Source organism: Homo sapiens, chromosome 16 (genome assembly GCF_000001405.40).
Source record: "Homo sapiens chromosome 16, GRCh38.p14 Primary Assembly".
NCBI lineage: Eukaryota > Metazoa > Chordata > Mammalia > Primates > Hominidae > Homo > Homo sapiens.
Window position 1 is genome coordinate 86,594,893 of NC_000016.10, and position 70,756 is coordinate 86,665,648.

General features: G+C 47.4%; 7 annotated features.

Moving 5' to 3' along the window:
* Positions 15,023-15,522: an enhancer, noted in NCBI's record as "H3K4me1 hESC enhancer chr16:86643521-86644020 (GRCh37/hg19 assembly coordinates)". NCBI's record gives its function as "activates a minimal SCP1, AML or CMV promoter by ChIP-STARR-seq in naive and primed H9 embryonic stem cells {active_cell/tissue: H9 hESC(naive and primed)}" and the evidence as "EXISTENCE:reporter gene assay evidence [ECO:0000049][PMID:30033119]".
* Positions 15,638-16,204: an enhancer, noted in NCBI's record as "H3K4me1 hESC enhancer chr16:86644136-86644702 (GRCh37/hg19 assembly coordinates)". NCBI's record gives its function as "activates a minimal SCP1, AML or CMV promoter by ChIP-STARR-seq in primed H9 embryonic stem cells {active_cell/tissue: H9 hESC(primed)}" and the evidence as "EXISTENCE:reporter gene assay evidence [ECO:0000049][PMID:30033119]".
* Positions 26,729-27,250: an enhancer, noted in NCBI's record as "H3K4me1 hESC enhancer chr16:86655227-86655748 (GRCh37/hg19 assembly coordinates)". NCBI's record gives its function as "activates a minimal SCP1, AML or CMV promoter by ChIP-STARR-seq in naive H9 embryonic stem cells {active_cell/tissue: H9 hESC(naive)}" and the evidence as "EXISTENCE:reporter gene assay evidence [ECO:0000049][PMID:30033119]".
* Positions 51,371-51,871: an enhancer, noted in NCBI's record as "H3K4me1 hESC enhancer chr16:86679869-86680369 (GRCh37/hg19 assembly coordinates)". NCBI's record gives its function as "activates a minimal SCP1, AML or CMV promoter by ChIP-STARR-seq in naive H9 embryonic stem cells {active_cell/tissue: H9 hESC(naive)}" and the evidence as "EXISTENCE:reporter gene assay evidence [ECO:0000049][PMID:30033119]".
* Positions 69,011-70,210: an enhancer, noted in NCBI's record as "P300/CBP strongly-dependent group 1 enhancer chr16:86697509-86698708 (GRCh37/hg19 assembly coordinates)". NCBI's record gives its function as "activates an origin of replication core promoter dependent on BRD2, BRD4, P300/CBP, MED14 and CDK7 cofactors, with strong dependence on P300/CBP, by STARR-seq in HCT116 cells {active_cell/tissue: HCT116}" and the evidence as "EXISTENCE:reporter gene assay evidence [ECO:0000049][PMID:35650434]".
* Positions 69,987-70,116: an enhancer, noted in NCBI's record as "active region_11319". NCBI's record gives its function as "activates an Ori minimal core promoter by ATAC-STARR-seq in GM12878 lymphoblastoid cells {active_cell/tissue: GM12878}" and the evidence as "EXISTENCE:reporter gene assay evidence [ECO:0000049][PMID:35858748]".
* Positions 70,217-70,266: a silencer, noted in NCBI's record as "silent region_7832". NCBI's record gives its function as "represses an Ori minimal core promoter by ATAC-STARR-seq in GM12878 lymphoblastoid cells {active_cell/tissue: GM12878}" and the evidence as "EXISTENCE:reporter gene assay evidence [ECO:0000049][PMID:35858748]".

Below are 70,756 nucleotides of genomic sequence, written 5' to 3' on the forward strand. Positions count from 1 at the left end.
CTCATTCATCAATAAAAAACTTCAAAAGGAATCTGTTATTCTTCTACTGAGAAGCCAAAGAAAACTCACATAAAGAGAACCCCGTTAAGAAACAAAGTGGAGGCAACCGCAAGACATTTAGTTAAGTAAAATCCTGATTTCTAACAAATACCATGTTGCAAAAAGAGATTGCCAGCAAACGTGAATCCATTTAAACAACTCGGTTCCCATTGGAGAGTTAAAAGAAGCTGTTAAGCAGTTGTATTTACCTTGGCTTCAAAGGGCCCGGGACCCCTCTTTGGGTTTAAACATGTAATAGGTTTGTGATCTTGATGTAGCAAAGCGATTCTTTTCATCTTCGGCGAGCCCAGGGGATGGACTCATCCTAGTGCTCATGGTCTGAACCTGCCGTGTTCTTGGCTTTTCGTGGGAGGCTGCATTGCGGATTGAGGGAGAGTGTCCAACCGTGGCAATGGAAGGGACTGGGTACTTGCTGGATTTTTTGGTGCCACCCTTTAGAAGCAGGTATTATTGGCTCTGCTTTGCAGATGAAAAAAACTGAGGTTGAGGTGGGCTAAGTGTATCCATCAGGCCGGACAGAAAACATGACCCATCAATGTGGCCCCAACCTTGGTGACACCTTAGAATAGCAGTGATTCATTTGGTCTCAGATCTTGATGTGTGACTAGCTGCAGCCACCCGCACCTTCACAGACATAAAAACCGCCAGACCCCTGACACGCCCATGAAGACACACCCAAAGATGTCTTTGGAGATCCCCGGGCAACAGGGACACTGGCATTTCTTTGCATCTCCGTGCCCCAATCCTGGACCTGTTCTGGTGCACAGGAAGCTGGTTACGAAGGGATGCAGTGGAGATGGTTTGCAGAAAGAACACCAAGTTTGCCGGACTCCGTGTTATGGAGATATTTTGTACTTCTGGGGATGGAGGCTGGAGCATGCCCAGGAGACCACATAGTCATGAGCATTCACAATTACCCAGCAATTAACATGTGCTGGGAACCCTGCCCAGTGAGAGCTGACAGATCTTCTGTCATTTATTTTTCCCAAGCCTGTGAGGTAAGCGCTAACAGTAGGCCCATTCTACAGATGAGGGAACTGAGGCTCAGTGAAGTCAACGGCTCAAGGGTGCATGGCTGGGAGGACACAGAAACAGGGCTCTTGCCTGTGTGCCAGGTGGGGACTCGCCCCTCCTCTCGTCCCTGTGCCTGTGGTCAGCTAAGAGGAGCCCAAGGCTCTGGAGTGGGACAGGGGATAGCGTTTGGCTGTGTTGTTTGCTCACTGCTCTGAGAACCAGCAGAAGGGCTGAGCTGAAAACTTCACTCCTCCTTGCCAAGCTGTGTGCCTTGAAGAAGATATGCCTTTGGGGTTCGAAGTGGCCCTGGAGCCAGCCCTATCTGGCAGTCCTGCTTTGCTACTTGCTAGTAAGTTATTCAGTCTCTTGGAGTCTCAGATTTCTCATCCCTTAAATGAGCTAATAACACCGAGGTGGTGGTGAGGGTTAAATGGGATGAGGTCATGTATCTGCAGTGCCTGGCACATCACTGGAAAAACAGCAAGCACCGATTGAGCCCTCAGAGCCTGACACGTACAAACTCCTGCAATTCTTCCTGCAAGCCTCTGGCGGGAACTGCTACCAACCTAATTTTACAGGTGGGGCATCTGGGCCACAGAGAGGTGGAGTAGTTTGCCCAACCTCACGCAGCTCTAAGTGGTAGAGCTGGCAGGCAGACCCAGGCAGTTTGGCACCAGAGTCCATTTTCAAGGCACCATTCTCATCTTTCTCAGTGGCAGGTCCTCAGCAATAGGGTTAGAAGGCTGCTGCCATTCAGATAGCACAGACAAGACAGAGGTGAGAGTTGGCATTGGATTCTGTAAAAGCGTTGGCCACTGGTGCATTTTTTTGTACAACCCCAGGGGTACCATCCACAGCGATTCTCGGAGTCATGCTCTAGAATGTCGCACTGGAGTTGTGTAGCATGTGCTCTTGAGATCCAGCCTATGTGTGGCCTGGGAAATGGGAGTCATGAATCCAGTCACTGGCATGGCTGTCATTCATCTGGCTGGGTGACTCCCAGCAGGTCCCCATGTTCTCTGGGCTTTATTTCCTCACTTACTCAATGGGAGTTGGCTTCAGTGATGGCCAAAAGCCGTTTGGTCACTACATGCTGTGGATCTCTGCCATTTGGACTTAGAGACAGTACCACTGAAACATGCCTGACCACACACCTCTTCAAGAGTCCAAACTTTGATTCTAAAAGGGCACATGCTTTGCTTTCTTCAGAGGCTGAGTCGGGGCCTCATCTCCGGTGCGCAGAGCATGAAGATGTTACTTTCTTTTGGTGGAAGCCATTTTGGTTTCCCATACCCGGCGACCGGAAGAATTCTGGAGGGAGTCTCTAATTGCAGGTGGAGGCCAGAGCTACGTGGAAATGCTGCCTTTTGGGATTTCCTGTAATGCAGTTACGTGCCTCCAAGAAGAACAACGGTGGCTGCAAAGACCAGAACGACTTCACGGCACCGTGTGTAGTTTTCAGTTCCTGGCTTTTGGCATGTTGGAGAGAGACCTGTGCTTATTGGATGGAGTGAGAAACTAATACCCATCCAGGCCTGCTGTTCCAAACTTTTTCAGTTGGGTCTTTTCCTTAGCCCTGCGATTAGCACGGGATGAATTCATCTGCTTTTTGGACTCACTGACCATCTCAGACTGTTTTTAACATGCTTGGGGTTTGATAAAACTGGAAAGATATTTGCCAAGCCCCTTTCTCCTTCATTTTTAAACCCATGTGGATTTTAGGGGGAATTTAATCCATATGTTTCTGATCCATGTGCTCTTAACTCATCAGAACCTTATTTCAAAAGCTATTTGGTGTCCAACGAGTTTTTGGAGTTGGGTTTTAAATCTTTTAAAGTCTTCCCTTCCCGGCTTTGAAACGAGATGTTGCCTTTTGCCAAGCATAAATGAGCTCCCAAGTCGAAAAGAGGTTCATGTTTGGTTCACAATTAGAGAAATGTGAATTCTCAGTGGGCTGTGATATGGGCGAGACCTGCTCTGTTTTGAAGACCTGTCAGGGCACGCCCCCAAATCAGGACCACAGCCTTTGGGGCAAGGAGCCATCTCACTGGCTGGGTGAACAGCATTTGGGGCCAGGAGCCATCTCATTGGCTGGGTGAAAAGCCTTCCAGCCAGGAGCCATCTCATTGGCTGGGTGAGACAGGACTTAGGGAGTTCCTTTACATGGAACCAATTTGACTCTGTCCAGAGAATTGGAGCCTGGAAAAAGTTTTTGAGGACTAGACTCCCCACTCCCAAACCTGAAGAACTTGGAGTCTGATGTTCGAGGGCAGGAAGCATCCAGCACAGGAGAAAGATGGAGGCTGGGAGGAGGTTGCTTTTAATCCGTGGTTCCTCTCCTCTCCTTCCCTCCTCTTCCTTCCCATCCCTCTCCTTCCTCTGTTTTCTTTTCTTCTTCTCCACACGGCTCCCCAACCTCGCTCTCTCTCTCATTGCAATTTATTTATTAAGGAAACAAGCCATTTATCATGTGGCGTAGCCCATACTTTGAATTTTTCTGACTGCATTCTTGCATTTAACAAGTTCTTGCCCTACAAAATATGAATTCTTAAGGCTTATGTAGGAAAAATATTTCATACAATCAAGTCTATTAGAACAATTTATTTTAAATTTTGATAGGCTTAATATCTCCCTTTTTCCTACCTTAGAATACATCCTCTCAGCCCTGAACATAACTCCATTCTCTGTGCATACCTGATACCCACATGCATTTTCTGTCTGGATCCACGGTTACAAGGAACAGATGTTGCAGGGCGGGGAGCCGGTTTCATCGTGACCAAGCCACGGCAGGAAGGAGGGGCAAGAACAGCCAGGGAGGGAGATGCTTTTCCAGGGACGCCCTCGCCCCTGGTCAGAGGGGAGCCCCAATCATCTTTCCTTCTTATCCAGCTCCCTCCTGTGAGTCAGAAGCCAAAAACTCTTTTCTTCACTCACGCGATGCACTGGTTACTAGGGTATGAACCAGGGGAGCCCATTTACAGGTGAGAGGAAAGCTGCCTTGCTGCTCCCTGCCTCCACCTGCTTTTGAGAAATGTAAGCTGTGGCCAGACTGACTTTCATTCTGCCCCTCACACTTCTGGCCCTGCCCTAACCTCGAACATTTTGCACAGCTCGCCCCTTTGCCCAGAACACCCGCTGCCATCACTGCCACCCATCTGTTCTCACACATTCGTCACTCATGTAGGACTTTTCCCAAACTTTCCCATGTGGTCATTGATACGGCGTAGCTCTGTGTCCCCACCCAAATCTCATCTCAAGTTGTAATCCCCACGTGTCGAGGGGGCATCTCGTAGGAGGTGATGAATCATGGGGACGGTTTCCCCATGCTGTTCTTGGGATAGTGCGTGAGTTCTCACCAGATCCAGTGGTTTAAAAGTGTTTGGCAGTTCCCCTCTTACTTTTTCTCTCTCTCCTATCGCCCCATGAAGAAGGTTCTTGCTTCCTGATTGCCTTCTCCTGTGATTGATGTTTCCTGAGGCCTCCCCAGCCATGTGGAACTGTGAGTCAGTTAAACGTTTTTTTTCTTCAAAAATTACCCAGTCTTAAGTAGTTCTTTATAGCAGTGTGAAAATGGACTAATATAGTCATGTTACTTGTACTCTTATTTACTTATTATTTTTCATTAAATCTACATTTTTCCCTAAAGAAAATTTTAATATCTTTAAGAAAAGATATTTTCACTTTTTTATTTTTATTTTTTTTGGAGATGGAGTGTCACTCTGTTGCCCAGGCTGGAGTGCTGTGGCATGATCTTGGCTCATTGCAACCTCCTTCTCCCAGGTTCAAGCGATTCTCTTGCCTCAGCCTCCTGAGTAGCTGGGATTACAGATGCCCACCACCATGTCTGGCTAATTTTTGTATTTTTAGTAGAGACAGGATTTCACTATGTTGGCCGGGCTGGTCTCAAACTCATGACTTCAAGTGATCTGCCCACCTTAGCCTCCCAAAGTGCTGGGATTACAGGCGTGAGCCACTGTGCCCAGCCTATTTTACTTTTAAAAAGTAAAAATCAAAATTACACATGTTAAATAGTATTAACATTTTGGTTTATAAAAATAGTTTTTAAAAAAGAAAAGTAAAAAAGGAAGAAAGAAAGAAAAAAGGAATAAAAGAACTAGGTACAACTAACTATTAGGTCCAGAAAAAGAAAAAGAAATTATACAAAAAGGAAATAAATGATAGTACACTACTTGTCTCAGATTGAATAGTATTTTTATGGTCATAAGAAGGAAAATACTGAATGCCAATTTTATGGAAAATTACAATATAATTCTATTAGGAGAGTGTGGGGAAGAGAGGTGGATACATGAACTAAAATCCTCATTTCCTTTAATAAAAGTCAGTAGTTAAGTCCTGAAACTGATGAATCAAGAAACAGTAATACACACATATTAGAAGAGAGAGCTAAGAGAATTAAAGTGGTTGTCTTGAGAGCAATGTATGATGGAAGTAGGGGATGTAGCAACAGGGATCCTCTTTTTTTTTTTTTTTTTTTTTTTTGTTAATGTTTGACTTGTTTGCTGTGGTGTTTTCTCCTGTGCTGGGACACGAGTACCCCTTTCATTCTGGAGATGCATGTTCTTGGATTATAGGAACTTTTCTTGTCTTCTTTGACTATTTTTTTATAGTTCTCTTGTTCTGTCTTTCTGGAATGCCTAGTAGTAGAATATTGGACCTCAAGGACTGATTCTCTAAATTTTGAATTTTCTCTCCCATTATCCTTCTGATTACTATCCCCAAATCCCTCCACTTACTTTCTGGGAGCATTTTCTCTCCTTTATTTTTCAACACTTATTGAATTTTTAATTTATGCTGTCATACTTGTTTCTAAAAATCTATTTTCATTCTAAGTGAGCCTTAAAAGTAGCATTCTATTCTTGCTGTCTTTGTTTGATAGATACTATAGCTTCTCTTTTTTCTAAGGCAAGGGTTGGCAAACCTTTTGTGAAGGTCTGGATAGTAAATATTTTCATCTCTGTGTGCCGTATGGTCTCTGTTGCATTGACTCCCATCTGCCACTGCAGTGTAAAAGCAGCCCAGGGCCACACGTAAGTGAATGGCTGTGGCTATGTGCCAATAAAACTTTATTTATCAATCCTGAAATATGAATTTCCGTATAATTTTCATGTGTCACAAAATGTTATTCTTCATCTGATTTTTCCCAATCATTTAACAAACTAAAAACGGTTCTTAGCTCAGAGGCCCAGCTAGATTTGGCCTGTGGGCCACAGTTTGTCCAAATTTGCTCTAAGGTTAATAGATTAATAGTATCTCTAACTGTATTTTTCCCCCAATGCTCTGGATTTTCTCATGTTTGTGAGGATGTTTTTTAAATGTTTGCTTGTGTTCTCTGACTTTCACATTGCAGACCCCTGAATTGACAGCCATGTTTTGAAGCCAGGCACAGAGAGTCATATGGAAGGTTTATGAGCACAGAGGAGGTGTGTACATGGGTGGGCTTCCCTCTAGGGGATGGAGGGTTCTGCAGTCCTCCAAAGGTTCTCTCTCTGTACATTCTGTTTCTCCTGGCATGGATCTTGCTGCCTCCTGTCTGGGAACACGAGCCTGGTGACTGGCACGCTGGGGCTGAGCAGGGCAGGAGGTGGTGGGATCTTACATTTTAGGATGCTGACTTTTGCAGTCCAGCATTGCTGCAGATCTCTGAGGACCCTGTGCTGGGCTCTTCAGTTTAATATATCTAGAGAAAATAGTGATGACCCCTGAAAAGGAGTGGGGTGGACAGATATCCTGTCTGCATGATGTGGGACTGAGGTCTGGTTCAGGGACCTGTATAGTCTAATTGCCCCCATGCTGCCTCTTTGTTCAGCCCTGTCTCAGTTCACCTGCCAACTCCCAAGCGTTCCCAGGGGTCTACAGGAGTATAGTGAACCAATAGGCTTGTGGGGATACCCTCCTAAACACATAGTTTTGGAGGTCTCTTCCAGCTGCTTCCCAGCTTCATGTACAATACCTTAGAGCCATTCAGGGTCACAGATGGTCGTCTCATTTCATGGAAAGGAGACTTTGGGTTTGCATTTTTCTATTTTTTTTCCTTGCAGGGGGAGATTTTTTTTTTTTTAAAGCATAGAGGGATTATTCTGTTTTCTTTTCTTATTTTATTTATTTATTTATTTATCTTGAGACGGAGTCTCGCTCTGTCACCCAGACTGGAGTGCAGTGGTGCGATCTCAGCTCACTGCAAGCTCCGCCTTCCGGGTTCACACCATCCTGCCTCAGCCTCCCGAGCAGCTGAGACTACAGGCACCCAGCACCATGCCCGGCTAATTTTTTGTATTTTTAGTAGAGACGGGGTTTCATCGTGTTAGCCAGGATGCTCTCGATCTCCTGACCTCGTGATTCGCCCGCCTCGGCGTCCCAAAGTGCTGGGATTACAGGCGTGAGCCACCGCGCCTGGCCTATTCTGTTTTCTCAAAACTGCAAATCCAAACGCATTTATTTCAAAAAGGAACTTTATGTCCCTAAGGAGGAGGAAAGCCAGACATCCCTGCCATAAATAAAGGATGGCCCTGAAAATGAGCAGTTAACTACAGTGAGCATGCTTTTCCCTATTTGATTGTTAGGTGGTGAGCAGATGCAGTGTTGCTTATCTTTGAGGCACCCAGTGGGAAAGCTCTTCCCTTTTCCATTCTCTTCCACACCACCTGATTGTATCAAGGAGAGTCTCAGCTTGGTGTGGGCCTGTCCAGCACCTGCTAATCTTCTCATTTAACAGACAGATCCAGGCCTGCAGCACAGAGCCCTGGGCGGGTAGTGATGTCTAGCTAGAGCTTAATCACATCGCTTTGCTTTTATTGTGTTTATTTTTAGTTACATTCTCCTTATCAAGAGATACTAACTTTCCATTTACATCAGTGCTGTAAAGTTGACTTTTAAAAATTATTGAAGTAAAAAATGTGAGTCGACTTAAGGGAAAATATTAACGAAATAGTGGAACAGTGGCATGTGCTCCGGTAAGCACCATGCTCACTAGAATGGCTAATGTTCGGGAAGCAGTGCTGGGCAGGATAGGGTTCTGCAGGAGGCAGTGAGAAAGTCTGGGGCTTTTTCCTCTTCTCCATAATCTAACAAGGCACATGACCACAGGCAAGCCACTTCACCTCTCTGAAATCTGTTTGTCTCATCTGTAGAGTGGAGACAATAATCTCGGCCCAGAACTCCCGTCTCACCTTGAAGTTGTGGTTACGGAGCAGAAAGATGAATGTGAAAGTGCCTTGTAAACAATAATTATTATGCGTAATTTAATGGTCATTTCTGTACTTGTCTAGCTTCTATTTCTCTCTCCTCTTTCCCTTTTTCCTCCTTTCTATTCCTCCTCCCTTCTCCCCCTCTTCTTCCTCCTCCTCTTTTCTCCTCCCCCTTCTCACTCCTCTCCTTCCTCCTCCTCCTTCCCCCTCCTCCTTCTTCCTCCTCCTGCTCTTCCTCCTTCTTCATCTTCCTCCTACTGTTTCCTCCTCCTCCTTCCTCCTCCTGCTCTTCCTCCTTCTTCATCTTCCTCCTACTGTTTCCTCCTCCTCCTTCCTCCTCCTGCTCTTCCTCCTACTTCGTCTTCCTCCTACTCTTTCCTCCTCCTCCTTCCTCCTCCTGCTCTTCCTCCTACTTCGTCTTCCTCCTACTCTTTCCTCCTCCTCCTTCCTCCTCCTGCTCTTCCTCCTTCTTCATCTTCCTCCTACTGTTTCCTCCTCCTCCTTCCTCCTCCTGCTCTTCCTCCTACTTCGTCTTCCTCCTACTCTTTCCTCCTCCTCCTTCCTCCTCCTGCTCTTCCTCCTACTTCGTCTTCCTCCTCCTCTTTCCTCCTACTCTTTCCTCCTTCAGCCCCCCATATCCCTCTCCTCCTCTTATTCCTTCTCCCTCTTCCTTCTTCTCTTCTTTCCTCCTGCTCCTCACTCCTCTTTCTTCTCCTCCTCCCTCCTCCTCCTTCCTTTCCTTCTCCTTTTTCCTCCCTCCTTCTCCTTCTCCCTCCTCCTCCTCCTCCCTCCTCCAATATACAGTCTTTCTGCTTTCTTCTTGATTCCCCATTTACTCATCTTTCTGGAGCTATGAAAGGATATCATGCAGGCAGTTGGGTAGTGAGATGGTTTGGATATTTGTCCCCACTCAAATCTCATCCCCACCCAACAATGGGGATTGCAATTCAACATGAGATGGGGCCTAGTTGGAGGTGTTTGGGTCTTGCGGGGTGGATCCATCATGGCTTAGTGCTGGTGAGTGAGCTCTTGTGAGATCTGGTTAAATGTGTGGCACCTCCCCTCCCCTCCTGCTCCCACTCCCACCATGTGACACGCCTCCTCCTGCTTCACCTTCTGCCTTGATTGGAAGCTTCCAGAGGCCTCCCCAGAAACCCAGCAGAGGCCAGTGCCACACTTACTGTACAGCCTACAGAACTGTGAGCCAGTTAAACCTCTTCTTTATAAATTACTCAGCCTCAGGTATTTGTTTATAGTAATGCAAGAATGGCCTAACACAGGTAGAAACTAAAACGAAAGCCATGAGTCCTTGCTGGAGGTACTAGAAATAATTTGGGCTGGCTGCTCAGGGACACCTCCCGCAGCCTTTCTGTATCAGACTCCACCCCCAGGCCACAGCAATTGGCCCTGTGTCAGGCACATGGCTCATATTGGGCCAATCAGAGTCCAGCTCCAGCTATTTCCCACTGGCGCAGGTGGGTGACCCCACTCTTCCCCAGGAGGGGGCCTGGGGGCTGTGATTGAGGTACCGGGGAGTGGGGGCCGATGGAGCTGACTGAGAGGCCCCCGTAAGAAGGCTTTTCCCTTTTCCATTCTCTCCAGTGGCGTCTGACTATAGACGCAGGGGCTCAGTTTGGTAGTTCCTTTTTTGTTTCTTGGAGAGGAAAAACAGAGGGGAGAGAGGGAGAGAGAGAGAACAACATTTGAGTCTCCAAGGCCCACTCCGCTCCTGCTATTTGATTAAAGAACTTGATACATTCTTTAACCCCGATATTTGATTAAAGAAGTTGATAAATTCTGAAGCTGGCTCGCTTAAGCCAGTTTCTGTTTCATTTTTGTCACCGTCAATCCAGAGTCCTGACTAAATACATCTGTTAACGTTACACTTCAAAGTACATATTGAACAATTCATTTGGTGGCTAGAAAATAGGGCGTCTGTGGACAGACGTTGGGTGGGTCTGGCTGCTTTGCGCTGGCCTCCTGAAGTGCTCTGGAGAGAGGAGCTGCATTCTTGTTCAGGTATTTGACTTTTAAATGTCTTCAGCATCGTTGCCAGCAGCTGGTTCCTGCGATAGCCTGTTCGGGCTCGTACGTTTTCATCACCTCACTACGTGTTTTCATGTTTGTGCCATTTCTTTCTCACAGTGTCCCTTTGATATGGTCAAGAACGATGGATGGATTGATTAATTAATTTGACCAAGCAACATTTGTGGATCACCTGCCAAAAGTTGGGGAACCTTGGGGGATAAGGATGTAAGACAGAATTTCTGTAGCCAAGTAGGGAGGTTAAGGAATATGGCCCTAACACTCAAGTATTAGGTTGATGCAAACCTAATTGCGGTTTTTGCCATTACTGCATTTACGTTTGCACCAAAATGATATCGTTATCCATTTAATAAAAAAAAAAAACTGAGGCAATGAGCAAGTTTAAGGGACTCGCCTGGGAAGTCTTGGAGCTTTAAAATGGAACCAGGAGTAGGGTCATATCATATCTCTTTATTATTTTTTTTGAGACGGAGTCTCGCTCTGTCGCACAGGCTGGAGTGCAGTGGTGCGATCTCCGCTCACTGCAAGCTCCGCCTCCCGGGTTCACGCCATTCTCCTGCCTCAGCCTCCCACGTAGCTGGGACCACAGGCGCCCGCCACCACGCCCGGCTAATTTTTTGTATTTTGTTTAGTAGAGACGGGGTTTCGCCGTGTTAGCCAGGATGGTCTCGATCTCCTGACCTTGTGATCTGCCCGCCTCGGCCTCTCAAAGTGATGGGATTACAGGCGTGAGCCACCACGCCCAGCCAGGCCATATCTCTTAACCTCCCTACTGGAGTCTTTCCACTTCAGCCTGCTTGCCATTTTGCAGTGTTTGAAAGATACCCACTCTTAGATATTTCTCTTGATCTAAAGTAGGGTGTCTGTGTCAGACCCCACCCCTGGGCCACAGCGATTGGCCCTGCGTCAGGCACATGACTCATTTGGAGCCAATCAGAGTCAAGCTCTGGCCTGTTCCCACTGGTGCAGGTGGGTGACCCTGCTTGACTATGCCAATTTAGGCAGATCTGTGGATGTCTCTGGGCCCTGCACTCCTAACTGTGAAACAAAGCATTGGATACATAGGACTCATGACTTGCAGCCTATGAGTGTGAGCACTCAAGCCTTGGCAGTTTTATTTGGTTCAACAATATTTTTAAATACACTGTATCTAGGCAGATCTTATACTTGGTAGCCATTTGAGCCACTTAGCATCTATTGCCTTATGCTTGGCCTACTTCAGTCATTTTTGTTATCTTCCTGGCCCTTACAGACTTATGAGTTTGCAACCCCTGGACCACTAGGTAGTCTCTGGCATATGTTCTATTCTTGACCTTGCTAGTATTAAATCTTAGTTTTTTTTTTTTAATATAGGTACAACATATACAACATTTCGCATTAGTATTAGTATTAGTATTAGTATTAGTATTGGTACACCTTTATGATCACTGCTCAGGTCATGGAATGGAATATATTCATTCCCCGAAAGTTCCCTTGTGTCCTTTTTCCAGTTGATATCTGCCCCCGCCCCAACCTAGAGGAAGCCTTTTTTTTTGACTTGTAGCACCATGGATTGTTTTTCTCTATTCCTGATTGTCAGAGAATAAATGGAATCATAACAAGTGTGCCCCTTTGTATCTGTCTTCTGTCCCTCAACGTTATGATTGTGAAGTTCATCCATGTGGCATATCTAGCAGTGGTTTTTCATTTTTTGTTGCAGTGTAGTATTCCTCTATATGAATGGACCACAATTTGTTTCTCCATCTACTGTTTGTTTGTTTGTTTGTTTGTTTGTTTTGAGACAAGGTCTCACTCTGTCAGCCAGGCTAGAATGCAGTGGTGTGATCTTGGCTGACTGCAACTTCTGCTTTCCAGGCTCAAGCCATCCTCCTACCTCAGCCTCCTGAGTAGCTGGGACTACAGGGGCATGCCACCACACCTCGTTAGTTTTGTTTTTTTTTGTGTAGAGATGGGGTCTCACCATGTTGCCCAGGCTGGTCTTGAACTCCTGAGCTCAAAAGATTCACCCACAATGGCCTCACAAAGTACTGGGATTACAGCTGTGAGCCACTGCACCTGGCATTCTATCTACTGTTGATAGATGCTTGGATTGTTCGAAGTTCTTGTCTATTACGAGTAAAGAACTTTCTTGCACATGCCTCCTTGGAGAACACAAGCCCTCATTTCTATTGGGTATAGATTTGGAGAAGAACTTGCTGGGTCATGTGGTGTTTTAGCTTTGGTAGGTTCTGCCAGATTGCATTCTCGTGAGGCCAAGATCCTGTTCCTCTATTTCTTACTCTTTGGGGGGCTACATAAGCACATGCTTTGCCCCCCTTCTCTCCCAACACACAGTAAAGTGCCTGGCACATAGCAGGTGTTCAGCAAACACAGCTAGTGGTTGAGGAATGAATACTGAAGAAATCCCTCTTCCCATCTCACCGTCATGACAGTCACTGCCAGCAGTCTCGTTGCCATCACAGATGACGCTTGAGGAGATCTCCCTAAGGACATTGTTGTATCAGTCCGTTCTCACACTGCTAATAAAGACCTACCCAAGACTGGGTAATTTATAAAGGAAAGAGGTTTAATTGACTCACAGTTCTGCAGGGCTGGGGAGGCCCCAGGAAACTTACAATCATGGCGGAAGGGGAAGCAAACATGTTCTCCTTCACATGGTTGCAGCAAGGAGAAATGCCCAGCAATGGAGCGGGGGATGCCTCTTAAAAACTATCAGATCTTGTGAAAACTCACTATCAAGAGAACAGCATGGAGGTAACCACCCCATGATTCAATCGCCTCCCACTGGGTCCCTCCCATAACACATGGGGATTATGGGAACTACAATTCAAGATGAGATTTGGGTGGGGACACAACCAAACCATATCAATCATCTTCTCTAATATTCACGGAGGCTGTTGAGGCTGGTATCAGTGTACCCATTTCACAGGTGAGGAAGCTGAGGCTCAGCACAGGTGACCTCCTGCCAGCGTATTTCTAGCTGGGTCACGGATCTGCCCAAGGCCGTGCACTCAGCCCCAACACTGTCTGCTTCTGGGCACTTTAATGCCTTAGGTTCATCCTGGCAATCCGTTTTTCAGACAGCTCTTGGCAGCTTGTCTGCTCTGTGGCATTGTTTGCAGAAACAAGAGCACTGCTAGACCGTTTGGCTTCCCCTGGGATGTCTCCAGGGGCTACAGTCTGTTTATAAATGGACCCTGGGCCTTTTCCTTTACTGGCCTCTATTGACAAATAAATGACTGACTCACCAGAGTAAAAATACACTTCTGGTTGGAGCTGTGTAGAGTTATTAAAAGTTTGTTGTGTCTACTCTGATGGTACAGCCACTGTCCTGGGAGAGGGCAGCCGACAGGGCTGTAGGACAAATGCAGCTCAACATCTTTTCTCCTGACTCAGTCATACATTTTAGGTCAGGGGGACAAGTTTCCAGGGATCAGTTCCCCCTCTGGTGGTTTAGCAGGGTGGCAGGGAGGCAGGGCTTTGGGTCTGGAGCCAGGAGACCTGGGCAGTGCTGCAGCTCTGTCATTTCCTAGCAGAATGACCCTGGGCAAGTCACCTAACCTCCTTGAGCCCTGCCTTCCTTCTGCCTGCAAAATGGCAATCACACACCTTGCCTCTCAGGGTTTCGAGAAGGAGCCAACAAGGATGGATGCAAACACAATTTCAAACAAGTTGCCTTAGTGACATGTTGGGATAGGAAGGGTTGGCCTGATGTGAGCTGGGAGAGGAGAGCTGGTCAATCACAGAAATCTTTTGGGAATTGGGATGCTGTAGTTTGGAGATGTCAGTGTGTGGCAGGTGCTGTCCAGCCCCCATCCCGTGTTTGTGGCAGACATTGCTAATCGATTATCGTGTCTTTCCTGCTGGGGCTGCAAATGGAATTGTATCACACGGTGTGCAGTCTTTGGGGATCTTTCTCAGGATAAGCGCCAGGAAGTCACCCTCAATTGGTTAGAGTTGGCAGGGAAGTCGAAACCTATCTGCAGTTCTTGCTAAAGATCAGTGTGTCCCAAGTTCTGAGCCACATTCTACTGGGCATTCCTCAGATGGTTTAGGTGGGATGTCAGGGCTTATGTTTAATGGAATTGGCTTAAAAATGCAGGAAGTTATTTCCTTTCACTCCTTCTTTAAGATTTCTGATGATCTGATTGCCCTGCTATGCCTTTACCCCCTCTCTTACCACTTGTTCATCTGCATTTTTAACAAAAAGAGATGAGTCTCAGCTCAGAGCTGAGGGCAGCCAGCGTGTCTCGCTAGATACTGATAAACGTTGTTTTGTTTTCGTGGCATTTATTTATATACACTGTGACTTTCTCTTGGTGGCACCCCAGGGTAGGTTTTCCATTTATATTAGCGATGTGAAGATTTCTTCTAAAGTGAGTTTAGTTGGATGAAAGTGAGTCAATTTAGGGAAGGGTGTCAGTGACCAGGAGTGCTGGTGACTACGTCAAGTCTCCTGAAGGATCTGCCACCATGCTGGCCATGGCTGGGATTCTGAAGGTCACACATGAATCCCTGATGTTTGGAAAATACAGTCCTGAGCTCTGGGGATCTGGGGGAGAGCGTGAGCGTGACAGGAGTGGGCTTCAGTGGGATTCCCGGGTAGAGAGTGGGAGGAATGGGGCTACTGGGAGGGCCGGGCAGGGTGAGGTGGCTCTCCAGGGCTGCCAGGGTGGCCGTGAGGGTGGGGAGGACGCTGGGGCTTGTTATTGCTGGGTTTAAGGGGTGAGAAAGAGTGGGAAGTCTGGGATGTCCCCCAGGATTGGTGCCTTGGTGACGAGTTTCCTGGATGTGCCGCTCCACTCGCCAGTGTGTTTCCTGGGAAGCAAGGAGGAAGCAGTGATGTGCCACCTCCCATGAGGTTTTGCTATTTCCAGACTTAAACCTTTTTTTCTTTAGATTTTCATATTTAATTGTGGTAAAATACATGTAACAAAATTTACCATCTTAACCATTTCGAAGTGCACAGTTCAGGACCCACCATTCCTCTTTCTGTCTCTATGACTGTGACCACTTTAGAAAACTCAAAAAGGTGCAGTCTTTGTCTTTTTGTGTCTGCCTTACTTCACTCAGTATCACGTCCTCAGGGTTCATCCATGCCGTGGCCTGGGTCAGGATCTTCTTCCTTTTCCAAGGCTGGATAACACGCCACTGTAAGTATATGCCACATATTACTCCGTCCATCTGAGGGCATGTAGGCTGCTTCCACCTTCTGGCTAATCACACTGCTATGGACATGGGTGTCCAAATATCTGTTCAAGTCCCTGCTTTCAGTTCCTTCTTGTCTAGGAATTGCTGGATCCTAGGACCAGACTTCAATCTTTAAACCCCACAGGATGAATCTCTAATGACGAAACTCAGGAGTGAGATTGGCCTCAGGTGGCAGATGTCATAGGGGAGAAAGAGCTTTCCCAGCAGCCCTTCAGTCACCAGATGTGCGTCCCCAGGAGCAGAGCCTGGGGCAAGGATTTGGGTGCAAGGAGTTTATTTGCAAGGTGGCCCCAGGAAGTGCCCATATGGGAGTGGGGAAGGGAGGCAGGGAAGGGATGGAGCCAATAGGGGTGCATTAATGAGGGGGTCGCTGTGAGGGCACCTGGACTCAGCCCTACTGGGGACCTCGGGAGGTCACAGCACAGGCCTCAGCATTGTCCCATGCTGGGACAGGCTGCAGGAGCACGGACTGCCTCCGGCTTGTCAGCGGCTGAGGGCTGCTCTGGGGTGGGGTTGTGCTTCCCAGCCCTTCCTGGCAGGAACGAGGCCTCAGCACCCGTGGCCAGGAACATCCTCAGCAGGTCTCAGGAGCTTGTGGTGGGAAGCCATTGTTGTGGACAGGCAGTGGGAGAGGTGGCCAGCAAGCCCTGCCAGAGGCTCCCTGACTCTGGAGGCTCCAGCTGGAGTTGAGCTGCGTTCAAAGTTCACCAAGGTCAGGGGCCCTTCTGCTCTCAGCTCCCCTTCAACAGGCTGGAGTCCAGCACAGGGACCTCCTTTCGATGATCCGGAGGATTTAACCTGTGACAGTGGGCTGCAAAACCAACGTTCTGGAAAGACCATGGATTGCATTCATCCTGGGACCAGGAGGAGGAGATGCGTGCCCCTCTGCTCCTGCCATAGCCTCCCAGCACCCTGAGCCTGGGCTCAGCCTCAGGCTGTCTCACAGGGCACGGCCAGCTGCCACCCCATGATGCAAATGAGCAAACTCTACCTTCCTCACTTCACAGCTGAGTCGTCTGTGGCCAGGGTAGACGGGTGGTTCAGCCGGGGCCACGGTGCTCTCAGGAAGCAAGGACACCTCTTGAACCGAGGCCTCCTGCCTCCTGAGTACGGCCCTTTCCTGCAATGCTCAGGGCAGCAGCACAGCCCTTCTGTTGGCCTCGGGAGAAGCTTGGTGGTTGTTTAGTCTCCTGTAGTCTTCCGTGCCTGGAGACCAAGAGGCTAGGGCTCACCCTCTGGGCTGTGTGCGAGGATTTTGCAACTGTGGTGAGACACGATTTAACATTTTAGAGACAGAAATGGCCATCTGAAAAGGCTAAAATTATACGTTTTGGCCCCTTCTGTGACCTTTGGAAAGGCGCCCAGCTTCTGACAGTCTCTGATGCTGTTTGGGGGAGGAAATCTTATGTTGAAGAAAAGCATGTTGCTTTCATTCCATGTTGTAGCATCTGTTTTTGCATCTTTCATTTCAGAGCCCACACTCTATTTCAAAGCCTTTCTCACTACCTCTAAGAGGGACAGCCAAGGACATTCAGGTGGAATGAGCCCACACATTCTTTCCAGAAGGACATAAAGAGGAAAAAATTATTACTTTTACCTCCAAAATACCTTGCAAGAATATGCTTTCCTGCAGTGATTTGAAAAATCCTCCCAGTTAAGTTCTCTTATCAGGAAGGGATATTATCCCCTAGTAATCAGAGAGCAGAGACAGACGAGTTGTCCGATTTGCAGAATAAGCACTTTCAGGGGTTACTTGACTCTTAGGATACATCACTGCAGATCCCACTGCAAGTGCTAGTTAGAATCTTGGAATCCGAACCAGATGCAAGCACCTTTTCATCTGGGAATTAAAAACAAAATCAAAACCCTAGCACCACATTTTACAAAATGTAGTTGAATTCATTGCAAAAATTATTGTTAATGGGTTATTTGTAAGAATAACTATGGATACTGATTGGCTCTGCTTTTTCTGTACCGTTCTTTTGAAGATTCGTGTTATGTCAGATGTGAATACATACACCAGTGGTTTGAACTACTGGGTGACTCAAATCCGTGGAGGGAAACAACACCTGGTCTCCTGGAGCAGCTGGGTGACCTTGAATCACATTGTACGCTGGATGTGAGCCTCTTCACTTATACACGATTTGGACTAAATCATCCTTCTAGTTACTATTCAATAAGAAGAAAATAAGTGTCAATGACGCAGAGATTTATTCTATGATCGCTTAGTAATAAATTGACTCAGTATCATTTCTTTGTCTTCTGGCATCAGCACTGTGGCTTTCCATGGAGGTCACTGCTCCCCCACATTCAGTCCCTTTGGTTTGGATGGGGTTACTTTACTTCTTTTGTTTTGAGATGGAGTTTTGTTCTTGTTACCCAGGCTGGTGTGCAGTGGCGCGATCTTGGCTCACTGCAAGCTCCGCCTCCCAGGTTCAAGCCATTCTCCTGCCTCAGCCTCCCAAGTACCTGGGATTACAGGTGCCTGCCACCATGCTTCTCTAAGTTTTTTCTTTTTCTTTTTCTTTTTTTTCTTTCTTTTTTTTTTTTGAGACAGAGTCTTGCTCTGTCACCCAGGCTGTAGTGCAGTGGCATGATCTCGGCTCACTGCAACCTCCGTCTCCCAGATTCAAGCCATTCTTCTGCCTCAGCCTTCCAAGTAGCTGGGATTACAGGTGCCTGCCACTACACCCAGCTAATTTTTTTTTTTTTTGTATTTTTAGTAGAGATGGGGTTTCACTATGTTGGCCAGGCTGGTCTCGAACTCCTGACCTCAGGTGATCCACCCGCCTTGGCCTCCCAAAGTGCTGAGATTACAGGCATGAGCCACTGCGCCCGTCCAGGTTACTTTACTTCTGTGTCCAGAAGTGGTTGAGGAATTCAAATTCGCCAATCAGTCAACTACCCCACATAACCCCTGGACAGTGCTGGGGCCAGGGGTGCACCTGGGACCCATATAAGCCACAGTGACCCAGTGGTCATGGACCATTGGGAAAAACATTTCCCTGTTTGGGCCGGTCGCAGTGGCTCACGCCTGTAATCCCAGCACTTTGGGAGGCTGAGGTGGGAGGATCATGAGGTCAGGAGATCGAGACCACGGTAAAACCCCATCTCTACTAAAAATACAAAAGTTAGCCGGGCGTGGTGGCAGGTGCCTGTAGTCCCAGCTACTGGGGAGGCTGAGGCAGGAGAATGGTGTGAACCCGGGAGGCAGAGCTTGCAGTGAGCCGAGATTGCGCCACTGCACTCCAGCCTGGGTGACAGAGCAAGACTCTGTCACCAAAAAAAAAAAAAAAAAATTAAAAAGTAAATAAATAAATAAATAAATAAAAATTTCCCTGCTTGGCAGGGTAGCTCAGAGGGTTAGGACACAAAGTCTGGAGTACAGGAGCCACCGTGCCTCCCTCAGGGAAGCCACACACTCACACACACACATAGAATCACACACACACACTCACACACACATAGAATCACACACACACACACTCACACACACTGTTTAAGCCAGTTTGAGTTAGGTTTTTTCTCTTGCAACCAAAAGAGTTTTGACAATTGCTGAACTCATATTTTATCTACGGAAACTCATGCAAATGTTGCATTCTCTAATAACAGCTACACTTTCAGATTACTATAAAAATAATCTGCATGTATGAGAGAGATGGCAGGGTTTATTGAGTAAACGTGCTGGTGTAATTGGTTATCCACATAGATTAAAAGTGAAATTGCATCTCTATTCTCACCACACACACACACACACACACACACACACACACACACAGCCCAGATGGATTAAGAACTAAAATGTAAAAAGCAAAACTTTAAAAGTTTTAGTGGAAAATGCAGGTGGATATATTCCTGACTTTGATACAGAAAAGGATCTCTTAAACAAGAATTAAAAATGCCCCCTAAAAAAAGAAGACGGACAGAAGCAAGCCCCTCCAGACCAAACTCCTTAAGTAAAAGTGATGGTCCAGGCAGGGGGGCTGCCTTTGTTTTTAACTCCAAGTCCAGGCTTGCATGTCCTGGTTTAGAGGCACGAAGCGAGAGTATCTGTCACATTCTCTTCGGGTTGTCTTTGTTTATGTAGAAGTCCAGCTTTGGAAATTTTTTTTCCTGTGTTGATACTTTTGAATTTTGTAAAATGCGCAGAAACCTGTAACCTGTGCTTTAGAATTTCGAAAGCTGCTGAATCTGGGTTGGCTCTGGGAGGCAAGTCCATGCAAGATGTCAAAGATCATTATAGCCTGACTACAAATGCATCAGTGTGACTTTAAGGGACTTGTAAAAAATGTCTCTTCTTTTCTAAAAGCTTGCCTGTTTGCACGAAGCACACCCTCTGAGATCTGTATGCTTGCTCCAGTCACTCAAACAAGCATTTCCATTTTAGTAGCTGCCAGGGCGGCCTAGGTTATGTGGCAGTAGCAAATCCCCTTTGGATGTCAGTGGCTTTCTATTTCTAGCTAGTACTGAGTGTCCCTTGCAGGTCAGCATGGCTGTGTTCCATGTTTTCTTCAGGTGTTCAACCCAGAACCCAGGAGGAGGAAGCCGCTTTCATTTGCAACATTGTTACCTGGAGCTGAGGGAAAAGGGCTTGGCGAACTACGGTCTGGTTCTTAAAGTGACAGGCATTTCCACTCATATTTCATTAGGCCAAGCAAGTCATGTGGCCAAGCTGGACTTAAATGGGGCAGAGGTGTGTAATTCTGTAGGAGGGAAACCAGAATTTTTGGTGCACAGTGCTAAACTCTACTTTGCATTTCAAATTGTTTGTGAAATTGAGACGTGGGCTCTGATAGCAAATAGACAACATTCACATAGTTTACAAGGTCTCACGTCTTTTCCACATGTTCCCTGAAGCATGTTCTATATGGCTTTTGTTCTGTACCCCCAGGGCTCGGCATGCCAGCAGACACATGGCAGGGGCTCAGCCTGTGTTCCTTGCTAGGCAGGTATAGCTGGCCCCACTTTCCAGATAAAAATTAAGACCCAGAGAAGCTCAAAGATAACACAGGCGACACAGAAAGGTTGATTTAGATTTTTTTTTTTTCTGCTACTTGGAGCGGCTTCCCAGGCATGTCTGCAGAGACACTTATTTTATTTGGGGAGCACTCTAAGGCCACGTAGATGTGTGGATCAGCCTCCCCTTGGCCTCCCGCTCCCTACAGCGACCACGACATGCTGAATCTGATGAATGCTGGCTACTGCGGGCTTTTATGTTTATGTATGTGTGCACCTACGTATTTATGTCTAGTGGAGTTTTCAGTTTGGTTTTTTTGTGTATTTGATGTTGTCAGACACGTTGGTGTGAGGTCTTTGTTGGACTGGGGTGTGGACGTACATGATAAGTTATTATTATTCAGAATCATTTATTTTGCATGCTTCTGAATGACAGTAATAGTTGAGGCATGCTGGTTTCAGAAGGAATCCACTCATTCAGAAAATAAGACCCGGGGATCTTCAAAAGTGCAAATGGGATGGGAGGGTGTGTGAAGGCACCTGAGTATCTGATCAACAAAAATCCAAAGGATGATTTTTTGGTTGTTTGTTGTCTACTATATATGCCTCACCATCACCCCAGGTTTTGCTTATATTGAGGGACCTAATTTTTTTTTTATTCGTGAAATTATTAGAAAGCAAACTAGCACACAAGTGATCAACTCTGGTAATATTTGGCGCACTTCTTTACTTAAATTGGATTCAAAGCACTCAGTGAAGGCCTGGAAGATTCTTCTTGGTTCCTTCAAAGTGAAGTAAATGTAAATATTTACTATGCCTTAGTAGAGAAAGAAACAGTATCCAGGAGAATTAATAATAATAATAATAAACAACTTCTCCAAAGGTTTACAAAGTCCCAGCAGATGAGTTTCAAAGACTTTTTTGGTCATTTACTGACAGTAAAATTAGTAAGTGTTTGTAAAAAATCCAAACATTACAGATGTAGAAAAGATTTTATTTTTAAAACATTTTATTCATCTCACTTTCTGGGATTTTAATCGGTGATTTTATACTAATTATTTTTGTTCAGTTATATTGTATTTAAACATGTTTATAAATAAGTGACACACAGTTAATTTAATTTTATGTTATTTTTGAGACAGGGTCTCACTCTGTCGCTGAGGCTGGAGTGCGGTGGTACCACCTCAGCTCACTGCAGCCTCGACCTCCTGAGCTCAAGCGATTCTCCTGCCTCAGCCTCCCAAGTAGCTGGGACTACAGGCACGCACCACCACACCTGGCCAATTTTTTGTATTTTTTTTTTGTAGAGATGGGACTTTGCTATGTTGCCCAGGCTGATCTTGAACTCCTAGGCTCAAGCAGTTTGCCCTCCTCGGCTTCCCAGTGTGCTGGGATTACAGGCCTGAGCCATGGTGCCTAGCTACATACAGTTATTTTTAAAAATTCAAATAACAATGAAATAAATCTATAATGTAGTGGGTATCAGTCCTCGCTCTCGGGATAACCACAGTTACAGACATTTGGAACATATTTGCATGAAAAATCCAGCAGCTATTATTTTTATTTCTTTTTAATAAAAAATAGGAAATGACCTTACTTCCTGCTTTATTGCTTCTTTTTCACTTAATGATAGACTTTGGGCATTTTCCATGATTACACACACGGATCTTTTGCTCTTTCGTGGCTGGGTGGTTTTCCCTGGATTGTAGTTCATTTAACCAATCCCTTTTTAGTGAATACTTGGGTTGCTTCCAGTTATTTGCTACGACAAATGGTGCTACAGTGAAAACCCTCGTATGGCTATTGGGCACATTTATGAGAGTGCCTTTCCAGATACATTTCTCGCAGAAGAACTCTAAGTCAAAGGAGAGGTAATTCTTTAAAGAAAACTTACTACATACAAGCATCTTGTCCTTCACACAGGTTGTTTGAACCAGTAGGTGCTCCCACATGGATTTTCTTATTCCATAACCTGTTTAACATCCTGTACCAATGAAGGGTGCCTTGAATGACAGCTTGCTTTTTCAGAAGTACCTACAGCCATTGCTACAACAAAAAATTTTTTTTCCAAGAGAATCTTGACTGTGCCGTTAACATTACCTGCTATTGTCACTATTAAAGAGATAACAGCCACACTCTGTAATGAGCACCACTGCTTCAGTGCTTGCCATACCTTACTGCGTCAGACGCCTCCTTCAGGGGCTCTTGAGCGCTTCATTCATCAGGATTAATTTTTATTTATTTATTTATTCATTTATTTATTTATTTATTTTTGAGATGGAGGTTCACTCTTGTTGCCCAGGCTGGAGTACAATGGCTTGGTCTCGGCTCACTGCAACCTCCACCCCCCAGGTTCAAGTGATTCTCCTGCCTCAGCCTCCCGAGTAGCTGGGATTACAGGCGCCCGCCACCATGCCCAGGTAATTTTTGTATTTTTAGTAGAGATGGGGTTTCTCTGTGTTGGTCAGGCTGGTCTCGAACTCCCAACCTTCGGTGATCCGCCCGCCTCAGCCTCTCAAAGTGCTGGGATTACAGGCGTGAGCCACACAGCCTGGCCATCACGATTAATCTTATAAGCAGAACGTACAATGCTGACAACTCAGCCTCGCTTTGCAGTGCCTTTCACATGCTGGTGTTATGACCGGAGGGCTCTGTCATATGGCCTGTGTGTGGCCTTTGAGAACTAGGTAGCCCCTTTTCCTGTTTAACTTTTGGGGTAAACACATTCTCATTTAAAAATAATGGAATGATAAGACTCTAGAGAAGGGCCTTCTCCTGGATGATGAGAAGTTCTTCTTGTAAAATCTCTGCAAAATGCGTCTGGGGTTGCCATATTGTTTTTTCAAACACAAAGAAACAGAATCATCTCTTTTTCCTGTGGCTTTGGTTGTTCTAGGAAGCCATCCATAACCCTCCCTCCATGCCTTTGTTCAAGCTATGTCTGTGCTTGTCTGTCTACCTCAATTCTATTGCACGCTATAGGTTGATTAAGTCCACAAGTCTTCCCTTCCTGCCCCAACCCCAACTGCCTGCAGGTGGAGTGACTTTCTATCCCTTGAACTGGGACAGAAGTGGTGTACATGTTTCCCAGCTGAGCCTTTAGGGGACCTGTCCTTCTGGCCTCTGCCCCGAGAACAACATGCCCTGGGTGGCACTGCCCTTCAGCCTGGGTTTCAGAAAGAGATCCTGAACCTCAGGGAGCAAACTTGACCTTGACTTTGACCCACAGCCCAGGATCCAACCTGGCACAACTGAGCCCAGTAGAGATCAGCCAGGCCGCAGCCGCCCTTTTGTGTATTGTGAGCACAAAATACAATACCTTTTGTTAAGCCACTGTGATGAGGGCGGGACGGTATGTGGCGTGATTGCCGCAAAAATCAGACTAACACACCATCTTCAGGTGGAGCCTATGCCCCTTTGAAAGCTTTCTCTGAGATTCGGCCTGTATACAGTTGCAGACTGGGCTGAGTTTTAAAACGTTGCCAAGCTTGATAAGCAAACCCTGTCCAGCCGTCTGAGAGCCTCCCCTTGCCATCTTGGCAGCCTCTGCTCCAGCTGGGGACTCGTCCCATGATTCAAAAATGAAAGGTTCATGCTTGGTTCAGTAGGGTGTGTCCAAGGGGCCCTGCAGGACAGGACAGCGCTGGCGGGTCCACCCTTGCTGGTTGGTGCCTGTGCTATAGTGGCTGTGGAGCATTTGGGATCTCTTCCCTGGCAGATGTGAAGAGGAAAGTGAAAGTAGATGTGAAGTGCTCAGCACAGCCGCTGGTGTATGGGGAGCCTTCCTAAGTGTCAGCGATCACGGTTGCTGTCTGCAACATAAAGTGGTCTGCTTGCCAGCACCACATCCTTCTGACTTGGCTTTGCCCTCTGTGCGCAACTGCGTGCGTGGTTCCCTAAATGATGTGAGGTGATGTGAAAACTCTACCTGTCCCCAAATACCTCCCTCACGGAGCTGCCCCCATGCCTGAATCCCGCCATTCCCGCCGTTCTCTTGGAGCAGGGCGCTGGCTCCCAGAGGCTCCTATTGAAGCTCAGGTATGAATCTGAGGTAGGAGGTAGGAGGTGGGACTCGACTGTGGAGGCGGGGCTTGGACACTGAACCAGACTGAGGACTGGCTAAAACAGGGTGGGGTGGAAGCAGCTCTCCATAAGCCACGCCCATCAGTGTGCCCAGTCAGTGGGCGTGGGCGTTACCACTCCTTTCCACGGAAATGACTCCGACGACCCAGATGTTACTACCTTTTCCCTAGAAATTTCTGCATAAACCGCCCCTGCATCTGCATGCAATTAAAAGTAGGTATCAATATGACTGCCGGACTGCCGGGAGCTGCTGCTCTCAGCACACTGCCTAAGGGTTAGCCCAGCTCTGCGGGAGCAGCCACGGAGCTGTCGCGCTGCCTGAGCTGCAATGGTGCCGCTTCAGTCAAGCTGTTTTCTTCCACCACCAGCCCACCCTTGAATTCTTTCCTGGGTGAAGCAAAAGCCCTGGTTAAGCCCCAATCTGGGGTTCGCCCACCCTGCATCAAATCCATAGAAGCTCGAGGGAGCAGGCATTGGACTAGAAGTTCTACTGGCCAAGGGGCAGCTGGAGCTGTGTCAGTGGGTCCCTGGAGCACTGGGGAGGACTCAAGCCTGGGTGCATGTAGCAGGGACACCTGGGGTTCTGCTGCACCCCAAAGGGGCGGCATTAACTGAAGGAGAATCTTGCTCTCAACAGAGGGCAGGTGTGGCAGACACCATTTGCTGGCCACCCAACACCATCCCTCGTCTTCCTCCAGGCTCCTTGCATCCTCTCAGTTTCCTGCCATAAAGACTGCAGGTCAAACAAGGGCCTCCCCAGCCCCACTTGCAGTCACAAGTGGCTGCATGAGCTGATGCTGGCTCATAACACAAGGCAGAAGTCTTCTGGAGGAACTTCTGGGAAGCTTTGTGTTCTTTATAAAACATCACCCCCATCCTTCTTATCTTGATGTGGATGTGATGTCTGGAGCTGCAGCAGTCACCTTGTGCCATGAGGAATGGCCAAGAAAGCAGCAGAGACGTGGACTCTGTTGTTAACCTGCTGAACCACTGGCCATGACTTTGGCACATGTGAGAAGATAAACCTGATTTTTAAAGCCATTGTGGCTGGGTTGTCTATTATGTTCAGCCAAACACACTCCTAATGGATACAGCTGGTTAAATAAGTGATGAGTTATCCATACAGTGGAATACAGCAGAGCCATGAAAGAGGGTGATATTGCTGTATGTTTTTAATACCATGAAAAAGTTATGATGACATGTTAAGTGGGGAAAAAACAAGTTCCAAAAGAGCATTTCTATAAATCCATTCTCTACTTATAAGAACACACACATCCATACTCACACTTATGTTTGTGATTTTCTATTTGTTAAGAAAGAGAATCTGCAAGTGTAAACATCAACATTTTATGTGTGGTGGGATCTAAAGACCTCTTTTATTTTGTTCTCTGGTATTCTGGGCTTTCTGAATTCCCTGAAATGCATGTGTACTACTTTTGTAATCAGAAAACACCAAAGCTGTGAGGAACACAGTGGGGAAGAGGTGTTTCGAGGGTGAAGGAACCACCGAGAGCAAGCTGGTCTCACTCCCAGATAGGCTGAAAGATGGGGCAGCTGATGCTGACTTTTTTTTTTTTTTTGGACGGAGTTTTGCTCTTGTCGCCCAGACTGGAGTGCAACGGTGCAATCTTGGCTCACTGCAACATTCGCCTCCTGGGTTCAAGCGATTCTCCTGCCTCAGCCTCCTGAGTAGCTGGGACTACAAGTGCCTGCAGCCATGCCTGGCTACTTTTTGTATTTTTAGTAGAGATGGGGTTTCACCATGTTGGGCAGGCTGGTTTCGAGCTCCTGACCTCAAGTGATCCACCTGCCTCAGGCTCCCAAAGTGCTGGGATTATAGGCATGAGCCACTGCACCCGGCCTGCCATTGATTTTTCTCCTCTCTTTACTCTCTTAGAATGCTGTGCACACTCTTCTGCCCCTACAGCTCCCTAAAGGGCCAGCCTGTGCACCCTTCGGAGCCCCCATCAGATGGGAGCTGCTAGGTCATTGTGGCACCAATGGCTGGTGCCGTCTTAAGGACTGGACATCTTCCTTCCTCTTTCCCTTTCTCCTACCCTTCCATCTCTTCTTTATTTCTTCTTCCATCTCTCTCTGCTTTTTCCTCTTCCTCCTTCCATCCCTGCCCCACACCCCTCACAGCCTTCCTGAGAACCAGCTGCGAAGCCCTTAATCTGCAGCCGGAGGACACAGACCAGGTCCTGCCCCACGGAGCTCCGAGCCTGGGAGGAGTCACTGAGCACGGTGACCCTATGTGGTGTGTAGACGGAGGGCACAGGATCCACGCGATGCAGAACAGACCAGGCCTTGAGTTTGTAAAGGGTCTGGCCACTGGCGCTGGCGTCCACCATCATCTCAGAGCCTCTCTGCGGCAAGCATGGACTAGCAACAGGGCTGTTAACCTTTTCCCTGTGACCCAAACCCCAGCACGGTCTGCTTGAGTGTGTGTCTTCCTGCCTTGCTGCTGGGACCGGTGCTCTGGTCTGATTCTCTCATTTACTCAGGAGGGGGTCTCTGTGGGATGTTCCCCTCTTCTTCTGGGCTCCGTTCTCTTGTCACTGAATCCTCTGTCACCAAGGGCCTCAGGAACTTTGTCCAAATCTCGCCACCTCTGGCTTCTGCTCCCTTGCCGCCGGGCTGGGCCCTGCCCACCTGCTGGAGCTCCGGCCCCTGACGGCCACCTGCTGCCTGCTGCAGTGCACTCCAGAGCAGCACCACATCACCAAACGCCCCCAGCCTTGAGGCTCCTCCCGTCGCCAGGCCCCACAGCCCATCCCAGGGTTCCGTTTTCTCCATCTCATCTCCAGCTCCCAGTGCCAGCAGGCCCAGTTCTTCCTCCTTCAACCATGCTAGTGCTGGGATTGACATTTGTATGTTACTCCTTTAGGCCCCCATGCTAATCAAGCAAAGGAAGAAATCAAGTCACAGAGCATCCAAATTGTCCAAATCCCCCTTCCCAGTAAATCCTTTCATCATGACCACCTGGAGCCTGGGCACCTTAAAAGTCACTCAGGCAGCCAGCTTCCATCAACTCCAGAGGAGATGTTTGATCAAAACAGAAAACTAGGCTGGGCGTGGTGGTTCATGCCTATAACGCCAGCGCTTTGGGAGGCCAGCCAACACGGGAGAATTGCTTGAGGCCAGGAGTTCAAGACCAGCCTGGGCAACACACTGAAACCTGGTCTCTACAAAACATAGACAAAATTAGCTAGACGTGGTGGCGTGTGCCTGTAGTCCCTGCTACTTGGGAGGCTGAAGTGGGAGGACTGCTGGAGCCCAGGAGGTCAAGGCTGCAGTGAGCTATGATTGGGCCACTGTAGTCCAGCCTGGGCAACAGAGCAAGACGCTGTCTCAAAAAAAGAAAAGAAAAGAAAGAGAGAGAGAGAGAAAGAGAGAAAGTAAGGAAGGAAGGAAAGAGAGAGAAAGAAAGAAAGGAAAGAAAGAAAGAAGAAAGAGAGAAAGAGAGAAAGAGAGAAAGAGAGAAAGAAAGAAAGAGAGAAAGAAAGAAAGAAAGAAAGAAAAAGAAAGAAAACTACGTGGTATCCGGAAAGGTCTGGGGTTGATCTGAAGCCCAAGAGGTGGGCACTGAGGACATGTGGAGGGAGGAGCTCCCCTCCTCATGGAGAGAGCTGGCCTTGGTGCCCTTCATGTCATCTCAGCTCAAGGGTCACAGAGGCTCAGGGCAGAAAGGCCACTTGTGGTTTTCTCTGTCACCAACAGATACTGAAAGGACTAATGATACGGTTTAGTTCTAGGTCATTTAGAAATTGGTGACATCGGCAGAAAACAGACGGTTGGGGTGTTGGGGCTCAGGTCCAGGCGGGGTGGGTGGATGGGCCTCAGTTGTTAGTGGTGAACCATGATTGGGCTGCCAGGGAGGGCTATTTCTGGGGCTCGCCCACCAGAGGGGAGCTGGTGGCGTCGCTGGCCTGCTTTGTGTGCGGAGCGCCACTCAATGCGAATCTGGGAATGGAAACTTGGGGAGAGACAGTGGGACTCACATTTAAACTCAGATTTCAGAAGAAACTCCAGACGCAGACCCAGGGCCTCCCTGCGACATCTGAGGCCTCACTTGGGAAGTCAGTAAATGGGGAGGCCGTGGCTGGTTAACAAGCAGCCTTCATGGATAAATGAACATACTGGATAGGCTGACTAATGCCTACTCTCTGCACCTGACGCCACGTTCTGTGAGCACAGAGGGAATGGAGAGAAGGGTCCCGGAAGGAAGGGCTGCTGGGTGGACCTGAGCCATTTCCTTCGCTCCTCCTGTGGGACATGTGGTGGTCTTCATCTGCACTCCCTGTGCCTCGAAGCACCTCTCTGCTCATTGCCCTAATAGGAGCTGCATCTATTCTCAGACCTGGACTCTCCCAGCAGGGATGTCTTTCTGGGGTGATGGAATGTTATAGAACTGCAGAGTCCCATACAGTTGCTGCTGGCCACTTGCGGCTCTTAGAGCACTTGAGCTGTGGCTGGTGTCACTGAGGAACTGGTTTTAAAATTTCACCTAGATTTAAGGGTTTAAATTTAAATAGCTGCACGTGGCTAGTGGGCCAAGCATGGAACAGGGTACCCTGAGAACATAAGCCCAGCCGTGTTTACCTTTGCCTCCTCCACACCACTGGGAGGATCTGACAGTGTCTGGGACTTTATTTTATTCCTCTCTTTTATTCTAACCTTGTTGGGTCTGAGAGGTGAACAGGTGAATGGAAGCCTCTGTCCCCTCAGTGTGGATACATGAAGGTCATGGAAGGTTCCAATGGGCTGGGCCTGGCCTTGCACCTGCTCTCTGTACAGTGACATCAGCACACCTGACAGTGACAGTAATTCTTCCAAATAATCAAACACGCAATCATTGCTCAAATTTTCCCAGTTAGCAAAATACATATCCGAATCCCTAGCTGCATCTTTTTCTTTATGTATATATATCCATTCATCTATATTATCTATTCTCTATCTATCCTCCATTTGTCTATCATCTTGCCATCTACTTATCCATCCACCTATTACCTCTATCTCTCCATCTATCAATCATCTATCGATTCATTCATTCATTCATACATTCATTCATTCATCTATCTCTCCCTTTCTCTCCATCTTTCATCCATCCACCTACCTTCCAGCTATCTAGCTTTCTTTCTCCATCTATCCATTTTTGTTATCTATCTTCTATCTGTATTTCCACCTATTTATCCATCTACTTATCATATCTCTCTTTATCTATCAATTATCTTTCTATTATCTATCTATCCATTCATTCATCTACCTGTCTCTTTTTCTCCATCTATTCATTCATCCACCTATTTCCCATCTATCTAGCTTTCTTTTTCTCTCCATCTAGCCATCTATCTCTCCATCTCTCTGTCATCTATCCATCTGTCTTTCCATCCATTTATCCATCCACCTATCATGTGTCTAACTCTCTATCCAACTACCTATCCCTATCTATTCAGGTCAAGCTGCAAAAGAGACCCACACATTGCATACGACATAAGGGTCTCCACTCTTCATTATTTGGCAGTTTCGTCTCTCGTCTCTGGCCTGTGGCATGAACAGGGCCAGTGCTCTGTCTACCACCCACACTGACTTCCCTGGGGAGAGATGACTGCCCCCAGAGAGTCCTCGGACTCACCTGGCCAGCTCCTCGGCTGGCTGCTGTCACGTCTACTGCGCTATCTCTCCATCAGGTGCTGAGGATGCGCTTGCCGTGCCTGGAAGCCCTGCGCTGGCAGCAGCACAATCTGATATGACGCCTGTCTCAGGGAGGTTTCAGCACTTTGTCATCCTCATGGTCTCGGCGCCAATCACTTGGCCCAGGCTGCTGCCAAATGGAGCCATCAGGCCCCACAACTACGTTTCACATGCTCGGACATGGCCAGGCCACGTCTAGACAATCCTGAGCACCCAGGAAAACACGCCAGGTCTGGTCAGACCAGATTGTACCCGATGTCTCGAGGGCCGGGAGCCCATTCTGACACTGAACCTCGGTGCTGTTTCCAGGGCTTCTTGCTGGAGAAAGCAGCCCTTTTCCAACTGAGATCAGAAGACTCGGGGCACAGGGGCACAGTGCTATGACAACTGAAAAACAGATTTTGACTTAGAGCATTGGGATGTTTTTCAGAAAAGTTGAAATTGTTTTTGTCTTTTAATCTCTCCTTTTCCCAGGCTTCCCCTACAATCCTACCCTTTTCTTCACATTTGTGTCATTAAAGCCAGTGCAATTCAAAATAATAATATTTATTGTTTGCATATAATACCTCCTTTTAGTCTCCCAATGACCTTAGAGGGTCCATTATGATCTCTGTTTTACACAGATGAAGAAAGGAGCCCAGAGAAGTTAAGTCACGTGCCCGGAGTCACATAGCAGGGCTGCGGTGTGAGCCTAGGTCTTTTGATTCCAAAGCTTGGGATGTTTACAATCCCCCTCCCATCACGTGGAAAAGAGAAATCTTTGTCCAAAGCAGGGAAGGAGATGGGACAATGGTGGGAATGTAGAAAAGAAAAAAAATTCAGGTGAGTCACTTCTCCCAGACTTCAAAGAGTTGACAAAGTGGAACTGTGAGATGGCCAGGCAGCCAAGTTCAGAAGGAAGGGCATCCCGAGGCCCTGGCATGGCAGCCAAGTTCAGAACGAAGGGCATCCTGAGGCCCCAGCTTGGCTGCCCACGCAAACCTCATGTCCAGATTCCTGTCGTTACCCAGCTGTATACGTGGGACAAAATTCATCAAGCTGTACACCTAAGATGGTTTTATTATATGTCAATTACATCCCAAAAAGTTGATTTTAAAAAGATGGGCCTTGAGGACAGAGAGAGTGGGGAGGAGATCCCAAGTTCCCTCCAAAGTCAGTGACCTTCCTGGAGCCATCGGCCGCCCATTCCTCGGGCCTGGCTTGCTTCTCTGGAGGACACAGGCATGCGTGCTTGCTCTGTAAGGACACAGTGGGGATTCGGTGAGATGATTTACAGGACAGCCTGAGCATGGAGCCAGCATGTGCCCTCCGTGACAGGAGCCACTGATACCACAGGGAGTGCCATCCCGGGCAGGCCACCTGCAGGGTCCGAGAAGTCCATTATGGAACAAGAAAATTCCAGTTCCCAGGCTGCCCCCAGAAGCCCCAGACACAGGCCTGGTCTGAGCTGGAAGAGTCCCAGAGGCCCCCGCCTGCGTTCCCAGGCTGTGCTCCCAAGTCCGGGCCTCTTTTGATTTTGTCTCCGCGGGCTGACTCCTTTGGAGTCTCCCGTTAAGAAATCAAATCACTCTTCTTCCTGGCAGCTCCCCTGCAGTGTGTCTTTCCACTCTAGCTTGAAATTCTGACTTTTTGGCCTCTTCTAAAAGGGTAGGCCCTCTTCTCCCCACATCTGCAGCCCTTTCCACAGATGAGGTGCTGCTGTGGGGTACAGACTGAGCTGGACCTCAGTCCACGATCTTGGTGACAGGCACCATCACAGAGCCCCAGGGTGCAGCTGCCAAGTGATTTCAATTTGCTGTGGCCTTGTGCGAAGCATCATTGCATGTGAATTCTATGTGCCTCCAGCTACATTTTGGTTAGTGACTCTGGCCCAAGAAAAATATGCAGCATCTTGTGAAGGCTTGGTGAGAGCCACTTTCTCCACTGCCCCCATGTCCTCCAGCTTGCCAGAGTCCCTACTCCCTTTGGCCCCTGGCCAGGTGCTGTGCAGTGCTCCTGTTAAAGTGTGGTTGGACATCTCTGTAAAGCTCTTGGGGTAGGTTAGCATTGAGACATGAATAGTCACCGACGATAGCATGCGTTCCAGGACAGCTACTGCACGCACGACTCATTAGATGCTCACAGAGGGCTTGGGTGAGGTTACCTAGAAACAGACTCTGAGATCGGGATTCAAGGACAGCTTGTTATCTGGCAGGGTTTCTCGTTATCCACTGCTGTGTAACAAACAGCTCCAAAACTTATTGGCTTAAAACAGCAGTAGCCATTTATTTTGTTTATGCGTCTGCAGTTTGGATAGGGCTCTGTGAGGATGACTCATCTCTGCTCCATGTTGTCAGAGGCGTCTTCTAGGTGCCTGGAGTGGCTGGGGCTGGCATTTCTGTCTCTTCACATAGACCCTCCTGGGGTGTCTCCAGCATGGTGGACATGAGGAAACCGATTTCCCATAGGGCAGCGAAGAGCTCCTAAGTCAGAGCTTCTGAGAGACCACAGTGAGGCTGGAAGTCTTTCTGTGACCCAATCTCAGACGTCACCCAGCATCACCTTCTACTCTACTGGTCACCTGGATCAGCTGTGATTCAGTGAGGGCCACATAAGGCAGAGGCCTCGGGGGGCATCTTGGAGGCCACCACCATCCAGAGTCGTCCCAGGAAGCACTGGACATGGCAGGAATTGAGACCAGGATGGAAGTAAGTTGCCTCAGGCTGTGTTCAGGAGCAGGTAAAGTTAGAAAATATAGGTATGCTCTTCCAAATCATTCAAAATTCCATGACACAAAGAAAAAAAATACATATATGTATATACACAGTCCTTTTAAGTCACCACTGGGATTATGAAAATTGCACAGTTTTGTAACATATTCCTACTGGGCAGGGCATTACGAATTTTTCCTTGTCATCCAATAGCAGGAGTCTGCAAACATCTTCTGTAAAGTGCCAGACAGTAAATATACTCGGCTTTGTGGGCCATACGGTGTCTGCTGCAACTTCTCAATGTTGCCATTTTAGTGCAGAAGCAGCCACAGATGATATGTAAATTAATGGGTGTGGCTATGTCCAATAAAACTTTATTTACAAAAACAGGAGGTGGGCTAGCTTCGACCCCAGGCTGTGGTATTTCATGAGGTCGTCATTAGTCTCCCATTGCACAGTTGTGCCACATTTAACGAACCCCTTTTTGTTGGACATTTAGCTTGTTTCCAGTTTCTCAATCTATAAACAGGCTTGTGATGAATGTCCTTGGAGCTAATTCTTTTATAATCACATCATTAGTTATTTCTTTAGGATAAATTCCTAAAAGCAGAATTGTCGCCTCACAGGGCAATGCCTGTTTTTATGGTTTTCGTATGTCATTTCTGAGCTCTAATGGGATGCTTGGCTCAACGATGAGACGGAAACTCTGCTTTCAGAAATGCCCTGGAGAATGGAGGTGAGAACCTCAGCGGGATTCTCTCCACCTCCCAGCATCTGAGCAACATGGCTGGAAACCATGGCTGGATTCCCCCTAAATCCAGTCCGTCACGATCAGCAGAAATCTCCAAAACATTCAAGTAAGGTTTGCCATGGTGATTCAGACACTCACTGGGCCTTCACAGGAAAGCAAGCTGTTAGCCCTTGGAATGCATCAGGAAAAATACTTTTCAAAGCATTTTTAAAATTAGCAGTGCAGAGGGCTCTTAGGACAGCCACTCAGTGCCTGCAGGTTGCAGAGGATGTTTAATGTATGCGTCAGAAATTCAAGATCAACCAGCCCTGCAGTGCTGCCTTTGGAAGAAGACAAACGATCTGGCTAATCAGAGGCTCAGCTGTGGAGGCTGGTTTGCACCTGGGGGTTGCAGGCCCGAGTTATGGTTCAGAGCAGGCCTGATGAGGCCATATGAAGAAGGCCCAGCTCCTCTCAGGCTATTCATTTATTACAAAATTTCTACTGAGGTGTAACTGGCATACATAGTGAATGGATACAACTTGTTTGGCCTGGAGATAAGTACACAGGTGCGAAACCACCTTCTATGCCATAAACGTATGAAACCATCACCACCTATGGTGAAACCATCAACATCTGTGCCATAAACGTATGAAACCACCACCTTTTATGCCATAAATATGTGAAATCATTACCACCTATGGTGAAACCATCACTGTCTATTCCACAAACATATGAAACCACCACATCTGTGCCGTAAATATATGAAACCATCATCGTCTATGCCATAAACATATCCATCCCTTCCAGAAGCTTCCTCCCACCCTCTTTACTTATTATTGTTATTTTGCGATAAAAATGCTTAGCATAAGATCTACCCTCTTAGCAAATTTTAAGTATACAATACGACATTGCAAACTATCGGCACCCTCTCAGGCAGTTCTGATGGTGGCAAACGTGGTGGGGGGACTGGTTCTCCCAGCAGGAAATCACTCTTCAAGTGCAACAGCCTGGAGAAATGTCCATTTCCAGTGAATTTCTTCCAAGATTCCATCTTCAGAGGCTTCCCGAGGGGTATGGGATTAAACTAATTCCACACACTTCACCAATATTCACTGAGCAGCTACTATATGCCGGGTGCTGGGCTAGGTGTAGAGATCCAGCCATGAACAGAATAGAAGAGAACCAACAGGAAATGGAAAAAGATACATTGTATCAAGTGGAAGGCAAATGAGAGGGTCAGGGGACAAAGAGTGATGGTGGAGAGAGGGGTATTGGGGGCAGCCTCTCAAAGGAGGAGGCATTTGAGCAAGGTCGGAAGGACGTGTGGGAGGAGGGTGTAGGGGGAGATCTTCCAGGCAGCGGGAATAAAACAGCCAGTGTGAAGGCCCTGAGGCAGGTGTCTTTGTGTGCAAGAGTGAGCTGCTCAGCGTGGCTACAGCAGAAGGGGTTGTTGGGGAGAGGAGGTTGGCGGAGGGAGGGAGAGCTGCTGGAACCTGCAGGACTTAGTGTTAATAAAGACTTTATGTTGATTCAGGATGACGTGAGAAGCCACTAGAAGGTTTTGAGCAGAACAAAGTTAGGGGCTAACTTAGGTCTTACAGAATCACTCCAGCTCATGTGTAGGAAAGGAAGCATCAGAGGCTAAGGAGGAGGCAGGGAGACCAGGTCGTGACGTCTTCCATTTTCTGGGTGGGGAAGCTGGCTCTGAGAGAGCAGGCAGGTAGCTTAAAGAAGATGACCTCACTACTGTGTCTCAGCTGGCAGCACCCGGCCTTCCCTCACGGGCAGCTCCTTGCCCGCCAGGTCCTCAGGAAGCCTCACCCCATGCTGCTGTGTCTTTCCTGCTCACTTTCTCCATCCCATGTCCAGCTTGGTACCCAATGCCTCCTGGCGGTTCCTCCATGAATGGAGCAAAGGGCCCAGGAAGCAATGGCCTAGAATCCAGCGTCCAGAGCTGTGTGCAGCCTCTCCGACAACCAAGACAGAAAGGAAAACCTCAGGAGAAAAATCAGCCGGGAGGTGGAGCACCGTGGAGAGGCGACCAAGACCGGCCACCCACGTGACAGATGAACGGGTGACTCCTCAGCTGGGAGGCCCGCCAGAGGTGAAAGCAAGCATCCATCCCCATCCCTGGCAGGAGCATGTATCTATCCCAAAGCCAGCAGCAGGCTGTGGCTCATGTCTGCCCCAGGAAGTGGAGCCGGAGGGCAAACCACTCCATCAAGGTGAGGAGGTGGGTGCAGCCCTGGGTCTGTACGCATTCACCCTGCAAGCTACGCTTCCCTCTCCCAGGAGGCCCTGGTAAGCGTGATCAGCAGCTTACATGGTACCGAGCGCTGCTCACTGCCACTCTCCAATCCTTCCAGAATCCGCTGTAAGTGTTGTTCTTACAGATTTGAAAAATGCCTCTCCCATAAAGATTGAGGACTAACACAAGGATAAAAATCACCGACGGGCTGAGCTCTGATACGTCTTTATATTGTGATGACTGGTGATAGCCTGCAGGCTGGAACATTTTAGCTTTTGGTTGATGGCTGGTTTCTACTGCGTGTGGCATTGTCTTGGGCCCTCAGTGTTAGCAAAGGGGTGCCCCGGCATAGTGGGCAGAGCCCTGGTTGATCTCTGACCCTTCCAGCAAGTAGAACAAAGTGGGTCATGCCCTCCCTAATGGCTACGGAAGAGCAGTCAGCTTTTACTCCCCATACTCTGGCATCCAGCTGGGGTGGAGATGGAAGATACATGTGATGAGACTTGAGGAGAAAAGTGGGAAGCGGGTGAGCGGGAAGCAGAAGGAACGGCTCCAGGCGTTGTGGGATTTGCCGTGTTTCCAGAATGTTCATCCTGGTGGCACTGCCCCGTCCTCATCCTCTCTCCCAGTCTTCCCTGGTGATTTGGGGGACGCCACTTGTGTGGTGACAGAAATCTGGCAGATAGCAAGGAAGCAATAAACCTATCTCACTCTCTGAGTAGGAGACCTCGTGAGGATGTTGAATCACGGGGCGAGGCTGTGAGCAGTCGGGGTGTCATTCTCCTCCGCAAACATTTACTGGCTGACCCCGAATAAAGATCAAGATCTAAGGAGGCCTGAGACATGGGCCTCTGGTCTGTGCCCCAGGAGACCAGATGCCTTCCCTTGAGGGAGGGCGTGTGCTCAGGAACTCTGGCCATAGGAGGAAGTGGTTTTCAACCCCAAGACTAAAATGCCAGCATTGAACCCAAACAATATCGGATAGATTTTTTTTCTTCCTCTCTCTCTCTTTGACGGGAAAAGTTATTGATTGGGTAAACACAGATGTATTTAATGTTTTAAGTCAGTTCACAGTGTATGTGGAGTCAACTAAATATCTCTGGGCAGTAATCAGCCTTGAGGTTGTTAGTTATAGCTGGAAACCCAAGAGGCTGATGAGAGAGATTTTTAACGTTTGAATGCAGAGTTCAGTGGACTGGGAATTTAACACAGCTGAGAGTACAGATAATTGACTTCTAGGTTCTTTGATGAAAACCCAGAGACTGTCTCCATCATCAATCCCAAACTACTGTGCGGTTTCCAGTTCTGCGTTATTAACTAGGCTTCTTCATAGAACCTTCCCATGTCAGCCCTTTCTATGCAGGAGTGTAAATACCTGCAATGCAGTGGAAATGTGCCATCCCAGCCTTCTGTTTTTCCTACAATCAGACCAGGACTCCTCCCTCCCTGTGCCTCCGCACAAGCCCATGACTGTGACGTTAGCCACGCAGTGACGGCTAAGGCTAAGCCATCAAAGACCTCCAACCGGACATGTTGCGATGCTCACTTTTGGAAAGTAGCCACCGTGCTGTGAGGAGGGCACGCTGCCACACGGAAAGGCCACCTACAGGTGTCCTGATGCACGGGAGGTCCCGGCCAACACGAACCAGTAGCCAGGAGAGTGAGGGGACCTTCGGATGATTCCAGCTTCCAGCCTTGAGGAGTCCTTGGGTGACACTGAGTCAGGCAGAGATGAGCTGTCCCTGCCCGGCCCCGCCCGATTTGCAAATTTGTGAGCAAAATAAACATGGTCTTTGTTTTCCGTCACTAAATTTTGGAGTGGGTTATTATGCAGCAATAGGAAACTACAACACTGATGATGTGAAATCGAACTGCTGAGAACTTTTTTCTTTTGGCTACCTCAGTCTCATTTTGCTTTGTCTCAAATATGTCATTTTGTACGATTATTATTTTGGTTTTATCATGTATTTGAAAATAGCAAAGAAAAGTATTTTTTAATTGAGTGTAAAATTCACATAAAATTATTTTAAAGTGTACCTCTCAGTGACGTTTAGTACCCTCACAATGTTGAACAACTGTCGCCTCTATCAAGTTCCTAAATATTCTTATCACCCCAAAAGGAAACCCGTATCCATAAAGCAGTTTCTTCACATTCCCCTTTTCCTAGCCTCAGGCAACCCCCCATCTGCTTCCTGTCTCTACGGGTTCGCCTATTCTGGACGTTTTGTGTAAATGTAATTGTAGGCTATTTTTCCTTTTATATCTGGCTTGTTTGACTCAGCATAACATCTTCAAGGTTCATCCACATTGTAGCATGTGTCAGCATTCCTTCCTTTTCATGGCTGAGTAATATCCCATCATATGGATAGGCCACATTTTGTTTAACCATTTGTCATTTGATGGACATTTGTGTTGTTTCCACCTTCTGGCTATTGCGAATAAGGCCACTACGAACATTCATGTGCACGTATTTGAGTTCATGTTTTCAGTTCTTTTGGGTAGATACGCAGGAGTGAAACTGCTGGGAAGATAAGGTTTTCTTTCATAATATCAATGGTGTGTTCCTCAGTGACCTCTGATGCATGCAATAGTGAGAGGTTGGGAGTCTCTTTAACTGAATCAACTAAATTACCAAGAAAACACAAAATACAAGGGAAAACACAATATTTAAAATCTATTATGGTTTTTCAGAGACCAAATCCTTTCTCCAGATAAAACTGTTGGTGAGTGGCCATTGTCACACCTCATTATTTACACTGCGTGGCTAACGTCACAGTCATGGGCCTGTGGAATCATCTCGGCTCCTTAGGCTCCCCTGGCCATGAGAATGTCTCAGACTTCCTCGTTTATTCGTGACCTTGACAGTTTCAAAGAGGACTGGTCAGGTGTTCTGTAGAATGTCCCTCAACTTGGGCTCTCCTGATGTTTTTCTCTTGATTAGACTACAGTTAGGGGCTTTGAGGAAGAAGACCACAGAGATGAAGTACGTGTCTCATAGCATCATATTGGGGGTACGTGATATCCCCATGACCTATCACTGCCGATGTCAAACTCGGTCACTTGGTTACCGTATTGTATGCCAGATTTCTCCTCTGCAATGCTCCTGTCATTCTCTGTCCACACTCTGTTCTTTGGAAGCAACCCATTAAGTTTAGTTCACCCTCAAAGGAGAGATTAAGCTCCACTTCCTTGAGGGAGAGTATTGACATATATGACTTAGAATTCTTCTGTAGAGAGGAATGATGCTATGTCATGACTCAAGACAAAATTGGGGCCCTGTTAGTAAGGAAATAGGGGAGCATGAGATTCCAACCCTCAATTGTAAATGGGGAAACTAACATTTGCCTGACCTATGCTGATAAGAGAATGTCTACATCTAATGTTGGAACAAGCAGGAGCTTGGAATAGTGGTGGGGTTTTTACCACAGGTTGGCAACTTTTGACAGGCGAGTTTATTCATTCAAGGCTTAAAGACTAGAGGCTGGGATAGAGGGAGGTACACAGTGGTGAGTAAGGGTGTAGCGAACATACTTCATTGTTACCCAGTATCCACTTTGCCCTTTCCTTTAGTAGTAGAATCCTAATGTCTTAGCTGGGTACACAGCTGCCCAGCTAAGGACTACATTTCCCAGCCTCCTGTGTGGCTATATGTGGTCATGTGATGAATTGCTGGCCAATGGGATATGAATGGAAATGATGCATTCAGCATCAGAATTAAGCCAAGGAACAGGACTTTGTGATGGATAAGTGGGAAGAAGAAATTGGGTGCTGTTTCTTACTTTCCACTCAGCTAGAAGCATTTGGTATGGTGGTCCTTGAATCCAAGCTGTGTCATCAGCACTGCATTAAACAGCATCTCTAGATATAGCCATAAATTGTATATTCACAAGTGAATCAGATTTTAGTGAATCTCAAACAAAGAGAACTTTGTCCTAGGTCAACCTCTTATTGTCTGTGTAAGCCTGAACAAGCTACATCACTTCTGTGCATCTCTGTGAACTTATTTTTGAGCGTTGATGCCCACCTCACCTAGATTTTCGGAAAAGCCAATGCATTCAGTATGGAAGATACTTAGCATGGGGCCTGGCAGGCAGTATCTCAGAAAACACTTCCAGTTTTGTTATCTTTCCAATGATCATTACCAAGATGTTTGTGGGATTTTTCGTCAACATTTACAACCTGGTTAGAGTTTGTCATCTTCCTCCGCTTTTTTTTTTTTTTTTTCTTTTTTGGGTCTGCTTGTTAAACAAAATTAAATTGCAGTCCTAGTAAGGCTGGTCTTAAACGTATGAAACCATTTTCAAATTTGAGACGCATGGGCGAATTCAAGGCACAGGAATTAGTCTGCATTCCAGATCAATTAGGGAAATAGTTTGCAGTAACTACTGCATTTTGAAACACATCAAATAGGAAAGAGAAGTCACTGTTGTATGTCACTGTCAGAAAGCAAAAGTGAGGCTTTTTTGTCTGATTTCAAGAATGGCTCACTCACAGGGTCCGCAATGGAGAGGCAAGAAATAGCAGGCCTGCCAAAACCACTGTGAAGTTTTCACTGACTCAAAGACCGCCCACCCAATCCCAGGGGACTTGGTAATTCAATGGAGATTAAAGGCACACTAAAATCCTGGTAACCAGAGAAAAGCAGGCTCTATTAGGTTACCATTTCCATTTTTCTGTCAAGCAAAGGCAGAGTTTCCCCAGAGAAGACGGAGTATTTGCTCTCAGCCAAAAGACCCCAAAGAAGCAGAACTCTTTAACCGAGATTACAAAAGAGAAAAAACGTGTAAGTGCAGAGCTGAGCCGAGCCTGTGCGTTCCTGCCAGCCCCCCACTATGAGCTAAGGCCCCTGGCACTTAAGTCAATGCAAAATGAATAATGCACTTAGTTAAATATTTCCTCCCATGATGAAAGTCCTTGGTCACCCGAATTTCTTTTTCTACTTGACGTGTTCATTTCTTTTTCTGACCAGATATCCATAATAAAATCTGGCACTCTGAGGACAAGTGCTTTCTATACAAGCTTTCTCCAACTTTCTATCACAAGCCTTTGAAACTGAACACCCCCTTTTTATCCTGTATTACTTCCTCCCCTGGAACCGTTCAATCTCTACTCAGCAATCCCATTAGACTTTTAACTTCCATTTTTTAAGTGCTGATAAAAATGTATAGATGTCTGAACCCCATCCAGGGAAGCCAACTTTCAAACTATGCAAAAAGGAGGCCGTGGCGGCTCTGGAAGGATGGGAAATGGAGCTTGTGGCAGAGCCACACTGTGGCCCGCCAGCTGTGCCGCATGATTGCACGCTCGCCCACGCGTTCTGGGGGGCTTGGTGGTCCATTTCTGGCACAGGCTCGGCCACTGCATCATGATCTAGGGGTTGTGGGATTACTATACAGATTTTTATACAGCGTAAAGTACTCTTGTTCATCTTTCTGAGACGAGGCTGAACTTTATGGAAGAAAGGAGTGGTTTAGTAGGAAATGATCAGACTAATCACATGGAAATAAACAGCGTATTTTATCACGTTCCACGTGTTCATGCATTTCCCCTTCTTTTTTATAGAGAGGGAGGTTGCCAGCTGCCTTGAAGAAGAGGGAGGGGCAGAAGGAGGCTTAGGGTCCTCAGGCGGCCCTTCTGAGAAAGGAAGAGGGAAGGGAGGTGTAGGCGAAGGAGGTGGGCCCGTCTGGAGGAAGGTAACTTCTCCTCCTTTAGCTGGGGGTGGGGCAGAACATGGGATTGTCCTCAGACCCAGGCCCTGCTCTTCTCTGAAAACACTGCCAGTGTCCCCTGCATACTGGCTCCTGCCCAGGTCTCACTCATGGGAAGCACTGGGTCAACAGGAGGTAGGGTGGCACATGGAAGAGCAGCTACCTACACCTCCTCGTTCCCTCTGAGTCTCCTCTGTGCTTCCAGCTCCCTGGGGATAACCTCCCTGTCCTGCCTTTGCTGGGCAGCCCACCTGGCTCTGGGCCAGAGGAATAGCCTGCCTTGGACTTGCTGCTCTTGCCAGTATCTTGACTGCCTCACAGGTCCCTCCATGGCCCCTAGCTCTTCCATCCCCAGTGCAACCAAATCCCTGTATTCAATCCCTCTGGTGGCAGTGCCTAGAGTGGATTTGCTTTCCAAATGGATGGAGAGCAAAGCCTGAGGATGAGGGCTCTGGATCAGCAAGGTGGCACTTACCAGAACTGCCAGGTCCCTGTGCTCCTGGGGCAGTCAATCCACTGAGGAATGTGTCTTTTCTGCAGAGTGGATGTAACAGGACCTGGAGCAGCATCCCTGGTTTTGGCAGGCTTTCTGGGCCCAAGTTGCAGTGGGGGTGGCTTTATATTGTGAAGTGTGCTCCTCTTTCCTGCAGCCTGTGACTCCAGGTGGAGAGGCTCCCCTGTCACCTCCTCTCAGTGTGACCTCTGCCAGGGGATGCCATCCACTCAGCATCTGCAGGATCCCTGAGGAGCAGCCATGGCCCATGGACCCCACCCACCCCAGCTCAGACCTCTGGGACCAACACCCGACAGGCAGCAGGCTCTTCACAGACACAACCCAGGAAGCTCTGAGCAACTTGGCCATAGCCCCTGCACTAATGGGGACACTGAGGAGTGACAGTGACTCCAAAGAGTCGCTGCCCAAGCAAATGCATGGAAAAGAGGAGCCAGGGAACACGTACAGCTTCTGGGCTTTGCCAGGCTCACCTCAGCTCAGCTTCATGGTTTGCTGGGCCAGGACTTCATGTTCATCCAACACCAACCTGCCAGAAGCATCTGTTCCCTGGGGATGTGGAGGGGCAGGAGCAGGAGCAACTCCATACTGCTGGACCTGCATAACGGACGTCCTGCCACTGGGACCATGAGCTCTGGGGAGGGAGAGAGAGAGAGAGAGAGAGAGAAGGAAAACACTGAAAAGACAGAGACACAAGGTTTGGAGAGAATGCAGCCTGGCTTTCCTAACTCCTTCTAGCTGCTAATTCTGATTCCCTGCACCCTGTGACTCCAGGTTCCATAAGACACCACCAGACCTTTCTGATAACTTCCCCCTTTTATCTTTAAGCCAGCTTGTTTGGTTTCTCCAATTTGCATCCCACAGAATCTTAAAAATGTCACAGCACCTGTCCGGAGGAGCTTAGCAGAATCTGGGGGTGGAAGGGTGGGGACTGTGGAGGAGAGAAACAGGCAGGGAAGAGATAAAGTGATACGGGGCCATGGAGAAGGGACACTTCTTCCTGGGGGTCAGGGGAGGCTGCTGGGAATCAGTGATCTCAAAGTTGTGTCTGCAGAATGACCAGGAGCTGTTCAGGTGAAAAAAGAGAGGGAGAGTTGCTGGCTATTTCTATGCACTGTACAAAATACATGTGTGTCTGATCTCCTTACTTAAGTGGTGAGCTCCTCAAGGGCAGGGCCTGGATAGTGGGTGTTCTGTCCCCTGCCATACCCAGCAAAAGGCCAGTTAGGTGTTCAGTACATGATAATGGATTGACAGATGGAGGAGGTGTTGAAGCAGAATGAAAACTCCCAGGACATGGACATGCTTTAGGTGAAGAAAGTGCAGTGAGTTTGGAAACCAGGCAGTATTTGAAAGGGTCATGGGAGGCTACATAAAAGAGGGGCTAATTGGGTTGGATTTTGAAGGATGACTAAGAGTTCTCTTCAAAGCCGGGATGCTGAAGAGCTGAGGAGTCTCATGGTGGATGCTTGGGTGTTTTTCCCACTAGACAGTCACGGGAGTCAGGGCTAGGTCTCTTTGCCTCCCTGAGAGCAGCTGCCTGGAGGGGGCAGAGCCTAACTTTGAAGGTTTAATGAGGTTGAAGGTTTAATGAGGTTTATTTAGAAGAAAGGTAAAGACAATGCAACGGGTGTAGAGCGATGGAGTCAGACAGACTGGATTTGAGCCCTGGCTCTGCTCCTGTGTGGCCTTGGGCCTTGGGCGAGGGCAGTTATGTGTCTGAGTCTTTGTTTCCATATCTGTATGATGCCCCTGCAAACGCCCCTCGCCTGCTGGCTGGGATTCGCCCACATGATGTTGGTAAAGCAGCAGGCTCACCCTCTGGTCCACACGACACTGCCCTCATGGGGATGACATGAATGGTTCACCCATGGACAACGCGGTGGCTGTGGCATCTCAGCACCACTGAGGCGGAACAGTTGGAAGAAAAAGCAGAATATTAAAGTGAATTGGAAGATGCATATTGTGATCTCTAGCACATTGGGTGTGATTTTAGCAGTTTCTGTCTTAGCAACGTCCCCTCCCCGGCCCCTGCAGCGTGTTCCTTTGTTGAGGGTGAGGGAGGATTCTGATATGGAATTGTGTCACCAGAGCACAATTCCATGGGGATATTACTTCAGTGACTGACTCAGCCCCCTGCCCCCAACCTCACAACTGCCCCTCCTGACTCAAACGTGGTCCGAGTGGCTTCTCTTCACTGTGATTCAATCCACATCGTGGGGCCCTGCCGTAAAGCAGCTGTGGGTGATACAACGATTGCTATTACTATCCATAAGCATTCTAAGATAGTCAGTATTTATCGAATTCCTCGTATTCCAGGCTCTGGGCAAGTGTCCTACTGGCACTTGTCACTATTTATTCTCCCAATTTTAATGATGTGGAAACTGAGTCTTCAACTGGTGAAGAAACGAGCCGAAGTGCAAATAGCAGCTGTGGCTCTGCACGTCCTGCTTGGTCCCAGAGGACATGTGCGCTGAGCCCTTCCTCCACATGGAGACAAGCCTGAGATCAACACCAGCAGGGATGTCCCCTTATGATTGTCGTGTGACGAATGAAGAATGGAGCAGTGAAGCAGATCCATTACCCGAGGCCACGGGGAAGCCTGAAATCAGAACTCGTGGTCCACAGCCTGTGCTCTACGGCTACAGGTTCAGCCCTGGTTTTAGTCTGGGCTTCCTCAGAAGCAAAGCCTGGGACGAGGACCTGGCACAGGTGGTTTCTTGGGAGGTGAGGGGCCAGGGAGTGAGATCAGGAAGGGGACAGGCAACCAAGGGTGCCTTCGTGAATATGTTACCCGTGCAGGTTCTGAAGGCCAATCCCAGTACAACTCTCTATAAGATGGAGCAGACACGCCTCAGGATCGTCCACCCAGAAGCTGGCCCAGAAACTGGTGACACATCCTGCCACTCCTGTTCCCCATCGGTTGGGGCTGTTCCTGGACGTGCTGGCTTTTTGGCCCTTCAGACTTGACCTATGCATGGTCTAAGGACAGTCTTGTGGTTAGAGAATGTCTTCAGCTAAAGAAATGCTGGAAGCTGCTGGCATGGCAATGTCTGTCGGTAACCTCCTGGTGGGCCAAGGGCACCTGGGTGGGCTCCAGTGAAATCTCTGCCCATTTAAACTCCCTTTTATACTTGTGGTTCTCTGGACTCTTCCCAAGTGCCCTCAGAAAGGAGTGGACAATCACAACTCCAACCAACGGGGAGCAGGACAGTCACAATGGACACGGTCCTTTCTGGTTATTTCACCTTTGAGGGCATCACCCGCCACCATTTAAACCTTGGTATTCTGCCGACATCTGCTTTCCTTGTTTTTCTGGCAGAAGCAGGGGCCAGTGCCAATGGGTCAGGATGGACACTCTCAGCTAGGGTCCCAGAGGGTCACACTCTGTTCTTTCTATTCTCAGAATCAGCCCAGACAGCAGGGGGTTGGGAGGAAAGGTCAGACTTGTCCTGTTGCATGAAGTCCCCAGCGATGGAGGACTGGACATGCTGGAGCTCAGAGGCTTTGATGCTGCCGTCTGAGGCATCCAGTGAGCAAAGACAACCCTGCTCACCCACGAGATGCTCCAGTACGAGCTCCCCGCCCCTCCCAGAGCCTCAGCCATCGATGACAGGCGTGATGGATGGCTAGTCCATTCTCTAGCAACCGTGGCCCAGGCCCAGGAGAAGCGTAGCATTACCAGACCCTGGGGGACATGTACCACCAGTCTGTCAGCACGTCTCTCCTGAGCCCCTGTCTTGGGCCAGCTTGGGGCTAGGTGCCTGGGTGTAGAAGAGCAGAAGGTGTGGTTGCTGGCCTCAGGGAGCTCCCATGAGAGCACCATTGACAGATCGGAGCCTCAGAGATATTCTACCCAGCCTTCTGGTGTTTTCTGAAGAGAACAAGCGGACACAATTGTAACAATACTTACTCAGCATAAACCTTGTGCTAGGCATTGGATAAGTGTTTCACAAATATTAATTCATTAATTTTAACAACAGCCCCGTGAGTTAAGTGTGACTGTCATCCCTGTTCGATGCTTAAAGAAACTGAGGCCCACAGAGTTTACTTTGCTGAAGGTTTCACAGCGAACTCAGTTGCAAAGACTTGGGCCCAGCTGATTTGGTTCAGAAATTCACACGTGAAACCAATGGGCCATTCTGCTCTAGCTGCATTCTTATCCACAGCAAAATCTAATAAAGAAAAAGCAACCATAATAGCTAACAGTCACGTGTTTATTAAGTGCCAGCTGCTATGAAGAGGGCTTTTTGTGGATTTCCACATAATGCCTACAGCGACCTATGAAATTGGCACTGCTGGTATCTGCATTTTACAGGTAAGGAAAGCAAAGCTCAGAGAGGTTACGTAACTTGTCCAACATCACTTAGCTAGAAGTAATGGAGCTGGAATTCGAACCCAGGCTGAAAGTCGAGGTCTCTGCATTGATTTCTGAGTAGGTTTGGTTCGCAGGTATAGGGAGCAGGGGCCCGCTGGGAACACATCCCGGAAAGGGGTTTCCTGTATGGCTGCCTATGACCTGGAAGGTTCCAGGATGGAGAAGCCAGAGCCCGCTTTGGGGCCTCATTGCTCTGGGTCTGTCTCTGGGCCTAGGGTGCTGGGACTTAGGGCCTCCGGTGGCTTCCTGTGTTTCTGTTGTCCTGTAGTCTATCGCTGTGAGTATCTTTTCTTTGCTGGATGTTTTCCTTCCTTGTAGCTTTGGCTTTTAAATACTCTTGGGCACTGTGGGAGGCTGAGGTGGGCAGATCACTTGAAGCCACAAGTTCGAGACCAGCCTGGCCAACATGGCGAAACCCCATCTCTTCTAAAAATACAAAAGTTAGCCGGGTGTGGTGGCGGCCACTTGTAATCCCAGCTACTCAGGTAGGGCAGAGGCACAAGAATCACTTGAACCCGGGAGGCAGAGGTGGCCGTGAGCAGAGGTCACACCAGTGCACTCCAGCCTGGGTGACAGAGCGAGACTCTGTCTCAAAAAATAAAATGAAATAAACCCTTGGGATTTCTAACATAAAAATCTAAACTAATCATATGTTAACAAATATGAACACAAAAGAGCCAGTCCTTCAAGATGGCTCCCAAGTGGCTAATTAGGCCTACATTTAAAATAGAGCTAAGTGGCCATTTGCTGACATATTACTGTGAATTCTGGGAAGACCTGTACCTTCTTTGAAACTTTCAGAGCTTACCTGAGCCAACCAATCAGAGCTCACCTGCTTTGGCCAATCAAAGCTCAGCTGCATCAACCAATCAAAGCTCAGTATCACTGACCAATCAGAACTAAGTGAGTTTCAAGTCTTCATTTGCATACAGGGACCTTATTGGGAACCCGGATAGGAAGGTTTGCTATAAAATGGAGCCTTCTCTTTGTTCTCTGGAACACACCTTCATCTTACACTGGATCCTGCCACTCCCTGGTTTGCAAACTGTTCACTGGAATAAACTCTCTTTCCTTCAAAGTTCTTTTCAAAGAACTTTTGTTCAAATGGACAACCCCACATTAAGCAAAGGCAATCCTGGCCCTGGTGGACTTTGTGGTCCAGGGGAAGATCCCTTAGAACCATGGGGCTTCCCGCATCCTGCTCTACCATCCCTGGCAGCTGCAGTGCCTGCCCCTCACACCTCATTCAGGGACATATCCTAGTCCAAATTCTTAAGAGAGGTCGTCTGATTGGCCTATCCATCTGCCTGCTGGAGGCACATTATTGGCTATGGGAACCCAGTGGACTGGCTGCCCTTGGCTCAGGGCCAGACATGGACCAATCAGATTTGTTGCCAGGGAGCCGTGGTACAGAGCATGGTTGCCCGTCACTGACAGAAGGGGAACTCAGGCGGGTCAGGATCATCAAGGTGCTGCCTGACCCTGAGGATTTCACCATCTATTCCTGGGCCTTTCTTGTCTTATATAGTTTTTATGCCTTAAAAAAAGTTATTCGTTGCCTACAAAATCTATGTTTCTATAATGGTTTTACCAATAAATCCACAATAGACAGTACAATGGGAAGAAACAGGTAAATCAAATCTTCACTAGTTAGAGATTTTAGCATATCTTTAAACATTGATAGGTCAAATAGACAAAATTAACACATATGTTGAAGATTTGAATAACATATATGGAAACCTTGAATGACTAAGTTTGCTCTAGTAGATGAATGTTAAACGTACGCACATTTTTTGGTGATATTTCTATCTCAGTTCTCAACACATTCTCCTTTTCTTCCCCCATCTTCCTTCTGCCACCCCTTGAAAACCATTTCATTTCTTCTTCAGACATAGCCTCCATAAACCCTATAGTTTTAACATCGCTTGGCACTAAACAAGAAAAAGAAAAAAGCACCTAATGGCATTTGCAAATTACTTTCAGTTTGTGGCTTCGAAAAGAAGGGTTATGGAAAGTATTGATAGCTGCACGACTTTCTCAGAGGGTGGGTTTGAAAAAAATGGCAGATCAAAAGCTTCTTGAGAATTTGTGTGAGTATGTGCTGGGAGTCTGTTCTGTCCAAAGGAAATCACTGGCAGGTATTAATTTGAGGGAGAAAAAGTTTTAAGGCAAGTCAAAGGGAAAAGGGAGAAAAAATACAGCATGTTTTAATTGTGACTCGGAAATTTTATAAACACAGTTTACACATGTATCACTTATAATCACGGTCCTGGCCAGAGCAATAATTATGATAAATCCTTTGTCAACCCTACTTAGAAGTTCTTATGAGGTAGTCGGAAATTAGTTCACATTTTAGACAATAGTTGAGTAAAAACCCGATCCAACCCAGCCTCTCTACATGTGGAATTCCACACGGCCTGCAATCAGATGTTCACCAAATCACACTTTTTCATTGCCAAACGCCTTGGCAGGTTAGCATAAACAAGTCTTGAATTCATTAAGTTGCATTTTTTAGCCTTCTAATTAGCTAAAAGTTGTACATTTCAAGCACAACATGTCAAGAGCTTGATTTCAAGGTATAATGATATGGCACGGAGACTGAAGCCACCCACTGCCCTTTGTGTAGAATGTTGGTTTCTGATGGCTCTTTGCTTAACTGATCTTGGGCTGGCTTTGATGGGTGACCTTGGAGATGGGTAGAAAGGGTTTGGAAAGGAAGCATTCTTAACACGTGATCATTCTACTTAAAAAGCAGCCCCTGTCTTTTGGCAATCTCTGTCTTTTAAAACAGCATCTGAGCTGGGTGCAGTGGCTCACGCCTGTAATCTCAGCACTTTGGGAGGCCAAGGCGGGCAGATCGCCTGAGGCCAGGAGTTCAAGACTAGCCTGGTCAACATGGCGAAACCCCGTCTCTACTGAAAACACAAAAATTAGCCGGGCGTGGTGGTGGGCACCTATAATCCCAGCTCCTCGGGAGGCTGAGGCAGGAGAATTTCTTGAACCTGGGAGGCAGAGGTTGCAGTGAGCCGAGATCGCGCCATTGTACTCTAGCCTGGGCATCAAGAGTAAAATTCCGTCTCAAAAAAACAAAACAAAACAAAACCCAAAAAAAACATCTGAGGCTTAGATGCTAGAAATGAGCCCCTCCAACATAGTTACCTAAAGAGCAAGTTATTATTTTTTTAATATTCCAAGATTTTTCCTCAGTGATTCTCCATCTGCAAACTCAGTCACAAATCAGGCCTTATCGTGTTAAAACACCAAATGTCATTGAAGAGATAATTTCATGGTCTCCCCTGAAGTGTATTCAGGGTAACAACATTCTCGTCATATTCCAGCTCATTGGGTTAAACTTGCAGTTCAGTAGCTTGGGACCAGATAGAGAAGACTCTGTGTAGGGACAAGAAAGAATGATGCTCAAATGTCAGACCTTAAAGACACCAACTCTAACTCTCTTCTGTGTTACAAGTAAAAGCTGAGACCCAGAAGGAAGGCCTCCTTCAAGTCCATGTGGTTAATTTACAGTACAGTGAGAGCAGGAAGGGGAGAATCCCGTCTTTCTCTCAGAGACGTCACTCCCATTTCAGAAAGGATTCACGTTCCCAATCTCATTTCAGACATCCAGGAACTGTGATTTGGGAGTTGGGTCCCCTGCCCCTATTTTACTGCAGGGGAGACTGAGGCACAAGGAGATCCCGTGTCTAACTGGTACATGGAACGGAACCAGTTAATGCCGAAGAGGACTGTGGTCATGCTTTCCTGAAGTTCAGAGCTTGCCCTTTCCACTAGGTAGAGGATCCTGGGTGTTTTCACAAAGGAAGACAGAGAGTGGCGTAAAGCGGTGACTTCTCAACTTTCCTGATGTCACCCCGGTAAGGAGTCATTTTATCTGGTTATCTGGGGTGGCAGAGAACACTAACTGGCTTTCGTTCTCCTTTGGTTGCATTTAGCAACAGAACCTCCTAGGTTTTAGAGGGTCTGGAAGGTGGGAGACCACCTTCCCCAGCCTTCACCTCTTGCCAGTAGGTATGGACGTGAGACCGCCTTCTGGCCAATAGGGTGCAAAAAGAAGTGTGTGCACCACAGATCTGGTCACGTCCTTTGAAAAGAACAGAACTTGCCTTCCACTTCCTCTCCATCTCCCTCCTGTGGGCAGCCCCGAGGGTGGAGTCAGCTCCTGCCATGCAGGTGAGGGTCATACTCAGGGGAAGAGGGACAGATAGGAGGGATCTGGTGCCTAGATTAGCCCATGGAACAGAGCCATCTGTTAGCCCTGCCCACCTGTCCCCCTCTGGACTGGCACAGGAGAGAGAATAAAAATCCCATCTGGTTCAGCCACCATATTTTTGCTCTTTTTATTACAATATCATAGCATATGCCTGGACTACTGTGTGCAAGACACACAGGGACACACTTACACACGTGTGTGTGTGCACACATGCACTCTGACACACATGCGCAGACACAAAGGTTTCAAAGCAGTGCCTTTTCTTATCCTGTGATGTGTGCTCTCGTCTGTTCTACTCCGCTCTTTTGTATTTTTTTCCAAGGTGGCGTGAGCTCATTATGCTGATTACATGATTGGCTAGTGGGTTAGGACCTGCAGGGCTGGAGCACCTGAAGACAATTCACAAACCCAAAGGCAAAGACCCAAAGGCAAGGCACGGTGAGACAAGGGGTGGAAGAAAGCAAGCTGCCCTGACAGTTGAGACAGACACAGATAAATAAACAAGAACAAAAGCCCAGGACCACAGGCGGGACACAGGCCTCCCCGCGAGGGGTTTTTGGAGATTGTTGGGCAACGGAAGCCAGGTGACTCCAGGCCGGGAAGGCTCCATAGAGGTGGCTGCATCACCGGGGAGGCACTGACTTTGAACTCAGTGGCATGAAAGCATCCCAGAACGTTCAGATGTGTGCCCAGCCCTGTGGCTCTCACGGTAGGCACTGTGTCCCCAAGTCCCTTCTTTCCAGGCAGCATGCTATGTCCTGGTGGGTCCAAGAATGAAGGAATATTGTAAGATTGTGGCTAACTGAATCTAGATGCTTCCGACTCGGATGTGACTGCCCCTGGGAGGGGCACAGCTTTGTCTTCTTCTTAGAGGAAGTGACCTGGCCCTCCAGGGTGTCTGTCCCCTCTCCAGCCCCAATCCCACTGGCATTCTCCGGGAAGGCAGGTGATTGGAATTCGGTGAGGAGTTTACTAGCTGGGATTGAAGGAAAAGGGAACTAGACTAGCTGAATGGTTAGAAGCAGAGTCTTATGAGGAACGTGGTAACTGTCTCCAAAAGCCAGTTGGCTGGCCACAGGCTAGGATCCCTCTCCTCTGACCCTCTGTTCCAGCCATCTGGGGCTTCTTGATGTTCCCCAACAGGCCTAGCAGGCCCTGTCTCAGGTCTTTGTGTTGCCATTCCCCTTGGCCGTGGGTCTTCCCCGGATGCACCAGGACCCACGGCTCCCCAGGTGTCATCTCATCATAAGAACCACCCCCACCAACTGCTTGCATGGCTTACCCTCTTTTCTCAATTTGTTTTTCTCCATAGCACTACTCTTGTCTGATGCAGGTGCACTCTATAGTTTACTTATTTTAGTTATTTGTGCTGTTTGTCTTTCCCCTTTCTGGCTGGAAGTTCCTGAGGTAGGACTGTTATCTATTTTTCTCTTGGCAGCATCTCCTGTGCTAGGGGGACGATCTGGATCAGTGCCTGGCCCATGGAAGACTCCTGACCCAGGCTTGTTCACTGAATGAAGGCATTCCACATGTTCTGTGATGCGGGCAAGTCATTCATTCATTTATGCATTTAGAATGAGCTTTGAGAATATGGCAGCCTACAAAATGGACATGGTCCTGCCTTCAGGGAGCTTCTGGTCCAGCCTATGGCCTCTTGCCTGGAAAGAGATGTTACCACGTTATTAGGAGGTAGTGTGGTGTGGTAAGTGCTTTCGTGGGAAAAGCAGAGGGGATTGTGGGAGCTCAGAGTGGGGTACCCAACCTGGATGGGAGGTCAGAGAATGCCACAGAATCTGTTTGGCCTTCAATCACTAATCTGTATAGTTAGCAATATGGACAAGCTGGTCTTTAATAACTCATACCCCTTCATTTCTAATTCTCTGTCATGTGTTCTATGTGGTTCCTGAGGGAGATCTCCAACCAGGGAGACAAATGAAAGAATGAGGATTTAGCTTTATGGAAAAAACACCTAAAGGTGGAACAGTCTCCAGGTACACAGGCTGCCTCACAAGGTAGTTATTGGTAGCAGCACAGTAAAATGTCTAGGAGATCAATGACTTAAGCCACCGACTGTTTTGTTATTCTTGTGATTCTGTGGGGTGACAGGGCTCAGCTGGTTGGTTCTGCTGCTCTTCATGATGTCGCTGGCTGCAGTCACCTGGGGTCTCCATGCTGGCTGGCAATCTAAAGCAGCTCATTCCCCCTGCTGGCAGCTGGTGCTGGCTGTTGGCAGGAGGTCTTTTAGAGTTGTCAACTGGAACACCTTGGTTCTCCTCCATGTGGCTTCTCCTTGGGGCCCAGGCTTCTCTTGTGATTGTGTCCCAAGGGGAAGGAAGGAGAAACTGCTAATCTTGGATTTGGGCTTGGAAGTTCTGGAGTGTCACCTCTACTACATTCTGCTCATCATATCACAGGGCCAGCCCAGATTCAAGGGGAGAGAATGTAACCCTCACATCTTAATATGATACCCACTATGTGCATTCAGGGAAGGAAAGACTCATTGGCAGCTGACTGAGAGACTCGCTTCCCATTGAGCTTCCCATCACTGGGACTGTTGAAGCAAAGGTTTCACAATCTGACTTGAATTGGGCTCAGGACACATTGAGCAACCCCGATCGGTGGCTCACCTGCAAGTCAAGCCTATGACCAGAGCTTCTTCATGCCTTAAGTGACGATTGTGCCCTCTTGGTTGGTCATGGCTGCAGTGTGATGAGGTGAGGAAAGAGAACAACTGTGGGTCCTGTCTCACTGTGTGATCTTAGGAAGGTTATTAGGTCTCTCTGTGCTTCCATTTTCCTCATTGGTAAAATGGGCTTAATCGTTGTCTCTACTTCATGGGGCAGTAGTGAAGATTCCATGAACAACCAGTATTCCAGGCCCCTTCTGTGGGCAACACTCTGTAAATGGAAGCTTCCAGAATTGCTGTTTGTAGAAAGAACCTCATGTTGACAGTCATACTTGGGTTTGAACTTCAGGACTTGTTAGTTCTAACATCTTAGGCAGTTTTCTGAAACACTCGTGAATCTCAGTTTCTTCACCTTTACCACTGTGGATCACACTGTGTGTAGGACAAGGATGCAGAAATGTCTGAGCATATCATGTCTCTCTTCTCGTAGAACCTGCTTTTCCCCTGAGCTGCCTGGCTGCCTTCAAAACCCTCGAGTGATCAAGAAATAACTGCTTCCCATCAAAAGATTGCATGTTGCTGCTACCTGTGTTTAGAGGCAGTTGGTGATGTTCACACGAGCACCTGAATGTGAAAAGCCATGGTGTCTCCTAGTATTCCATGCATCCCGAGGGGCACAATTAGTGTAAGAATGCCTCGTCACCTTCTAAATCCCAATCAGGTTCCCCATGCCCCACTCTGAGGTGGAGCTAAATGCAGATTAAGAAACCAAAAATGCCCCCAAAGCTGGGAGCCTTCCACAGGGGCTCTGGAGGGTCTCACTTCTCAGGAAACCCCTTCCTCTGTTGGCCCAGATTAAGCCTGGGAGTCCAGAGACCAGGGTTCCCTGTCAACCTATCAGGCTCCTCTGCTGGAGAGAAAGGATGTTTCCAGGGCCTTGCTTGCCTGATAGAATGGAGGCATCAAAGGTGCATCCAGAGACAGGACGATCTTGTTTTGCTTTTTCAAGCCTCTTAACGATAACAAGGTCATCACATGGGCTCTGGCATCCTCTTGGATGGGGAAGGGCAACAGCATCTTGTGGGAATTGTAGAAAGCCCTCAGTGGATCCCTCAAGTTCATTGCCAGGGTTACTCTGCCTCACGCTTCTTCCCGTCAGCCAATGGGAAGCCCCGCAGGAGACCCCTGGGTGGAAAGAGAGAGGCTACTACTCAAACCTACTCAAAAATCAATGCGGACACCCCCAACTTGTAGCCTGGGTTCAAATTCCAGCTCTATTACTTCCTTCTAGCTGAGTGATGTGGGGCCAGTTACTTAACCTCTCTGAGCTTTGGTTTCCTTATCTGTTTCCTGCTCCTCAGTTGGTCTGGCCACCTCCTGACTGCCTGATCCCTGCTTCTCTGGGACCACAGCCCTGACCGCTCCCTCTGCAGCCTTGTCTCCTCCTCTGACCCTTTGACCCTAGTCAGCTTCTCGCTCTTCCCCCATGTTTCATGTTTGTTCTGGAATCTGCCCTCCCCTTTGTTAAGGCCTCTTCCTCGCCGTCTCTTCCTATGAATGATCTGCACCTGGTCCTCTTTTCTGCCCGGACCCTGACTGGTACACCTGCCTGCCTTCTACGAGGGTGTGAGGATGATTGTCCTCCAGGATCCTCTCCCGGGGCCGCTGCTCTCACCAGTGTTTTCTGGGTTCTGCTGTCTGCAGTGGGGCTAACAGAGCCTCTGCAGGCCTGAGGGCTCCTTTCTTAGAGACATGACTTCCCCAGTAAGTTGCTGATTCAGCTGGACCTAACACAGGGCTGGACATGGAGCTGGTGCCGGGAAACTGCTGGGTGGTCAGATGATGTGCTTCTTGTGGACACTGACCTTTTAGACAGATGCTTTGCAGCCTGGTCTGTAACCGAGCTGCCCCTTCACCTCCCACAGCTGCTGGGCTTTGGGGGTTCCCTATTTGCAGCTGTCCCAGGAGTGTGTTCTGGGGGATGAAGGCAGTCTCCCACCATTGATACTGAGCCCTGGAGGGCAGAGAGGCCCCCCTTGCACCTCTCCCTTGGAGGGGAGGGTCTCTCCATCCCCCTCTTCTCAGCCTTCTCCAGCTGTGTGGTGCAATGTGGCAGCCACCTGTGGATATTAGAATGTAAATGAATGAAAATAATGTAAAAATTATATCATTTAAAATTTAAATTAAAATTATGCAAAATGAAAAATTTAGTTCCACAGTCACCTCGACACTTTTCACGTGTTCCGTGGTGGCAGGTGGTTGGGTGCTTCCATACTGGACAGTGTAGACACAGCCCTGTGGCTCCTTCCAACCTCAAGCCCACCTGGCAGGTTTGGTCTGTTCATGTGCATATGTGCCAAGGACGAGGGCCCTGGGGCTATCCATTTCCTCCTCCTCTGGACAACTTGTTAAGACCACCTGTTCTCCACTTTCCATTCTTCTTTCTTTCTTTTTTTTTTTTTTTTTTGAGATGAGGTCTTGCTCTGCTGCCCAGGCTGGAGTGCTGGGGTGCAATGGCACAATCTTGGCTCACTGCAGTCTCCACATACCAGGTTCAAGCAATTCTTCTGCCTCAGCTTCCCCAGTAGCTGGAATTACAGGTGTGCACTACCATACTTGGCTAATTTTTGTATTTTTGGTAGAGACAAGGTTTCACCCAGTTAGCCAGGCTGGTCTTGAACTCCTGATCTTAGGCGATCCACCCGACTCAGCCCCCCAAAGTGCTGGGATTACAGGTGTGAGCCACTGTGCCCGGCCTCCACCTTCCATTTTTCTTCTGGTATTTTCACCTTCCTCGGGCTCTGCTCCTTCCTCACCCCCATCTCCTTCCTAGCTTCACAAGCAATAGGTAGAAGAAAGAACATGTCCTCGCATTTAAATACTGGCTGCAGGATCCTGAGGGAGTGATGTAAACTTTCTATCCTCGGTTTGCTCACCTATAAAATGGGCGCAGGAGCACCTGTTCAGGGAAGATTGGACTCCAGAGAAGAGTGACTGCGCTGGTATTTTCTGAGCATTTACTATGTGGCAAATACTAAAGTGGATCTTGGGTCCTCAGAGGATATGGGAGGCGATGCAGGAAAGGTGCTGGGTGGCACCCGGCAGGTGTTCAGATTGTGACATCATCTATCACCTGTGTCATTGATCATCATCATTAGATCATCGGCTCCTTGATAATTTGGGAGGTAACAAACAAATAATTGATGTCATCCCAGTTACCATGCAGAGTCAGAAATAAAAGCATCTTCCCAGTAAAAATAGTCACCAGGATGTGAAGAGCTCAGGGACTGCAAGGGGCTCTTATTGATGGTTCTTTTTTATCATTAATATTTAACTTAAAAATAAGAGAAAAACAACAAAATTTCCCCTGCCAACTTCTGGTATTATCACATGATGTTGAAAGGAAATTAGGTTTGACATAAAAGTGCTTAAACACTTTCACATTATTTGCCAAAATAGCAGAATAATCCAACATAAAACGTGCAAGGCTTTGTAGAAAGTGACTAGTGCTTTACCTGACACAAAAGAGACCACAAACATTTTGGGGAAAGAAAGCAATGAAAATGGTGTTTAGGATCCTGAGATTTGCATGTGAGGCTCTGCTGGGCCAGAGCCCAGACAAGTCACTGCGTGGCTTCCAGCCTCAGTGTCTTCATTTGAAAAACAAGGTTTTCCTGATACTCTGTGTGTACTCACAGGGTGGCTGGGATGATCAGCAGGGTCATTTCTATTAAAAACCTCTTGGCGCCGTGTCATTTTCCAGGAATGCAGCTCTGTGTGGTGGGAACGGGGATTGAGAAGGCCCCATGTCAGCTTGCAGGGTTTCCGGGCTAGAGGACCCCCCAGCGTTATTCTCAACAATCTCACCTACTAGGGATTATGCCTTCTGGGGAGAGCAGGCTCACATACTGGCAGCCCAAGAGACCCATTTCCCCATCTTAAGGGAGGCAGGGATGGACCCTTGCTGTGGGCTGGGGGTGGGTGATGGGCCAAGGGTGGGTTCAGGACCCTCACTGCTGGGGAGGGGTTGGGGTTGCTCCCCTTCTTTGAGGAGAGCTGTCTGGGCGAGGCACTTAGTTTAGAAGTTTCCATCTCTTCCCCACCTCCTCTTTAAAATGAAGACATTTGGGAGCACAGAAACTTCAGACAGAAGAGTGTAGGGTTCATCTGTTCAGCCCTCTCAGCTTGCAAATGAGGCCACTGAAGTCCAGAAACATCTGCCGAGAAGCGTAGCTGGCAGGTAGCATTGGGAAGAGGGAGGCTTTTCACCTGCAGAGGTGACAACAGAACAAAACTTTCACGGAGGCCATGGTAGCTTCAGAGGGGAAATTTCAATTACAGCAAGAAAATGCATTCATTTCTATGCATTTGGGTCGATGGATTTGCCCATTGAAACCTATTTGAAAAATACATATATTTTAAAATGACATTAAGATTATTTGGAGTTAAAATAAACCTTGGTAAATATTTTCATGCTCTCTTTTTACCCTGCCGCAAATAAAATATAATGAGCCCGACGTTTAGATATTCTTCTGATTTTTCTCAGTAGACATTTTAGATAAAAGACAAAGAGTTTCTTATTTTTGGGTTCATAAAACAGTCTACATTTATGGCTTCATTTTTCTGAAATCCAGATCAAAGACTGGCTGTGAAATTTTACTGTCCCACAGCTCACGGGTCTGTTGACTTAGTGCCTACTTCAAAAATCCCCTTCTTCCCTCCAGACCCTCTGACCACCTCATTTGAAAAAAAAGGATATTTGCATTTGATACTATTCAGGACCTGCGAGATGTCGGCTGACGGGGTGGGATGGGGGGAGCTGAAACAACATTTTCCTGGGCTCTAATTAGAAGAATTAACCTTATTCATGGCAGGCCCCTCTGCACATGCCCCTGCTCTGCCACATGCCTGATGCGCTTGTGCTGAACGCAAAGGCAGTGGTTCCTTAATGGACTTGCTGTCCCCACCAGCGTTCATTAGATGCCTGCATGATCTTTGTTTATATTAATCCCCAAAGAACTAAGCTTCATTTCATTTTATTTGGGAGAGAAACCCAGCAGAGAAAAGTTCAGGAGACCCAAATGCTTCCATAATTGCCTTGAGTTCTGAATGTATTTCAGGCTGACAGCTAAGATAAAAAGCCCCTTGCGGTCGAGTGTTGGGAATCATTTTTCAGTGCTGTGTGTGGGAAATTGAGCATGGACCATCACCGGGGTAGTTCAGGGAGCCTGGAGTCTTGCAGGCTGCAGTGTGGGGGCCCCGCCTGCCACTTTAAATCATCCCCGCATTTCCAGCCTGGGCATTGATCCCTCCCGATGAGCAACACAACGTTTGAAACAAATTTGGAGAGAAACAAGTAGGAGGTGACTGGCCTATTGTTTCTCTCTAATTTCGTGTTTCTTAAATTGCCCTAATTTTCTTATTCCACCCACTTGGATAATTCCTGGTTTTAGTGGTGACGGAAATGAACAGGGGCCAGAATACTACAAGCTATTCCCATGATGATTCCAGCTGAGACCACAGGCCAAACTGTGGATGTGTCATGAGAAAAGCCGGGTCTTGCCCCATCTTCCCGGCTGCAGCAGCTCCTGGGAAGCTTGGCCCTGCTGGTTTCCTCCTGGTCCCACGACAGGGTGGAGGTGCTCAGATTGGTTCTTTGGCAGGGTCTCAATTTCCTACCTCGGTTTTTTTCCTTTCTGAATAATGGGCAAATTTTGCCTTGTCCCTTCTCATAATTCTAAAATTCTCTGCAATAATTTCAATATGGCTGTGAAACACCCTGGAACTCGAAAGCCTTAAAGCAGCAGGAATAGTCCCACAGAAGGTCTTCAAATTCCCAGGGACTCCAAGGCCACCTGATCACGCATCTACATTTCTCTAGTTGCCTTGGAAGACATTCCCTGGTGTTTGGTTTGGGGGAACATTTCGGGAAGTATGTAGAGCTGCAATTCACAAATGTTTTGGCCTCAAAACTCTTTTACAATCTTAATTATTAGGAGCTTTTCCCTATGTGGGTTATATCTATTGATATTCACTGGTTGAAACTTTCAGAACTTTTAATTTAATTGAAAACAACAGTAAACTCATAACCTTTTGTGTCTTTTTTTGTTTTGTTTTTTGAGACGGAATTTTGCACTTTCACCCAGGCTGGAGTGCAATGGCACAATCTCGGCTCACTGCAACCTCTGCCCCTGGGGTTCAAGCGATTCTCCTGCCTCAGCCTCCCGAGTAGCTGGGAGTACAGGCGCCCACCACCACGCTCGGCTAATGTTTGTATTTTTAGTAGAGACGGGGTTTCACCATATTGGCCAGGCTGGTCTCAAACTCCTGACTTTTTCTTTTTTTTTTTCTGAGACAGTTTTGCTCTTTTTGCCCAGGCTGGAGTGCAGTGGCGCAATCTTGGCTCACTGCAACCTCTGCCGCCCGGGTTCAAGCGATTCTTCTGCCTCAGCCTCCCAGGTGGCTGGGATTACAGATGCCTGCCACCACGCCCGGCTAATTTTTTGTATTTTTAGTAGAGACGGGGCTTCACCGTGTTAGCCAGGATGGTCTCCATCTCTTGACCTGGTGATCTGCCCACCTCGGCCTCCCAAAGTGCTGGGATTACAAGCGTGAGCCACCGCGCCCAGCCACTCCTGACCTTTTGATCTACCTGCCTCAGCCTCCCAAAGTGCTGGGATTACAGGCGTGAGCCACCGTGCCCGGCCTTTTTATTTTTTATTTTTTTGATGGAGTCTTGCTCTGTCCTCCAGGTTAGAGTGCAATGGCGCAATCTCTGCTCACTGCAACCTCCGCCTCATGGGTTCAAGCGATTCTCCTGCCTCAGCCTCCAGAGTAGCTGAGACTACAGGCGCGCGCCACCATGCCTGGCTAATTTTCGTATTTTTGGTAGAGACGGGGTTTCACCATGTTAGCCAGGCTGGTCTCAAACTTCTGACCTGAAGGGATCTGCCTGCCTTGGCCTCCCAAAGCGCTGGGATTCCAGGCGTGAGCCCCTTTACTCGGCCTCTGATAACCTAAATAATACTTTTAAAAGTGAAAAATATGATCCAAAATAAAAAAATCAGTGAGAAGAGTAATATTATTTTACATTTTTGCAAATCTCTTTAATGTCAGGTTTAATAGAGAATAGCTTAATTAAAAAAAATCTTTTCAACAGCTTTTGGGGTACGGTTTTTCATTACACAAATGTATTATACAGGGATGAATTCTGAGGATTTACTGCACCAGTCACCCAAGCCGTGTACATCGTATTTAATGTGCAGTCTTTTTATCCCTAGCCTGCCTCCTGCTCTCTCACTTCTGAGCCTCCAAAGTCCATTATATCGCTCTATATGCCTTTGCATACTCATAGTTCAGCTCTCTTTATAAGTGAGAACACATTGGTCTTGGTTTTCTACTCCTGAATTACTTCACTTAGAATAATGGCCTCCAGCTCCATCCTCCATGTAAGTTGCCGCAAAAGACATTATTTCGTTCCTCTTATTTATTTATTTATTTATTTATTTATTTATTTATTTATTTTTTGAGATGGAGTTTCGCTCCTGTTGCCCAGGCTGGAGTGCAATGGTGTGATCTCGGCTCACTGCAACCTCCCCCTCCCAGGTTCAAGTGATTCTCCTGCCTCAGCCTCCTGAGTAGCTGGGATTACAGGCACCCGCCACCACACCCAGCTAATTTTTTGTATTTTTGGTAGACACTGGGTATCACCATGTGGCCAGGCTGGTCTTGAACTCCTGACCTCAGGTGATCCACCCGCCTCAGCCTTCCAAAGTGCTGGGATTACAGACCTGAGCCACCTCACGTGGCCTTTGGTTCCTTTTAGTGGCTGAGTAGTATTCCACGGTGTACATATACCACAGTTTCTTTATCCACTGATTAGTCAGTGGGCACTTAGGTTGGTTTCACATGCTTGCAATTGTGAATTGTGCTGCTATAAACATATGTGTGCAGGTATCCTTTTCATATAATGACTTATTTTCCTTTGGGTGGATACCCAGTAGTGGGATTGCTGGATTGAATGGTAGATGTGCTTTTAGGAGGGCTGAATTTCCGTACTTGCCTCTGACTTCAGTCTGTTGCAATAGATTTTGATTGATGTACATGAAGAAAATCAAGCTCATGCAGATATGTAATTGGCAAAGGGATGAGTATTGTGATAGACTTTTCCAGATAATTGTGGCTGTTCTTCTTGATACTAGACCAAAACTCAACAAGTGGCAGTTTCTTAAAGGTGAGCGGCAATGTGGAAATCTGAAACCACATCAATGAACACTTCATCTTCTCTTTCATTAGAATTCGCTGGCCCATCTGCACTCTAAATGGATCTTTTACCAGAGGATGGTTTTGTCACATCATGCGCTGGTCATCTGGAAAATATTGGTTTGCTTAGCTATTAAAGTCCTACAAATGTTGGCATATTTGACAATACAATATTTTAAAAATCACATTCATGAATTATTGCCACTAATCTCACTGGAAAAGTCTTTGAGAACTGGGAATCTGTTAAGCTTGCCATGGCAAATACACGTTTTTTAACATTCTCATTTTTACTTGAATGTTCAAATTTTATCATTGGCAACCAGTTGTCTATTGTTTTCCTTGAAAGTGACAGGCTCACTTTGTTCATTTTCGAGAAAGTGTCTGCCACCTACCTAAGCCTGAATAACCATGATTTGTCTGTCGAGTGTTGTTGCAAGTAAAAATGATGTTCCGTTCTTTTTTTAAAAAAGGCTTGTTGAGTCTAGGACTCAGACAACTTCACAATGACTTTTCCTTGACGCAGCCACTGTGCTTCAGCACACAGCCAAAGTGTCATATGAGCTTTCCGTTTATCACATAGACTATGAAAAAGACATATACCCAAGGATGATTGAATAAAACTAACACTGTTGATAAATAATAAACAGTCTTATAAAGAAAGACTTTGTTTGAGACAGAGTCTTCCTCTGTCACCCAAGCTGGAGTGCAGTGGTGCAGTCACAGCTCACTGCAGCCTCAGCCTCCTGGGCTCGGGTGATTCTCCCACCTCAGCCTCCTGAGTAGCTGAAAACACAGGTGCACACCACCACACCCTCTATTTTTTTTTTTTTTTTTTTTTGCATTATTAGTAAGGACAGGGCCCCCCATGTTGCCCAGGCTGGTCTCGAACTCCTGGGCTTAAGAGATCCACCTGCCTCGGCCTCCCAAAGTGCTGGGATTATAGAGGTGAGCCACCATGCCTGGCCTGCTTATTCCTTATCAAAGACATTGTTTAGTGAAACTGGGATTTCAATTTTTATTTTATTTATTTTTTATTTATTTATTTTTAGACAGGGTCTCGCTCTGTCACCTAGGCTGGAGTGCAGCGGCACAATCACCGCACACTGAAACCTTAACCTCCTGGGCTCACTGAATCCTCCCACTGCAGCTTCCCAAGTAGCTGGGACTACAGGGGTACCCCACCACACTTGGCTAATTTTTTAAATTTTTTGTAGAGATAGGCTCTTGCTGTGTTGCCCAGACTGGTCTCAAACTCCTGGCTTCAAGTAATCCCCCTACCTTGGCTTCCCAAAGTGCTGGGATTACAGTGATGAGCCACCTTGGCCAGTGGGTTTTAAATCTTTAATGTGAGTTCGTGGCAGGGAAGAATACCCTGACCGTAGTCCGGTTGGTGTCACTGCCCTTCTTCCTCTCAAAGCACCAGCAGTGTAAAGACCACCACTGTAAAGAAGGTGAATCATGCTTTAGTATCATTGTGAATACAGTTTTGACCTCTCAGACCCATTGAAAGGGTCCCGGGGCCTTCCCTTGCCAGTGGAGCACACTGAGCAATGCTAACTGAAGTAGAGCTCACTTGGATGCTCACCAGAAACCTGCCTTGCCTCCCAGTTTATGAACAAACAGTACGTGTTCCAGTACTTAGTGTGACTGCAGAGCCAGGGACACTGGATTTATTCTAATCTGTGAGGTTTACTGAACACGTACCGTGTGCCAGGTGCTATTTCTAGGCACATGGTAAACAGGTAAACAAAACAGCCTGGGACAGAAGATGGGTGGGCTCGAGTGCTGGCTCTTCCTCTTAGCGGCTGGAGACCCACAGGAAGGACCATTTTTCACTACTAGAGCTGGCATTCTCTGAGTTCCCTCTATGTGCTGCACACCATGCCAAGTGCCTTATCTGTTTATTCGTCCCTTCCTCCCTCCCGCCTTCATCTTTCTACCTGCCCACCTAGCACGGGTGTATTTAGCACCTACTGTGTGAAGGCCGGGGCTGGGAGCCTGCAGTAAGCCTGTCAGCCAGTCTCTGCCACAGATGCTTCTGGTCCAGCAAAGGAGCCGAGCACCAATCAAGTCACCTCCCTTCTCAATGTGGTCAGATCAATGCCAGGGAATCAAGGGAAGTATGAGGCCTGTCAAGGGGGGCGGTTAAGGAAAGCAGAGGACGCTTCCCTGGAAGAGCCAGGTGAAGAACACTGGGCTGAGGCAGGAAGGAGCCTGGTGCAGTTGAGGTTGAGCACGGTGGGGCTGGATGGGCCACAGGGGACATCCACCCTTCACAATGTGGGCAGTAGCACTTGTTTCCTTTCTCCTATTGGGAAGCCATGTGATGATCTTGGGTAGAACTCTGGTCCAGCCTGTAGCCACCCCTGCTGCTCTGTTGGGAAACAGCAGGTGGAGGCTGTGGCAGGAAGACATCTTCAGCATCTTGTCTTGAGTGACTTTAGCCAGAAATGTCTGCCACCGAGGAGCAGAAGAAGTCTGGGTGGGGTGGGAGGGCTCTGAATGGCCCAATAAAGGGGCCACCCTGGGCTATCCTTCTGGGGTTAATCTCATGTTTTCCTCTGGAGCTAGTTCTTGTGCCCTATCTCAAAGCCATAGGTCAGGAAGTCCTGTCCCTTCTAGGAAAAGTGAGAAACTGGAGCTCGAGGGAGAGGAGGAGCCAAGAGGCAGAGGACATCCAGCCACTTCCCAGGGCATCGACTATGACCTGCACATGCAGGTTCAGCCATTCTACTAGTATTCTGCCATGTTTACCCACTTTTATTGGCCATTATTACATTGAAAGCAGAGTAAGCGACTCATCTGAGAATGTAATGAAAACCGTGAACACTATCTTCTGAAAAATGCATGCAACATACCAATCTCTATCTATCTGTCTGTCTACCTATCCATCCGTCTGTCTATCCATCTATATACCCATCCATCCATCCATCCATTCATCCACCCACCCACCCATCCATCCATCCATCCATCCATCCATCCATCCATCCATCCATCCATTCGTCCATCCATCCTTCCATCCATCCATTCATTAGTCCATCCATCCGTCCATCCATCCATCCATCCATCCATCTACTTATTTTATTTTTGAAGTGGGTGCTGGGGTCATGGTCCATGAATGCCAGGGTAAGGCAGTCTCACGGAGTCTCCCTTCCTAAATTAAAGACATCATTGGAACTCAGCCTGAGTCTGTAGTTGAAGTGTATTTTTGTCCTTCCCTGCCGTTTGAAGGCTGGCATGTGGCAAGGGCATCTTTTCTATTGCATTGTATTGTTTCTTGTGTCTGGAAAGAATTCTGCTCTCCCTCTTCTGTGGAAATGACAGTTGGGTATAAAAGCTTCTACACCTGAAACTACAGACTTGAGTTTCCTTTCCAATTCAGATTCAATGCAGGCATAATCTCTGGCTCTTTTGCTGGACTGTCAGTTCTTACTTGTATGTCACGACTGGTGGATTATTGAGAGGAATTTGCTTTTAAAGAAGCACATGAGCCTAGTGACCACAGCTTAAATTCTGGGCTACACGTATGCTGAACAGCCTGTGCACCATCCTAGGATGCCTGGTGAAGGCAGAAGCTAGACTCCAACCCCCCTGCTGCTTGCCATGCCACTTCCACCAGACAGGGCACTATTTTCTGATTCACACGAAAGTACACAGCTTGGGGAGGGTGGTAGTGTCCTGCCCATGTGCCTGAAGAACTTCCAGAAGGCCAGTAGGGCTTCTTCCCGCATCACTTGAGCTAAGCTGCAACCATGTCCCCCAAGTCCCCTCTCCTGTATAATTACAGGTTAGTGTGGTCCACAAGACACATTTTGTGCAAGATTTGAAAGGCAGAGGAGCAGTCACATTCTTCCTGCTTGGAAGGTCCACACAGGACGCCAGGTGCTACATCCGGCAGCTCGTGCATGCCACCTGCCCTGCAGACTCAGCTAGGTGGCTTGGGGCGGCCACCGCCCTAAGCCTCTTTTCTCACCTGACTCCAGGGGGTAGGGATCTGTCCTGTGCAAGAAGGAATGGAATCGTTGCTTGTCAAGCACCCATTCTATTCCAGTTCTGCCTCTATGCACCCATAAACCTCTGTGCCTAAGTGGTTTACTGCTTAACTCTTTAACTCTTTTCAGCATTCCTCTGTTGATTAATCGATCACCTAAAATAACCAAACACCACATGAAGCACGGAGAAATTCTGAAGTTGGCTAAGACCATTTCCTGACTCCAAGAGGACACCTGGCATAGAAGGAGGCTGGGAGGGGAGTGCCAGGCCTTGGCAGGCACACAGCTCGGCCCTTCACTGAACATGTTTCTGTGCAGTAGTAAGCCAGATTTGTGAAATGGTTCTTGCTTACGAAGCACCTCTTGACTCATGAATATTTTGAACATATGACAGTAAGTTAAAGACACTTGAAGTCCTATAGTAAAGAAGCTTGTTCACCCTAGCATCTTCCAAACTTATTTGACCACAAACTCTTTATTTCATGAAATACCTCTTAGCATCGTGAGTACCTGTATGAATGCCATCTAGGGACGCAGACCTTGTTCTCATAGAGTTCTCCTCCTTAATGGCCAGGTTGTCCTGAACAAATGTCACCATCTGTGGACAGTGGGGACAATGGTACCTCTTCTTGCCCCAAGGTCATACCATTTCCTTCTTATAGCAATCTTGTGGGGTGAATATCATTGAGCCTGTTGTATAGCTGAGGCGACCGTTTAGAGAGGGTATGAAACTTAACTCATCTGGTTTATGGTGGAGCCAAGACTCAAAGCAGGTCTGACTGATAGACACAAGCCCGTGGTCTTCTCCATACCATACTGCCTGATGGTCAGGGCCAACTTGTTTTGTTTGTTTTTATTTTTTATTTTTGCGTTTACTCATGTTGCATTCTTCTTTGCTCTTTACTTAATTTCTGACCTCCTGATCCTCATTCCCAGCTGGACTGTCAGTCCCCAGAGGGCACAGATGACTTATAAGCCAGGTGATGTCTCCTCGGTGCCCAGCTGTGCCTAATCCATGGTGTGCGCTCCAAGTTCACTGATCAAATGCACGAGTCTATGTTGTTTTTATTTTCCAGTCAAATGCTCAACTCCTGGTTTTCCAAATATCTGTGCTGAGCCTTGGGGGCCGGGACAGTAGACCTGGCATGCTAGTTGCTTTTCTGATCTCCCTTAAGAACGTTGCCTAGCATTAAACCTGCCCTGTCTACACGCGTAATGCTATGTTTCCCTGCTGCAACCTATGCAGAAGACATAATCCAGAAGTCCTGCTGTTGTCTGATCCACCAGAAAAGGAAAATGTGTTTCTCCTGCATAGAGTTGCAGAGCGGATCTGAATCATTTAGACAGGCAGGCTCCGTGGATGTAATGCTGAAGGAAAGGGTCAATGCATTACTTGACTTCCTGAAGAACTCCTTGGAAATCTGATTCTGTTCATTTGTTTGCACGAATTGATTGGGCGTCTGCCATGTGCTCAGCACTGTGAGCCACTCCAGAGATGTTAAGACCCCAGCCCTTGAGTACGCTTGAATCTATTGTGAATCTATTTAATCAAAGTTTCTTCACTGCCAGGGTTTCCATAGCATCAAAAAAAGTCAGAGAGCTGATTCACTATTATGATTATTTCACCCCAAACCTGCTTTCTATCAAATCATTTGTGTTTTCTAATCTACAACAATATGTATGCTGATGCTTTTCTTTTTCAGAGGGTTTTTGTGAGCTTTCAAGAGGGTAAAAAAAGAACTCAGCAAAATGAATAGTAATTTCAGGAATTTCCAGAGTAAATGAGGCTTTGAGCAGAGCCTATGATCTGTGTGCATAATTCATTAAAAACGAATCACTCTGCAAAACTGGGCAAACCAAGATTTATCCTCAGACTAACTCTGCGTGCCATGTGGTGGCTGTGTCATCCGTGGAGGCTGCTAATGAAGCTCTTTCTATAAATTTGAGAGTAAACAGATTCGGACAACTTTATTAGCTGGGAAAGCAGCAGCGACTATCTCTGCCCAAATCACACAGACCCTTACAGTTCAATTTGGAGAAAATTATTCTTCTAAGGATATGTGTGTGTGTGTGGTGTGTGTGTGTATATGTGGATCATGTACAATTATTTTGCATGATTACAAAGTTACAGAGACACAAACTCCATGTTGTAAATAACTAATCTGTTTCAAGTAAGGGACAAACTAAGAAAACAGAAATAATCATAATTGGGCCAGGCACGTTGGCTCACACCTGTCACCCCAGCAGTTTGGGAGGCTGAGGTGGGCAGATCACCTGAGGTCAGGAGTTCAAGGCCAGCCTGGTCAACATGTTGAAACCCCATCTCTGCTAAAAATACAAACCTTAGCCAGGCATGGTGGCAGGTGCCTGTAATCCTAGCTACTCAGAAGGCAGGCATGAGAATGGCTTGAACCCAGGAGGTGGAGGTTGCAGTGAGCCGAGATGGCACCATTCCACTGCAGCCTGGGTGACAGAGTGAGGCCCTATCTCAATGAAAAAAAAAAAAAAGAAAGAAGGAAGAAAAGAAAGAAAGAAAAGAAAGAAAGAAAGACGTGCTTGCTCTATGGGCAGACTATAACACAGGAAGCCCTTTTCTATGCCTTGTGTCTCGTAACCTCTCCAGCAACCTTATAAGATACTCACCTGAGGCTTACAGAGGTGAAGGGGTTTTTCACCTTACTCATCTTGTAAGTGGCAGACTGAGAATTTAAACTCATTTTTGAGTCCAAAGTCTGTGCTCTTAAAAATTGCATATGGATTCAGAAATCTGCGAAATTATTTTAAAGAAAATTAAACTGGAAAGCATCCTTTTCCTACCAATTTGAATGTAAAAACATCAGATGATTGAAGAAAGAGAAAACTGGACCCACATCATCTAGATTAGATGTGGACAATGCCCATATTCAGGAAAGGTTGCCAATCTTTCATTTTGGCTTTCATAAGATAGATACGACATTTTAAAATTTCTTGTTGTTTCTTTTTTTCTTTTTGTGTGTTTGCTTGTTTTGTATTTAAAAATCATTGTGCTAGGAGACGACCAATTTCAGTTCAGAATTCTGCCTCAAATACCCTGGCTAACATAGTTCTAGATTGTTAATGTGCAGGATTGTTAATGTTAATTCTGCAGGAAGAAGAAGCACAGTCGCTTTATCTGCACCAAGATCCTCATCTGGCATTGGGTCAAGATCACTGGGATGATTTCAAGACTGGTGTGAAAGTGTCATCTAGCCTTAGTCATTTACAATATGTTATTGCAAGCCCAGTGAAAACAACAACAACTAAATTTCACCCTAAAGCATGTTCCTGTGCCTGCAGATTAACCATATGGAATTCAAGAAGTAATTTAGAGCTGCCTCGTTTCAGAGGTGATGAGGATGATTTGTGTACGTCAGCGCCCATGCAAGAGTTCAGTACAGCTCTTGGACAAGTTTTCCCAACTTGTTTTGTTTTGCAACCTGGGACCTTGTTATTCCTTTGTTGGCTTAGTTCTGTTTTCACTGGATTTTGAAAGTGGCTGTTGTTTGGCAGCTTTTCACCTTCTGCTCATTGTGAAAGCCAACTTCAGACGCTGAGGTGCCCTCTAAGAAGACTTCCCTGTCAGGTTCACGGAGAAATTGATCACAGGGTGAGCCCCATCAACTCGTCATTTTCTCCCTGTGGTCTGGATTTTGACAGAAACCTTTGACTTTCTCCTGATGCATTTCTACCTTATTGACTCAGGGGAAAAGTACAGAACATATGAGTATTCCGAATGTTTCCAGAGCGATTATGCTCGCTGGCGAGTGATCCCTTCATGTTGCCACCACATGGAACGCCACCTGTTCCCCCGCCACGGCCTCTTTGGGGAAAACCAGGAAGGGGATGCAGACACGATGGACATTTCAACACAGCGAACTCAATTTCAAGAGAAAAGGGCCAAGGACCTTCCGCCCCTCCACGTTTGCCTCTTTATGTTTTTGATCCGTATTGGAGACCATCTGGCCACGTTTCTGTTCTCTGCTGCTTGTGGGTTGGTTGGCGTTGACTCTGGTCAGAAGGAGAACAGAAAAATCCTCAGGGAAAGTACAGGATGTGACAGAAAACTGAGCTGGTGAATCAGGGGTGGGCTGGTCCCCATTGTGTCAAAGTGCAAGAGTTCTAGAAGGTTGTGGGCAGGAAATGGCATTGCTGAGTCAGTGGGGAGGACTTTGCTCCATGACTCATCCCCCCACGACAGACACACCTTGGGGCACAGACACAGAGGAAACCAAGAAAAGCTTATAGCGGGGTTAATGGGAAAGCTTACTGAGTATTATTGAGTGGGAAACTCTCCCAAACCCCAGGGCATTTAAGGGAAAAAGATATCTAGAGATGCAGCCTTACGTGGGTTCCCTAGAAGTAGACCCTGAGACAAGGTTGCGTGTGAAAGGAAGTTACCAGGAAAGTTATCTGCAAAGACAGGTGGAAGAGGAACTGAGAGGAAAAAAGGCAGGAAGCCAAGCCAAGGTGAGGCTTCAAGCAAAGTCAGCTGAAGATGCCTTTGGCTCAGCCTCTAGGGAGGAAGTCACATCCCAGAGCCAGCCAATCAGAGCCAACAGTTGCAGTATTTGTACCCACAAGATCCCCCTGGGGGCTGTAAACTCCCAGGCACTGCTGGCTTTGCGTACTCTCAGGCAGAGTGCCTTCTGAGGGCAGCACCGGACAAAACGCCCCAGCACTGGCCGCCAGGCAGCTGGTGTCCAAACCGGGTCAGGCAAGAGGGCACAGGGGGGTGTTCGGGGCCAGCTCCCTCTGGGGTGTGAGCATTGCTTCCCAGCTACATGTGTGGAGACAACCATTAATTTAGTTTGATGTCAGCCATGTGGGAGTATTTACACCATGGAAATTGGCAAGTGCCATAATTCGGGGTTTTCTTTTTGAGAGCTCATTGTTAAACATTTACCAGCATGGCTGGAACACTGACAATGTTTGGTACAGACTCATGCAACTGACATTTCCTGAGCATTTCCTAGGTGCCAGGCACTGTTCTAAGCATTTTTATACATGTTAGCTCATTCGATCCTCACCATGACCCAAAAGAAAGAGTACTGTTTATCATCTCCATTTACAGATGAGGAGACCAAGGCACAGAGAGG